This window comes from Hyaena hyaena, unplaced genomic scaffold (genome assembly GCF_003009895.1).
Source record: "Hyaena hyaena isolate Hyena2069 unplaced genomic scaffold, ASM300989v1 scaffold_773, whole genome shotgun sequence".
Lineage (NCBI taxonomy): Eukaryota > Metazoa > Chordata > Mammalia > Carnivora > Hyaenidae > Hyaena > Hyaena hyaena.
In genome coordinates this window covers 701,095-773,183 of record NW_024081409.1, presented here as the reverse complement: position 1 = coordinate 773,183, position 72,089 = coordinate 701,095, and the positions used below count along the sequence as shown (strand labels likewise).

Here is a 72,089-nt window from a genome sequence, read left to right as displayed (position 1 = left end):
ATCCCGGAACGCAGCCGCGAGGTCCGGAGAGCCGGCGAGTAAGTGGTCGCCGCGTGCCCGCGAGGGTCGGGGCTCACCAGAGGGGCAGTCCGTCTGCACGCGCTCCAGGGCTGGGCTCTCCCCCCTTCTCCTCCCTGGGGAGACCTCCACGCGCTCCCAGCTGCTCAGCCCCCGGGGGCCGGGGCGCGGTTCCCACGCTGGGGAGGAGCGAGGGAGCGGAGGAGACGGCGCCCGGGGGCCCGGGGGAGCTGCGGGGCCAGAGGGAAGAAGACTGAGGGGGTGGGCGCCGCCGGGCCGCGCAGCGCCAGCGGCGGGGCTCGCAGGGCCGGGGCGTGAGAACGCGCGGGGCGCGCTGGGGCCGCCGCTCTCCCACGGCCGGGGCGCCCGGGCCTCCGGCGCACGCGAGGGCCAGCTGCGGCGGAGCGGAGGGCCGCCGGCACCGTACAGCCGGCCGGGGCTCGAGGCCGCGCCCGGGCTGAACGGCACCGTAGCCCCGCCGGCCGCTGCGTGGGCGAGCCAGTCGCCCTTCTGGAGAGCAAACAGCAACGATCGCTGAATTGCTTAGAGAAAGCATCCAGCAAACTTCCAGCAGGGCTGCTCGGTGCTCGACCGGAGTAAGTGTGTGTGTGTGTGTGTGTGTGTGTGTGTGTGTGTGTGTGTGTGTGTCCGCGCGCGCGCGCTCGCGGTCTAATTTGGCAGTCTAATTTCTGTTTTCATTGCGACTGCCGCACTTGGGGGTAATGGTGAGCAGGGATCACAGCCGTCTCCGCGCGTAGGGTCTGTGGCTGCAGCCTGTCGTGGTGAGCTGAGCAGCTTCACTGTGTCGGCCGGCCGTGCGAGGGGCTGCGGGCATCGTGGTCATGTGATGCAGGCTATGGATTTCGTGCGTCTTTCTTTTGCTCACTTATTCCATATGGTTCTGCCTTCATTTTGCACTTGATAAACAATGTGTGTCTTCTGAAATAAACCAGGGTGAACCTCTCACTTGATGGTAACTGGTCAAAGGCACCTTGGTTTCCAATATATTGAAAACCGGTCTGAGTTTTAAATAGAACAGGCTATAGGTATAGACACAGATATTAATTTGAACATTTATTGTGTGTAAGTAGTGATTTTTTTCAGGCTCAGCCCTCCAATGGTGATACCATGAAATGTCTAGCTATTTACTTGAACTAGTCTTGGTGGGAACGTCATTAACCCTCTGGTTACACATACATAAACGTTGGTTGAAGCACTTAAAGGTAGAGATTTTTATATCTTGGTTCATAATGCAGAAATAATCTGTTGCTTTTCCGAAAATGGCTATATTTTCTTTTCAAGAGTGGTCATTTCAGGTGCTATATTATGAAGAGTGGTAAAAATCAATAGCAACAAAAATGTAATGGCATGAAAATTTCAAATTCCAAAGCAAACTTTATTTTGTCAAAAAGCCATATGAACTCTATTACTCTTTTTGTGAGATTGTCTGTGTAGTCTGTGTTCTGTTTAGTTATTAAACAACTCAGTCTGTGTATCTGTTTCAGAGGGTCATGCAGCCCCTGATACTGTATTTAAAAATTTGAGTAGCTGTATTTTTAGGTGTAGTCCAGAGCCATATTGACCCAATAGGAAAATAAGCACTACAAAGTTAAAATATATATGCTTTACTTCTTGTCAAAACTATAGGCTTTCTGCATAAAGATTGCAAACATAAAATAGGAGGGAAAATTCCAGAAGAATTAGTGTTGTAATATTTAAACATTTCATATAACACTTGCATATTTTTAAATGTATCAGGCAACTTTGGTAGGTGAGGTTTATTTAGTAGAAATTTGTGATGAATAGATAGGTACATTCCCTTCTTGTACTGGGAGAAAACAGTCTTGTCTTTTGTGGCATAGAAAATAAAAATTATATTATTCTCTATTTGAAGCCCAACAAAAAGATAAAGTACTTATACTTGGTGTGGTGTTTCAAAGTATATGAATATAACTAATCTCTTAAAGGCCCTTTCAGGTAAAATATATCTAAGATAGTTTTCTGTCATTTAGAGAATGTGGAAGAAACTGTAGAGGTATTTGACTTCTATCTGGCAACAACAAAGGAAAAAGAAATGTGGTAAACTTCAAAGCCTTAGTCCTCATATCTTTTATAACTATGGTTTATAAAGTAATCTTGTTTTAAGGTGTTATTTTGAAAAACTGTTTTAATTAATATTGCACTAAAAGCTACAGAAGTGATAACATTAAAGTATTATCTTATGATTATGAATATGTCAATAAGATATTTTTGTGCCTAAATGTCAACTGTTTTGTCACAGCCATTTTTCAAACAGTCTAAAATCTTTAGTTAATACCATTTTTTTAAATAAATTAAGATTGGATAACCTTAAATTTTATCAGAAACATATCGGGGAAATTAAATCTTGTATTTACACTTGTATATTACATTTGCTAACAATTCATAATGACTGTAGGGGAGAGATTATTGATTTTTTTACAAGTTAGTTTGAAACAATATAGATACCCAAAAAAATCTTTAGTTAATATTTTTTCAAAAATAGATAAAAATCACATTAGCCTTAATGAATTTTTCCAGGTAAAGAGAAGTGGAAAACTAAAACAGTATTTGAATAAACCAAAAAACATGTTATTCATGGGAAAATACTGTGGAGGAAATTAGTTATTCAGAATATTTTCTATATGTCAGATTAGCCAGGAAGTTGCTTAGCTTTTCTCTTTCATTTGGTAGGATGTATAACTTTTATGACACTGATTTTTATACCATTTGATTCTAAATATTCATCCAAGTGACTTTTCTCAAACATTACTACTACTTATTATTTTTCTACATAGCTGTGGAAAGACATATTTTTCTTTGTAAAATATTAATAATTTAATAGTTTTTACTTTCCAGAACATCCAGATTTATTCAGTATTTATTAGGTGCTTTATCCAATAGGTTTGTTTTGAGTATCTCTATCTTGATCTGATACAATAAGAACTTTGGGCAATTTCTAGGGCTTTCTATGAGAAATTTAGCTGTTCATAGACTAATTGACTTACTTGGGGTTGGGATAAGTTTTGGGCTATCCTGAATCATATTTGCTTATTTTATTTCTTTCAAACAGTTTGGAAGTATCTGACTTATTTCTTTTTTTTTTTTTTCTCTCTCCTGGGTTCAGGCCAACAGATTTTATCTTCCTATAGCCATGAGGGTTATTGAGTATGAATAGAATTATTTGCAAGGAGTAAGAGCTTTAGGCCAGCTCCCTCCTCAGCTTACAGTAGAAGAGAATGATTACCTTATAAAATCTGAGGGTCTCTGGTCATGATTCCCCCCTGCTACAAAAATGTGATTTTCACCGCTTGTGGTTACTTCTATCAATGACCTGAAATGCTTTCTGGCAATTAATACATTTAATAAAATGTACCTTCCCTTTCAGAAAATCAAAGGCAGCTCAATTAATTAACTCACATACCACCTCCTCCTACTCACTGTAGTAGGAATTAGCAAGAAGTCAACCAAAGACCATGGCTTTGGGAGTGGAGCACCCTGGGTAAAGGAAGCTGGGCAAAGAAAAACTTCTTAATCCTGAAATTTTTTCCAGGTCTGACCTATCTACATATCTCCTTTCTCTGCACCACGTTGCATTAAAAATACCTGTTAAGATGTCTGTATTGCCTACCAAACTCCAGTCTCTTTCAGGATATTCAGTCTTTGGATCCACAGTGCCTGCTACCTAGTAGGCGTCTAATGAGATTATGTTGTCTTACAATTTTGAATTAAGGTTTTTTATGTTTCGATGCTATAAGTTATTTTGTTCAGGAATATAATTTTTTAAAAAGTTGTTTTGCGCTGACCTTCTATGGAATATTATGGTCTTGATCATCTTGAGACACTGCTGTGTTTTCTCTCATGTGTCTTGCAGCCTGTTCAGAACTGCTTGTAAACGATTATTTCTTTTATCATCATCCAGTTACCCTTTATCTTTTTTTTTTTAAGTTTATTTATTTTTGAGAGACAGAAACCGAGAGCAGGAGAGGGGAAGAAAGACAGGCAGACAGAGAATCAATCCCAAGCAGGCTCTGTGCTGTCAGCGCAGAACCCGACAAGGGGCTCAAACTCAAACTGTGACATCATGACCTGAGCTAAAATGGAGAGTCACACACTTAATGGTATGAGCCACCCAGGTGCCCCTACTCTTTACCTTTTTAAATTTACATTCCCTCACTCATGTTACCCTCTCCCCATTACCAGTGTTTTTTGATATCCTGAACATTCTACTTTGCTCGGGAATCTAAAATAATGAAGGTTTTTCATCAGCTGTCATTGTTCAGAGATTCATTCACCATCTACAGATTTGGCTTTCACAGTAGAAGCCTGCTCTACTTCTGCTGGTCTTCTGGAGCCTGCTGGCATCTACCCACCTGGGTCTACTCATCACTCAGGATTACCCCAGCTGAACAGAAAGCTAAGAATTTCATGTTCCCTTTTACACAGTCTCATCCTTCCGATCATTCCACTCACGCGCGACTACCCAACACCCTTCTCTCCTGTTACTGTTCATTGGCCACCCAATTGTCTCATGTTTTCCTCTCTTTACTTACCACACTCCTCTTGGACAGTAGTGTTAGCTCTGCTGCAGACTTCAGGTCTCTAGCTGCCATACCTACCAGAATCTGGTCCCTTCTGACTTCAGCTTAAGGGATATTAACAATGCAAGGAAGTTCTTTTATCCTCTCTTGGATAATTCCCTATCAAATTCTCCATCATACTTGTTCTAGATGTGTCCAGGTTTTCCAGCCCGTCCATATTATCCTGACTTTTTTTTCATTTTTAGGAGATGACCGTACGTACACATTCACAGAGAATATTAAGATCAGTCTAGGCAAACTATTTGTCAGGATTTATCTGGAACTTAGGAAGCATTTCTTTATTTCACCCATCTGAAGCATAAGAACTATTTTATTTTTAATTTTTTAAATATTTTTGTTTATTTTTGAGAGAGAAAGACAAAGCACGAGCAGGGGAGAGGCAGACAGAGAGGGAGACACAGAATCTGAAGCAGGCTCCAGCCTTTGAGCTGTCAGCACAGAGGCCGATTCTGGAGTTGGGACTCGAACTCATAAGACACGAGATCATGACCGGAGCCAAAGTCAGGTGCTTAAGTGACTGAGCCATCCAGGTGCCCTGAGAACTCTTTTTTTTATATTGAATAACACTGTTTAACACTGTAATATTCATATCCTGATTTTACCTCTTAGAGCACTTATACAAAATTCTTTTATATATGACAACTCTCATGTTGCTATGGTAATATCCAGTTCCTTCAACTCATCCTTAATTGACACTGCTTGAAAATCTCATTATCATCATGGGATTTCTTTTGGATGCACTACTGTTTTTCTCAAAATGTGGTCCCCCTAGCTGAACATGGATGAGTGGACTGATATCATTGGATATATCTGATTATCTCCTCTGGATACCATATAGTAAATTATCCTAAAAATGGAATCTGTCTTTCTCCCACTTTTTTTTTGGATCCACACTGTACTGTTTTTATCCATACTCTTCTGAAGATATACTTCTACCCACTCATACATTTGGCCACTTGAGTTGGGACTCATAAAAATGCTACAATTAGGGGCGTCTGGGTGGCTCAGTTGGTTAAGCATCCGACTTCGGCTCAGGTCATGATCTCACGGTTCCTGGGTTTGAGCCCCGAGTTGGGCTCTGTGCTGACAACTAGCTCGGAGCCTCCAGCCTGTTTCAGATTCTGTATCTCCTTCTCTCTCTGACCCTCCCCTGCTCATGCTGTCTCTCTCTCTCTCTCTCTTAGAAATAAAGAAAACATTCTTTAAAAATGCTGCAATTAAATTTAATCTTTATCCTTAGTTAGCCTGTTGTTCCAGAAGGTCAAGGTATTTTTGGATTCTGATTCCCTGATAAAGATTAGCCATTCTTCCCAATTTGGAGGCCATAACAGATTTGATTATGATATGGTTAATATCTTCATCCAAGTAACTGTTAAAAATGCTAACCGGAAGGACATCTGTCACCACCCTAGATACCTTCCTTTTCCTCACAGGAGTCCATGAGTTAGTAATCCTCTGTACTCAGATGTCCAACCAGTTATATCATCAAGTAACCCTCTTTCTTTGGCATTTACATTCCTTCATGTGGCCCAGGAGATAGACTTGGTCAAAGTTCTTTCTAAGATGCAATTCCACTTTCGGCAGAATAGATACCAACTAACCCTATTAAAAAACAAAAGGAAATAACACTAGATCAGTTTAGAATGATATACTCTTTGTGACACTTCACTAGCTTGTAGGTAGCAACACCTCATATTTTGAGTTGCCATAGCATACCATAGATTTAAGAATCTCTTAGGAATCATGCCTGGAATGAATGTCAAGCTCTCTAGGCTGCAGTTGGTGGAATCCACCTTTTCTATTTTGAAAATTGAGACAATGGCTGGATTCTTTGTTCTCTATCAACTCTTCTCCTCATAGTAATATTGTTATAGATGATTTTTAACTCTCCCCTTATTTCATCTGCAAATGCTTTCATTACTTTGTAATGCAGTTCTTCAAATGAATAGATTTAAACTCATTTAGAATAGTTAATATCATTCCATACCTTGGGACTTAAATGTGTTATTTTGATTTTGTCCTTACTTTTGCCAGTATGAAAAGTGTTTTCTTGAGGAATGGAGATGAAATGAAAGTAGAGCAATTCTGCTGGGCCAGTCATATGCCATCATTTGGATTTTCTTACATCCACCCCAGTCTTTGAACTCTTCCTACACCTAAACCAAATGCCATTATCTCCACTTTATCTGGTAATAATAAAGAATTAAGAAACCTTTTTTTTTGAATTTGTGATTTTTGGAAGCTTCGGCTTATTTTATATATTACAACAATCTTCTCAGAGGCTCAGTCACTTTTTTGTACTTCTCGCAATAAAGTTTATTATGGATTATGCTTGTCACTGCGGGACATACAAGCAAAGTTTATGACACAGCCCCCGACTTGGGGGAATTTAAAGTCTGCAAGTAAAGATAACACAATCCAGAAATAGTCTCAGAATTACACACGTCAGCACTTAACAACGAGCTTAATATTTGTGGTGCCTTTTTAATAAGTTCCGAAGAACTTGGAAGAGAAAGCACTTTGCAGGATGGAAACATTGAAGACTTTCTAGAGAGGATCTGGCTCTTAGCTGAGATTTTAAGAGGACCCATGTGGGACTTCGCAGGACCTGTAGGATTTAAATATAGAGGAGTGGGAAGAGTGGGGCAGAGGAAAGGAAAGGCACGGTGCAGGAAGCAGGTGAGTAGCATGAGTGCGGGGTGCGCATGCGCTTGGAACCGAGGTATGAAGGGAGAAAGGACACAGGAGTCTTCCCAAGTACAACTTGGAAGTATTCCTTTGTGAAAATACTTCTCCCTCCGTTTCTAGATCTCTTTTCCCTTTTGCTCCCTTATCGAGAAGCCCATACCTACTCATCCTTTAAACCTCAAACTAGGCTCTACTTTCTCAGAAACCTTCCCTCACCCTCCAAGTCTCCTTGGAGTGCTTTGCTGTTTTCCTTCAATGCCCTGCACTTCCCCGTCATGTGATTGTACTGTCCTGTGATTGCCTGACGAATTGTCCCTTTTCACCATTACACACCTAGTCAGTGGCAGGAGGTACCATTTCTGTTTCGTTCTCATTCTGTTCACAGACACCTAATAGAAGTGTCCCATGGATCATAAGCACTCAGTAAAAATGTGCGATATGATACGGGCCTGCTTGGAGTGATGAGGCTATGTTGGGACTTATTTATAAAAAAGATTTAAGGTAAAGAGAGGTTAGATCACAAAGGACTAGGATGTCAGGCTGAGTTTTTGCTTTATTAGGTAATGTAGAACCATTTTGTTTTTTTGAGTCTGGGGACAGGATACAGCTCATTCATTTTACTTAGACCTTCATAAATCAATTCAGACTATTCAAAGCTTGACAAACATTTGTAGATTTAAGGAGGAAATCATTTGCCTCCTTACCTTGCATCAGGTGTTTCCATCTGTGAGGTTGGGAGGTCCCATAACTTTAATGCCATGTGTTTTATTAGAAAAGTTTTGTTATTTTACTAGTCTAACTTTCTTTTTTTTTATTTTAAAAAAAATTTTTTTTAATGTTTTATTTATTTCTAGGAGAGAGAGAGAGACAGCGTGAGCAGGGGAGGGTCCGAGAGAGAGGGAATCACAGACTCCCAAACAGGCTCCAGGCTCTGAGCTGGCAGTCAGCACAGAGCCCGACGCGGGGCTCGAACCCACGAACCGCGAGATCATGACCCAAGCGAAAGTCGGACGCTAAACCGACTAAGCCACCCAAGCGCCCCTTTTACTAGTCTAATTTTCTTTGTAGGAACTGAAATTATTAGCTGCTAATTGTGCTCAATTTTCAATCATTTTGCAGTTTCGGGGTACTTTCTATTATAAGTAGTTAAATGTTAAGGGTTTATATCGTTAGGTTAATAAATAATACACAGGGCAAGGTATTCCAATGTTCCACTGGTATGATATATACATTATACATTGTGAACATAAAGTTTAATCGAAATAGTACAATGGGAGAATACAACTGCAACATGAAAGAGATTTGGATAAACACATTAATATTGTCAATACTTGATATGTCAGTATTCAAAACAAGCCGTTTTTACACTGGATTAACATTCATTTGTAAATGTGATTAGCAAAAGGAACTTTTCTCAGTGAAGACTCTGCATAAAATTCCATTTTTTAAATGTTTTAACATATTCACAGTCACAAGTTGTAAGTAACATTGCTCTTTCTCCACCTCTACCCCAAATAACAATTTAATATTCCATGCATCTATTTCTGTTTTTGCTGCTGCTGTTGTTGTTGTTGTTGTTGTTGTGACTGACTTATAACTCATTCTTAAGCCCTTGCTGTGTTGTCTTATGCTTAAAAAAATAGCAGCAGTGGTATATAGGGAAGCTGTGGTATTTCTTGATAGAGTCTGTTCCTTGGGTTAGATAGCAAATTATCCTAACTGGATTTGCTATCTTTCCCCCTGTCTTTCTTCTTCATCCTTGGAAGCTGTAAGATTTTATCTTGACTTAGACTGGGTTACCACGTGCAACTCACCTTATGGCTTGGCCAAGGGCAAGAAGGTTATGTATGAAGTATTTTTATGAGGGGTATCCTAAGGGCATCTACCACAGTTTTTCTTCCACTTGTCCATTCCTAAGGACAGCTTCTTTAGGCTGACATAGTCCTTTGGATTTTATTTCTAGGAGGCCCTAGAATAACTGTGTTACTCAGAAGAGTAGTATAACCTTGTTTGCCCAATACCAAAAGTCACATTTATTATGTTGTCTTCTACCTTCAATCAAGAGCATGGTTTCTTGAATGTAGACTTTTAAATATAAGAAAAATATAAAACCGAAAGACATAGTATGTAGGGCATAATTAGGAAAGGCAGATACAAGTAGGGTGCATTGGATGGCAATATGGTGCTCAAACAGGAAGAGTAAGGTTAAAAAAAGTAAAGAAGGTCCTGAAAAGAGTTGTTTCTTTACACTTTTGTTCGCTGTCCGAACTGGGGGTGGTTAGAACATTTTCCTCATCAACATGTGTGACCTTGATTATCTACATAAATCAAACCAGAGTAACATTGATCGAGTTATTTCTATCTTAACATTGGATCTGTTTCAGTACATAGTGGAAATTGGTGCCTGAATGTTGTTGTAGTCTGTTTTGCACGTAGCGAAATTGTGCTTTTCTTTACGTTAACTGTCCTTAATAAATAATCATTGGTCATTGTATGAGTATCAAGCATTTGCTGCATGCCATGTGTTAAAAGCCACTGTAAGTGGCGTAGAAACATGCAGTGTTTGTAATTTCAAGCAGCCTTACTTGACAGTCTAACTCCAATGTCTTGATTATTCTCTTACTTGAATTCTGTGTTATAACCATATTGTCTTTGCTGTAACTGGCTACCAAACTCTTTTTTTGTTTGTTTGTTTGTTTTTGTCTTTGTCTTTTGCACATATTTTTCTACTCCCTGGAATACCTTTCTTGTTTTCTGTGCCTTATTATCTCTTTTTCTACAAAACTCGAGTCATATGGTTTGTTTTTGTTTGCTTGCTTTTTGAGGAGGCATTTACCAATGTACTATGTCTGGTTTAGATGCAGACTTTTTGTGTCCTCATCACCTGTCACCTGAGATCACACTTTAATTGAATTTGTGTGTTTTTATTCTGTGTGTTTTATTGTGTGTCCACACCCCAATCCGTACATGAGACATTCCTTAAGGATCTAGTGCTGGTTTGTTTTTGTTTCTTTTTGTTGTAATTCTTGAAACGTCATGTCTTAGAATGTAGTAATAGGAATGCTTAATAAATATTTCTAGGATATATGAACACATATAAGAGTGGTTGGATGGGTGGATAAATTGAGGAATTGTAGTAGAAGAAAGAGTAAAGATTTTAAGGAAGATGAGGTAATTATAAATAAATGCCCTGGAGAAAGCATGTTGCGATAGAGTCTAGAACAGTGGATACATTTTGAAGAGGAAATACATTGTCTAATCCAGTATCACAGAGAGGATGCACTGGATACAGAATTAGTGGTGTGACATTATGGTAAAGACCGTGGAAGAGTGAAATGATGTTATCCAAATGACTTGTGAGATATAAACCTAAAATATATTATTTGTAAGCACTGACTATCCATTTGGTAAAAAAAAAAAAAATCCACAACCATTATATAATTGTTTGAAATAAAAAGTAATCTTTTTTGTAACACTTAATATAATCAGGTTTTTGGTTGAAGCATATGAAAAAATTCCAGCCTTACTTTGATACACAGTTGAAAAGGAAGGAGTGATTTAATAGTGTTTTCAGATAATTGTGGGGGCGTTTGAGTGGCTCAGTTGGTTAAGTGTCTGACTTTGTCTTAGGTCATGATCTCATGGTTCATGAATTCATGCTCTGAGTTGGGCTCTGTGCTGACAGGTCGGAGCCTGGATCCTGCTTCCGATTCTGTGTCTCCCTCTCTCTCTGCCCCTTCCATGTTTGTGTTCTGTCTCTCTCTCTCTCTCAAAAAATAAATATTTTTTAAAAATTAAAAAAAAGATAATTGTGGATTTTTCTGGTATAAAAAAATTTCAAAATTTGAAACATGAACATAACTTAAAGATTACTTTCAGTATGGGACATGAAACCACTAAAATCTATGTTCTGTGAATGGATCCTTTTTTAATTGATGATTTTGTAACATCATGGTCATTGGAAAATACTGGTCACTGAGCTTTTCAGATCCTCCAAATGTTGACATACATTTTATCATATAGTATCAAATACATATAGTATTCATTAATACCTCCATGGATATCATCTGGAAGAGTTTTAAGTACTGGGAAGCTGTCAAGTTCACCATGGCAGGTGTAGACAGAACAGTTGTAGGCTGAGAAAGTCAGTCTCATTTTTTCAAGCCAAGAGTGCATCCATAAATATATGAAAAATACAAATAATTTTCCTTTACATTGGAGTAAATATTATTAAATTCTAAAATAATAGGTGAAAATTTAAAGTTTAAAAAAACTTCACATAATTTAGTAATACTGCAAAACAAAATAGCAAAGGATAGTTACTTTTTGTGTTTACATGTTGGTATAAGAAAAACTTAGAAATTTTAAAATAATAACATTGCACAATGATGAGGTTACGGAGATAATAGTAAGTATAGCCAGTGATTGCTGAGAAGAGCACAGTACAAGTTCTGAGAACAAACTGAGTTAATCCCTGAACATACATACATTTATACACTAAATCTACCCCTTAGAGAGTTCTTCTCAAGCACACATTCCATTAGCTGGTAGAATGAAGACACTATTAGATGTTGTATAGCTTATGGAAAGCTGCACTGTGCGCCTTTGAGAGAATGAGAATGAAAAAGGTACATAGTATCTCAGTACTGTTATGAAGATCACTCTGATCTTACACATCCTTTAAAGGGCCTCGTTGCATCCCCAAGAATTTACAGATGGCACTTTCAGAACTACTGCTTTAGTTCAACCAAACCTTGAACAATATAATATAGAGGTGCTTTAATAATATTCTATCTAATTTCAGAAAATAGGAGTCAACGTTTATTAAGCACATACTATATTCCAAGAATTGTTAAAAATGAATTAAAATTAAAACTTTACTGAACCCCTTGAGAAATATCTTACCTTATCACTTAATGATAAGCGATAGAAATGGAGTCAAAAGCAGAAAAGTAATTTGCCTTAATGTTAAGCCTTCAATTAGTGGTGAAACCAGTATTTGTAGCTAAGCAGTGTCCATCCTATTAAATATCATCTTTCCAGGCTATACGTAAGTTTTTCTGGTGGTTTGTAAATGATTTAGCATATGATCAATAGCATAGTTGCTTATACAGGGTTAAATTAGACTCTAGAGTTAGGTTTCAAAGACCTATGAAATTCCAAATCAAATGCATGAAGTAAGAGAAAATCAATGCATTTGAAAGAATTTTGTTAGAAATTCAGTCAGATGAAAATAAAATATTTTTAGGATATATTTTGCACTGCTGGCGGGAATTGCAAACTGGTGTATCCACTCTGGAAAACAGTATGACGAATCCTGAAAAAATTAAAAATAGAACTACCATAGATCCAGCAATTGCACTACTAGATATTTATCCAAATGATACAGGTATGCTGTTTCGAAGAGGCACATGCACCCCAGTGTTTATAGCAGCACTATCAACAGTAGTCAAAGTATGGAAAGAGCCTAAATGGCCACCGATGGATGAATGGATAAAGAAGATATTCCACACAATGGAATATTACTCGGCAATCATAAAGAATGAAATCTTGCCATTTGTTATGTGGATGGAACTAGAGGGTATTATGCTAAGCGAAATTAGTCAGAGAAAGACAAATATCATATTATCCTATTCACTCATATGAGGACTTTAAGATACAAAACAGATGAACATAGGAGAAGGGAAGCAAAAATAATAAAAAAAAAAAAACAGGGAGAGGGACAAAACATAAGAGACTCTTAAATATGGAAAACAAAGGGTTGCTGGAGGGGTTGTGGGAGGGGGGATGGGCTAAATGAGTAAAGGGCATTAAGGACTCTACTCCTGAAATCATTGTCGCACTATATGCTAATTGACTTGGGAGTAAATTAAAAATAAATAAATTTTTAAAAATAAAAAACTGGAAAAAATGAAACAAAATAAAATATCTTTAAATTGTCCATCGGTCTAAAGTTGTTCTGATTGCAATAATCAGGCAACTCTTTTCTTCATATATATTAACTCTTAAAGAATATTTCGTTGGATATATAATTTAAGGGAAGCAGGTTTGTTTTTTGTTTGTTTCCTTTCCTCTGTCCTTAATTTTTTCTTTCATTATTTGTTAGTTTCTATGATTATTTTGCTGTTTTTTACTTCCCTTTTCCTTTGAATTACAGAAATTTGGTAACAACATGCTTAGGTGTGATTTTCTTTGTATTTATCATGCATGGGGATTTGCTGAACTTCTTGGATCTGTGAGTTAATGCTTTATCAAACATGGACTGTTTCTAGCCATTTCAAATATTTCTTCTTGCATCCCCACCCTCTTCTCTTCTCCCTCCACCCCCGGGATTCTGAATCCAGGTATGTTATTGATATTTTTGATAATTTGAAATTTTTCTATACATTTCAGGTGCTTTTTAAATTTTTTTCTGTTTATTTTAGTCTTTTGTGATTCTCTTGGAGTTGTTTCTTTTAACCCGACTTCAGTCCACTGACCCTCTCTTCTGATGTTAAGCCAATTAAATGGAATTCTTTATTGCAGATTGTGTATTTTTCATTTTTAGCATTTCCAGTTGTTTCATTTTCTTTGCTTTCCATTTCTCAATGGATACTGTATTTACATATCTACAAGTGTATATTAAGCTGCAGGTGCAGAAAACTGAGTCATTATAAATTGGGGGGCTTCTTTGGTTTCTAATCTGTCATGTAGCAGTTAAAAGTTTGATAAACACTTAACTGACTTTTCTTGACCCCTGCCTGGGGGTAGATTCTGTAACCTTCCACCACTTCATCTGGGATGAAAATAGCCATGGGTGTCTCATCTCTCCTAAACCTTGTTATTTATTTATTTATTTATTTATTTATTTATTTATTTATGTATTTATGAATCTAGTTCATTTAGGCTTCTCTGGATCCTTGACCTTTACAAAAACAACTTAGCCAATGTATAACTTACATACAATAAACCTCACATATATAAAATACACAGTTGGACACTACTTGACAGATGTATACATCTGTGAAATTATCGCCATAATCAACATAAAAAAGATTTCCGTCCCCTTAAAAGTTTTCTTGTATCTTTTTCCAAACAATTTCTCCCTCCTCCTCTGTCCCCAGGGAATCACTGATCTGCTTTCTATACTTACAGGTTTGTTTGTAGTATCTACATTTTATGTAAAAATAATGTATTCCTGTATGTGTGGTCCCATTCACACAACATACCCATTTGGAGATTTACCTACATTGTTGCATATATCTGTTGAGTAATTAATGGTTCTTTACATGTATGACTATACACAACATCTTTTTTTACTCATTTACATGATCAAGGACATGTAAATTATTTCCAGGTGTTGGCTGTTGCAAATAAAACTGCTTTAAATGTTTGCATACAAGTCTTTGTTTGAATATGTGTTTACCTTTCCTTTGGGTAAATACTTAGAAATGGAATAGCTGAGTGGTATGAGAAGGCATGTTTAACGTTTTAAGAAACCACCAAACCAAAGTATTCCAAAGTGGTTGTTTTTTTTTTTTTTTTACATTCCCACCAGCAGTATATAAAAAAATTCCAGTTATCTCACATCATCACTAAGTCTTGGCATTGGCAAACTTTCAAATTTGAGACATCCCACTGAGGTTTTGCCTCATTAATTAATATTATTGAACATAGAGATATTTATGGCCTATTCATACATCATTTTTAGTGAAATATCTGTTCAGATCTCTTGCCCATTTTTAATAGAATTGTTTGCTTTCTTATTTAGTGGTAAAACTTTATATATTCTGGATTTAATTACTTTGCTCATATATATGTGGCAAAATGTTTTCTCCCAGTGTGTGACCTGTCATTCTGTTTATTTAATGGTATCTTTTGAAGAGTAAAATATTTTAAATTCTGAGGAAGTCTAATTTATCATTTTCTTTGATGTTTCATGATTTGCTTTTCCCATTTAAACATCTTTGCCTTGGGATACTGGGTGGCTCAGTCGGTTAAGAGTTCAACTCTCAGGTCATGAACTTGTTCATGAATATTTGAGCCCTGTGTCGGGCTCTGTACTGACAGCTCAGATCCTGGAGCCTGCTTCAGACTCTGTGTCTCTCTTTCTCTCTGCCCCTCCCCCACTTTCACTATTTCTCTCTCTCTCTCTGAAAAATAAACAAACTTTAAAAAATAAATAAAAAATAAACATCTTTGATTCATACCAGGTCACAAAGATTTTCTCCTATTTTATTCTACAAGTATTACCATTTTAAAGTCTACATTTATGGGTGTGATCTGCAAAGAACTCGCTTTTATATATGGCATGAAATATGGATTAGTGTTCATATTTTTCCATATGTATATTGAGCATCATGTGTTGTCCCAACATCATCATATTGAAAAACTTTTCCCTCATTGAATTGCCTTGATATGTTCACTCTATAATTGAACATGCAAATCTGGATCTGTTTTTGGACTCTCTATAGTCTATTGATCTCTGTGTTACTTTTTCAAACCAATATCCAACTTTCTTGATTACATTAGCTTTAGAATAATTTTAAAAATAAAGTATATAAACCTTTCAGTGTTGTTTTTCTTCTCAGTATTGATGTAGCTATTCTGTGTCTTTCATTCTCTCTTAGTATCGTTTTGTCAATATCTACCAAAATGATAGCTGGGATTTTAGTTGGGATTGCAATGAATCTATAAACTATTTAGTTAAAATTGATACATTAACAGTAATAAGCATGATACACCTCTACACTTCTTTGCCTCTTTACTTTATTTACCCATGTTTGTAGTTTTCAGTATAGAGGTCTTGCAAAACTTTGGTTAGATTTATTCCTAAGGACTTCATATTTATTGATATTATTATATGTAGGTTTTTTTTAATGTTATTTCCCAGTTGTTTACTATTAGCACAGAAATTGCAATGGAGTTTTGTAGATTAGCATACATTAAGTACATAGTTGTATCTGCAACCTTGCTAAATTCACTTCTTATAGTTATTACAAACATACCTCATGTTATTGTGTTTCACTTCATTGAGCTTCACAGATAGTGTGTTTTCACAAATTGAAAGTTTGTAGCAACCGTGAATACAGCAAGTCTACTAATGCCATGTTTCCAAGGGACTTTGCTCACTTTGTATCTCTGTGTCACATTTTGGTATTTATCAGGATATTTCAAACTTTTTCATTATTATATTTGTTATGGTGATCTGTGACCAGTGATTACAACTCACTGAAAGCTCAGATGATGGTTAGCATTTCTTAGCAATAAAGTACTTTTCAGTTAAGGTATGTACACTCTTTAGACATAGTACACGCTTAATGTGTACTTAACAGACTATACTATAGTGTAAACATAACTTTTACTTTTATTTGTACTGGGAAACCAGAAAAATAATTTCACTCACTTTATTGAAATTTTACTTTATTGCCATTGTCTGGTAATAAACTTGCGGTATCTCTGAGATATGCCTATATTTGGTAGATTCCTTGGGAATTACTACATGAACAGTTCCATATACATACAGCAAATGGGGACAGTTTCACTCCTCTCTCTTTTTCCTTTTATTATTAATTTCTTTGAGAGAGAGAAAGACAAAATGTGAAGGAGGGAGGGGCAGAGAGAGAGGAAGACACAGAATCTGAGCTAGCTGTCAGCACAGAGCCCTACACAGGGCTCGAACTCAAGAACTACAAGATCATGACCTGAGGGGAAGTTGGATACTCAGCCAACAGGCACCCCTTCACTTCTCCCTTTCTAATTTTTGTATCTTTTATTTCTTTTTCTTAACTTATTACAATAGCATGGATCTAACTTCAGTGCAATTGATGAGGTATGGTGAGAGGAGGTATCCCTGCCTTATTTCTGATCGTAGTAGAAAGTGTTAAATCTTTAACTTGGGGTATGACTTTAACTGTAGTTTTTATAGATAATCTCTGATAGATTTTTAAAACTATGATTACGTAGTATATCTAGATAGTTCTCATTATTGGGGCTGGAGTGGGAGTCTCTTGTGGTTTTCTACAACCTGATCAGAAATGAAGACTCTGTACTTTGAGCTAACTTGATACAATATGTAGTTAAGTATTTCTGTTTACAGAAAACTACCAATATACATAAACAAAGAACAAAAGATTTCACATTCTAAAAATCTTCTCAAACTTGCTGTTTTTCAATGTAATCTGCAATCATTCACGCTGTAGTGTTTTCTCATAATAACCCCCTGTTTACTTTCACTTTTCTCTTCTATTCTTGTTGAAATTTGTCTCATAAAACTTATAAATGTCTTTTTAATTTAAAAGACAGCTGATATTTTCTCAGTCCTCCTAGTGTGAACTGAATTGTGTCCCCACCAACATTCTTATGTTGAAGCTCTTAAAAATCCCCAACGTTTTTGGAAGCGAGGCCTTTGGGAGATAATGAGGAGTAGATGAAGTTATGAAGGTGAGACCCTCATGATGGGATTTGTGCCCTTATAAGATGAGACAGCTTGCTCTTTCTCTCCCTCTGCACAATGTTACGATACAGAGAGAAAGTAGCCATCTACAAGTCAGGAAGAGAGTTTTTACCAAAACTCAACCATGCTGGCACCTGACCTTGGACTTCCAGCTTCTAGAACTATGAGAAATAAAGGCTTAAGCCACCCAGTCTGTGGTATTTTGTTGTGTATGTCAGACTGAGCTGACTAATTGACCCTCCTCACCTCTTCAGACATGCAAAATACACTCTTCTTTGAACATGTGTACTCTTTTGTTTCCATTCTCGTCATAGTTTCCTTTTTTAAGAAAATTTTTAATATTTATTTTTGAGAGAGAGAGAGAGAGATAGAGACAGATATGGGTGGGGGAGGGGCAGAAAGAGATGGAGATACAAAATCTGAAGCAGGCTCTGGGTTCTGAACCATCAGCACAGAGCCCAACATTAGGCTCGAACCCACGAACTGCAAGATCATGACCTGAGCCAAAGTCAGAGGCTTAACTCACTGAGCCACCCAGGCTCAGGCTTCCTCTCATCATAGTTTTCTGATTTCTGCTTCTCCATCTTAGTCATAACGCCTTTCTCCAACTCTTAAATAATGAATGTTCCCCTGGAGTAATGAGTTTGGCTATTTTCCCTCTCTACTTGCATCCATTTGACATTGAACAGTTTGAATTAAAGTCGACTTTAATAGCTTCCTCAGTGTGGCGGACCACACACTCGTATCTAATATTAATTAAATATTCCAGTTTTCAAATGCATCTCTACCTAGATGCCCTGCCAACAGTTCAAGATGTGTACAAAACAAAATTCAGCATCCCTTCTCTCAAGCCTGCTTTTGTGCCATCTTTCTATTAATGGCACCATTATCTTTCCAGACAAAACGTCAGTCATCTCATTCTTCAGACCTAGTCATTTGCCATGTGATGCCAGCTTAATTTTGTGATATCTCTAGCACCCATCCTTTCCTGCCCTTTCCCACAACTTCCTTTGCTCGTCACATACATTTACACTGTTCTCCCTCTCTGGCATGAGGGAGTCATTTTTACTGATGACTTTATGCCCAAACCCTAGTCATTTTCTTTCTTTTTGTTTTTTTTTTTATGTTTTATTTATTTCTAGGAGAGAGACAGAGAGAGAGACAGCGTGAGCAGGGGAGAGTCAGAGAGAGAGGGAGTCACAGACTCTGAAACAGGCTCCAGGCTCTGAGCTGGCAGTCAGCACAGAGCCCGATGCGGGGCTCGAACCCACGAACCTTGAGATCGTGACCTAAGCGAAAGTCGGACGCTTAACCAACTAAGCCTCCCAGGCGCCCCTAGTCATTTTCAAAACTAGGCTCAAATTGCATGCATTCCAAGAAGCTTTCCCTGATCACCTTTTTGCTGCCACTGCCGAAAAGCAATGTTTTTTATAAACATCACTGATATTCTATCTCTACGTATTCTCCACTTTTTACTATAGTCATTTTAGAAAATGTATATCACCCATATTAAACTTTGAAAAAAATAGTTTTATCTCTTTTAGAAACTCAGTAAATATTGATTGAATTGTAAGTTGATCTATTAATAGCTCATAAAACTCGTTTTCAAGAAGCAGCACATTTTATGTGTTCCAATTTATCTTTATTTTACTTCTATTTTATACTTTCTTGTCTGTGTTTTATCTTTTATATTGCTTATAATTAATAGCCTAATATTAGTCTATTTTATTGATATGAGTTCATAGTTATTGAATACCAAATAATGCATGATACTGTGCTCGGTGCTTCTGATAAAGCTGTGAGGTATTGGACACATGTATGTTTTTTTTAATTACCTAATTTAACAAAGAAGTGTAAAAAGAGCATAGACAATTATCTAAGCATCATAGGGTCCTTTGGCACCCTTTAGTAAACTTCATATATTTCCATTTAATAACAAGATTTTCCCCTTCCAAAAAAGGTAAACAATATAAGAAAAAAGGAAAGAAAAGAAATAAAATAATAAAAATAAATAAGATAGTGAACACAGAATAATAAAATAGAAAAGGGAAATCTATAGGACTTTTTTGAAACATTTTTCTTCTCAGGTTGTATGCCATTTACATATATGTATTTGTATTTGCACACACAAAAGATCCATTAAAAATCAAAAGAAAAGATTGAATTTGATAATAAGGATTTAAGCTATTTAGCCCATTCCATGCCTGTAACAGATGACTTTAAGCCAGTCATTCTGCCCTTCAATTACAGCATAAAAATAATTCATTGGAAGTTCAAAGTTGAATACATTGCGATGTGCATTAGTTAGTTAGATTAAGTCTAGAAACACACCTACTTTCAATTAAATGGCAAAAAATGGATCATGAGTAAGGTTCTTTAGAAAATATTTTCATGGGGCACCTGGGTGGTGCAGTCCGTTAAGCAACTGACTTTGGCTCAGGTCAAGATCTCACAGTTCATGAGCTCCAGCCTCATGTCGGGCCCTGTGCTGACAGCTCAGAGCCTGGAGCCTGCTTCCCATTCTGTGTCTCCCTCTCTCTCTGCCCCTCACACTCTGTCTCTCTCTCAAAAATAAACATTAAAAATTAAAAAAAATATATTTTCAGAGAATTGAGAAAAGACTAAAGGTAGCATCTTGAGAAAGTGCAAAAAGTGATGACAAAATCATGAAAAAAAGTCTGGGGAAATATTGTAGAAATGACAGCGAAAGCAATCTTATGGTATATGTCAGTACTAATTAGTTAGTCTTATTATTAATGGTGTGCTGTGTAGGTGAAATGTAAACCTGCAGTCCCTGCAGTTGTTGAGGTCCACAAAAGGAGGAGAGGTTCTCTGCATTTCAGTTGAAGCGATGATCAAAGTATAGTTGATCCTTGAACAGTGTAGGGGTAAGGGCACTGACCCTTGCACAGTTGAAAATCCACATGACCTTTGACCTCCAAAACTTAGCTAATAGCATACTGTTGACATGAAGCCTTACCAATAGCATTTAAAGTATATTAATACATATTTTGCCTCATATGTATTATATACTGTTATTTTACAATAAAGTAAGTTAGAGAAAAGAACACGTTATTAAGAAAATCATAAGAGAAAATAAATGGACAGTACTGTAGTGTGTTTATTGAGAAAAAGAAACCTGTGTTTAAATGGACCAGTGCAGGTCAAAGTCATACTGTTCAAAGGTCAACTGTATATTGGGGTGAACTCTGGACTTGTAGTCCGTCTGCTTGCGTTCCTGTGTAACCTCCATACCTCAACAATTTTGGGGTATGAGCCAAGTCACTGATACCTGACTTCTGTCATCTTCAAGTAGGAAGTATTATAATACATAGTCTCCAGCATCGTTTCTAGTTCTAAACTTCTGTTATGTAAATGCCTGTGTTTTTATGTTTACTTTTATGTGAGAGGTACTGAAATAGAGAAGAAAAGTTGCTTGCATTCTCCTATGAACAGGAAAGTTTCTTTTAACATTTCCAGTTTTGACTCAATTAGATGTAAAAAGGCAGGAAAATAATATGGTTGTGGTTTTTCGTTTAATGGGAAAGAACCCAGCCTCCCTCAATATACAACTTTGTGAGTATCCAAATATAGACCTGCAAAAGACATGTTCAGATGCCCGAATTTGCTCTGGTAATGATTTCTTTTAATTTAATAGTCATTATGTAAAAGTTCAGAAGGACTGAGTTTGCGCTTTGCTGCATTTCTTTTGCTGGCCTGGTTCCAGCATGAGCATCCAGGATCTGTATCCCACTGTTGGTGACAGAAGGTCATTTTCTCTCTCCAGAATGAGAAGAGCTCTGCTGTTGAATTGAGCACTCAAGAAGGCCCTTGACCTACCCTCTTTCACCCCCCACCCCCCATCGTGTCCCCAGGAGCTTCCAGAGAAACCTCTTTCTTGGGGTCTCCAGGGTGGGAGTTCTGAGTGAATTGTAGAAGAGGGAGGTCTTTTTCAAAATACAACCACTTCATCCCCTCCCCAGGCGTGTGCCCCACCTAGCATCTCCATGCATTCACCATCTTAGATGCTCACCAAAACCCCGTTGGTTAGGACTTTTTATGGAGACTTCATTAGGTAAGCATGATTGACAAAATCATTGACTGTTAGTGATTAATTAAATCTTCGGACAGCATCCTCTCTCCAGATACCAGGGTGGGATGGAGGGTTCCAACCCTTTAATCACATGGTTGGTTCCCCTGGCAACCAGGCCCCATCCTGAAGCTATCCAAGGAGCCTTATCACTTTGGAGATTCCTTGGGTTTTAGTAGTTGTGGCCAGGAAACAACAGGCAGAAACCAAATATATATTTCTTATTCTGTCATAGCACGGCTGTATTCCAGTGAAACTTTATTTATGGACACTGAAATTTGATTCTCATATAATGTTCGTGTATCATGAAATATTCTTTTGATTTCTTCAAACGTTTAGTAACATAAAGACCATTCATAGCTCTACGGCTGGACAAGAACAGGCAGCAGGTTGGATTTGGATCACAGGCCAGCCTCTGCTTTAAAGGGTCCGAAGGGTCCAGGATGTTCCTGAGTGGTGGTTTGGTTTATCTGCCCTTGCCAGCCCTGGTCCAGTACAAGCATCTCCTTCACTGCCTAAGCCTTCACTATTGGTATATCTGTTACTGTTCTCCTTATGTTTCCTCTCCTTGTTGAGGGAAAAGTGCTATGTTTTCATGGCTTTATTAATGTGTGGCCCTTTTTCTCAAGGATATTGAGAAAAGTTTTAAGGGCTGGATTAGAAGAATCATGAGGGTTACTATTGTGTCTTCTTCCATAATCTTCTTTTCAAATATGACAGGTTAAAGCCCAGATAATTGCACTTTCGTCTACCATAGGTGAATTCTGTGCTGGTCGGGTTACTCCCTTCTTCCTTTCAAGGATGAGGCCACTTTTGATATCTCCTCATTGTTAAAATGTTAATTCAAATGCTGCACAAGTATGACAGTCAAAACCAGAATCCACTTTATTTACTCTGGCTAGAAATCCTGGCATCTCCTATTTTAATCAGACTTTGGGTGACCACATAGATCTCCCAAATACCCTAAAATTAACATTGCTGGTTAGTGTTTTATCTCTTCTTGCCCATCTCTTCAACCTTTCTACAAGATAAGTAAATATTGAGAAGATAAGCACATAAAAGAGTTAACACTGAATTGATATTGAGAATAGTTGGCTTATAAAACCCATGATCGGTAGGCAAGAGTGTGTAACAATACTAATCATTTGTCAGTCTAACATTCTAGGAAAAGAAAATCAGATACCACAGAATTTCTGTTTCAGCTTGGTTGTTATGGGTTTATTTTGCTTAAAAATGTTTCCAAGTTGGAAATAATGTCAATTTATGGAAAATAGCATGTACTCCAATGATCTAAGACTTGCTTGATTTATATAACAGGTTTGGTTTCATGAGTGGAAAAAGAGATTTAAAATCTAACATAGTCCCTCAATTTTTATTCTAATATTATATTAAAGAAATTTGACATGCAACTTATTAGCTAATGGAATTATATAAGATAAAACCAAATTAGAATCTTACTAGTCTGGGCTGTGCTGTAAAATCTATTATTTTGTAATTCAATAAAAGAAACCCTAAGCATTAACATAGATGTTATTTTCCCGGTATACATTAATGTATTTCAAGTGGAGAATGTTTTCCAAATTTGTAGAGCCCCAAGTACCTGCTATTATATTAGTTTCCTGAAACTGGTTTTGAAAAGTTATAGGAAAGGTGTCATAGGTATAAAACATTACTGGATCTTTCTGAGAAAATAGAACACATTTGTCAATCTTTTATTTAGTGACTTCCTTTAACATGATTCTCTTTTTTTTTTTTATTTATTTTTTTTCTGAGAGAGAGAGAGACAGAGAGAACAGGGGAAGGCCAGAGAGAGAGGGAGACACAGAATCTGAAACAGGCCCCAAGCTCTGAGCTAGCTGTCAGCACGGAGCCCAACATGGGGCTCCAACCCACAAACTGTGAGATCATGACCTGAGCCAAAGTTGGACACTTAACCGACTGAGCCACCCCAGCACCCCAACATGATTCTCTTGTACAATGCCTTTGCATAGATTTTGTTCTAATCCTTCCTATATCCCTGTTTAATCACTTTTTTTTTTTTACCATTTACAGTTGTGGTAACAGAAGCTTGGTGAAGTTAAGAAACCTGTCCACTGTTGCACTGCTGCTAAATAGCAGTTGTGATCATCAACATTAATCAGCACACGTTGGGTTCAGGTACTTACTCCAAGCCTGTTACTCTTATCCATTTGTTTACTTGCACAACACATTTATGAGATAGTGGCTGTTAGCATCCCTGTTTTCCAGATGGAAAAAGTTGAAATGAAGTTAAGAATTTTAACTAAAGTCCCAGAGCTAGTAGATGATAGAGGCAAGGAGCAGACACAGACCGTCTGGTCCTTGGTCCTAGAGCCTGAGCTCATCACTGCTGCACTAACCCCACCTATGCATGGCACCAACATTTGTGTGAACTGATCTTTCCAATCACAAAGTCTGTCTCATACTAATCATCTTCAGAGATAAAGATAATGATGTAAATATATATAGCCTCAGATGGTAAAAAAAACAAAAAACAAAAAAAACACCATTGTGTCTACCACTATACCACCCTGAATGTGTCCAATCTGGCCTGATCTCAGAAGCTAAGTAGGTTCGGGCCTGGTTAGTACTTGGATAGAAAAAAACAACCATTGCATGAGAGGGAAAGTAAGTGTCCTTGTGTATGTATGCAGGTGTATGAAGTCGAATATGTGCTTCCAGGTCTTCCTGTCTGATCCAAATTAAAAAGAAAAGAAAATAGAGAAGTAATGATGTTAGAGTCAGGAGTTTCATTATGCTACTGAAATAAAATGTATCAATCAGCCCAATTGTTTTAATCACCCTGGTCTTGTTTTCATTTTAAAAGTTTCATCAGTGGGGCGCCTGGGTGGCTCAGTTGGTTAAGCGTCCGACTTTGGCTCGGGTCATGATCTCACCGTTCGTGGGTATGAGTCCCGCATCAGGCTCTGTGCTGACAGCTAGCTCAGAGCCTGGAGCCTGTTTCCGGTTCTGTGTCTCCCTCTCTCTCTGACCCTCCCCTGTTCATGCTGTCTTTCTCAGAAATAAATAAAACATTTTAAAAAAAGTTTAAAAGTTTCATCAAGTTGTAGTACCTAAATCATAGTGGAATCTGTAGAGTCTTTAAGAATGTGGCCTTATTGGGTTTCTTCCAAGCAGTTATGTCCACTTTCCACCTTACTTGCAAACTTAACTCAGACACTGTTGAGAGCACAGGCATTTCTGAAACAACACGTTATATATGTTCCTGAAAAACCTCATGTGCTGCAGAACTACACTAAAAATAAACGGACTTGTGGGAAGAAAATGTGTTAGGGTAAAAACCAGATGCTGCTCTGAGCACCAACAAAAGCGATCACAGTCATAAAACCTATATAAGCTTGTTAAGGAGACCAGTTGAATTCTGAGGAATCCTGCACGACAGCAGCTATAAGCCTGACATTAGGGGAAAAGGTGAAAGTAGTTTGATGGGAAGGGGCTATAAGAAAGTGCTGAGCCCGCTGAGCATCAGAAACAGGAGGGAAAATAGAGGACAGCTGTAATAAGTACTTTGGAGGCAGCACACTTGGTCAGATGGAGCTAGGACGAAGAGCATGGGGTGATGGAGACCCAGCGTGACTGCTCCTCTATCCCCACGTTGTTCATCTCTTTATGACTACATCTGAACCGGTTCACATCACAGAAATACACAGTGTTTATCTGAAAACAGATAACAAACAAATTGGCTTCTTATGGGGTAAGAAGGGATTCCATTTTTCATTTCACTCCTTTAATAATAATTATTATATTTTCAGTAAATATATTTTTAAATGTCCAAGTCTCTAAGGAACTATTTTAGTTTAAAAAAAAAAAAAAGCTATGATGGCAATTACAGAAATAGCTGCAGGAAATTGTTTTATATATCTCAGGAACAAAATATTGAAATGTTTATCTGATTTCTTCATGGCCTACATGACTTTCATCATCAGCAGTAATGATATTGAAGATATACTAACTATGTATATTCAGATTTTGGTGATAATCACACTGGAGTATTTTAAAAATAGAGATTTGGGATTTACAGTCCCAGAGGTTTGCTCTATAGTTATAAAATATTCTGTAAACATTTTGATATAAAAACTGAGAGCCCCATACTGCAAATTCTCAGAGTTAAAATCTCCCTACTAGAGTATACTAAATTCTGCTATCACTTCAAAGATGTCGGAGAATTGCCCCCGATTCCAATGAAAAAAGATTGTGAGTCGCACCCCCATTATTCTTAATAAAGAATTAATACTGCTTGGTAAACTGTAATTATCAGTATTCATTATTATAATTGTTATTCATCATAATTTGAATCGGTCCTGTGGCTTTGATGAGGTAGTTGCCATCAGGTGAGGGGGAATTTCTGACATTTTGGCCCCTAGAACTGCTGTTGCCATTACCTTTAGAGTTGCTTTCTTTGTGTTTGTGCTACTGAAGTGAGCACTAGAGTTGACTTCTTTGTTGTGGGAAGGTTAGTAGTATGAGCTTTCTAGTTACAAAAATTCAAGGTAAGTACCTCCCACTCTTCGTTAAGATAGAAGATGCACCCTACGCTTGCACGCAAATGCAGTCGTGGAAGGTGAACACTCTCTTCTGTAACATAAACTAGAGTCGGCTTTCCCACGTCTGGGCTTTTGAAGCAGGAGAAATTACTTTCCAAAAAGAGATTTTAGCAAGAGTGTTGGAGCATTCTGACTCCCACAGGGTGTTATATAATAGTGAGAACCCAAAATCTGGGCTCAGTTATGATTGAATAACCAATGTTGTGAGAAATGGATTATGGACTCTTGATTGCTCTCCATGGGACCTAGAGTCTTTTCTTGGCTGTGGTAATGAGAAGTAAGGTCAGAGGAGTTTGTCCTCCCTGTCCTTCAGCCCCCATATCCAGTCAGTAGCCAAGGGCTATAGATTTTCTGTCTGAAATACTTCTGGAATTGATCAAATTTTTCATCTTCAGGGTCACTATTTTAGTCCAACCCAGATCAGCCACCTGTCCAACTCTACCATATTTCTCATTCTCCATTCCAGATAATCTTTTAAAAATATAGTATAATATAGTCACATCCTTACTTCTTAGACTTTCAGTTGGTTGCCCTCAGAATAGAGTTTTCCTTTGTTCAACAAGATTTAGAGAGCCCTCCAAAATCGTGACCTCTCCCTGTCTCAGCCCCCTCCACCATCACCCTGCTCTCCCTGATCCCATGCTCTAGCCATTCTGGAATTCTTTTAGGAACTGGTCTATCTCCGCCTCCAAGAATGCTGTTCTTTCTGGAACTCTCTTCACCTGCTTCAGGGTCATAGCTCAGATGTCTCTTCCTCCTGGGACTGGGTTTGGATCCCTGATATGCATTCTTAGAGCGCTATGTGCTTCCCCTTTCTATAGCACACATCACAAGTCTAACTGATGTTGTCAGAAATGGTTCTCCTGCCGGATTGTAGACTCCACAGGGGCAGGCAATGTCCTTTATTCACTGCTCTGTCCCTGCGTCTGGAAGAATTCATGACACACAGTAAGCTATCCGTAAATACTTGTTGAATAGAATGAAAAGTGAATGAAGTAGAAGGAAATCCAGTGTATCAAAGAATCCGCGGGAGTGGAGATTATAAAAAAAGAAAATGCAAATAGCATTGGAGAACTCATCAAGTATGTTAAAGGCCAAAAACCTCATGAGCTTTAACTTCTCAGAGGTCATCATTGAACTGAGCGAGGTGCGTGTCAGTAATACAGTGGAAGCAAAGGCCAGGGAGGTGTAGACTTAGGAATAACTATTGTTGAAGGAAGTGAGCACAGCATATAAGGCCCGATCTTTCAAGTGCGACCATAACGAGGAGCAGAGATAATGGTGAAGCTAAGGAGGCATTGTGAGATAAGGGGGTCTGAAATTGCTTGCTTTTTTTTTTGTTGTTTTTAAACTTAATACTGGAGTGACTTGGACGTTCTCAACCAGTTTTTCTAGTACTTTGTCCTGCTTTCCTGATATATCACACAGGAATGTCCTATAAATATTTCTTACTGCAAAATGAAAAGAAACATCTTAAAAGTCCGATTTATGGAGTTTTATTTAAGTTTTTTTCAATTTTTGAAGAACAAAAGCTTTGTAGATTTTTCAGTCTATCTGCAAATTAAGCTGTATCCTTGACATCAGTTTATGAACATCGTGATTCGTTTGTGCTGTTGTATGCAGACTTTATCTTTACCAACGCACTTTGTGTTTCGAACCTCTCTTCTCCTTTCAGCTGCACTTAAAAATTTGGACTTTGGAGTTTGATCTTAAAACACTTCTATCTCTTTAACCCCAGATTTGGGCATGCTAGGCCTGATATTGGACACTGGATGTAACTGTCAGCTTTTGCTGAGGAGACTTCATCTTAGGCTCTCCCTTCCAAAGTTTCTAATTTGAAATGTGCTCTTTACGACCTGCTATTCTGTTTATGCTGCTGCAAAAGAGGCTTTCTGTGTCAGAGCCCTTACTCTGAGTGTTTTCCCTTGGGTCCTTCATATGGAGAAAACAGATTCTTCCGCATAACTCTGGAGTTTAAATGATGGACAGGCCCCTTACCTGAACAATAATGCATCCTGGTTTTGAATACGAGGCCAAGAGCTGGGTCCCTTTTCTCCCCATAGAAGAGTTAATCACTTACTAGGTAGAGGGAGAGAACATTCAATATATTTGGAGGCTGTTTAATCATTAACGTTGGGGATACCAAATAACGTCTCTGAGTTTCTGAGAACATATATCCCACTGCTTGCCAAGGCCTTGTCACTAAGCTTATTACTTTAATTAATTTGTTTTTCCCTTATTGTGTTACTCTCATTTTTGCAACCAGCTATGGACTGAGTTCAGCCATTGACCAAACCATTTCCAAAGTCCCTGCTAATGTTACACATAAAAATCACCACTTGCTTAGTTGAAGAACATATTCTGTATTCCTAGCAAGCAAACACAAGACAAACATAGGTTTCCAAGGTATCAGCACTGAGAGCATCTGTTTCATAATGTAATTTCATCGGTTGAACAGATGAAGAATGCTAATTAGTTTGTTTATACATATGTGCTTTAATGAGACTAAACACTTAACGGAACTTAAAGGAAGCACAACTTGTTTCCTGTTGCTGTTTTTACTTAATAAAAAACAGCGTTAGACATATTCTCTGGAAATTATAGTGGTGTGCAATATAGGAGAAGAAAGAACTTCAAGGTTGACTGGTCAGTTTTATCCTTCTGCAACAAGATTTAATAGCAAACTGAGTGTCAAAATATTGGGTTTAGGGACAAGTGTTGAAATTCAACATTGATGAGAAGGTTAAACTTAATGGGAGACTTCAGGGCGCCTGAGTGGCTTAGTTGGTTAAGCATACGACATCAGCTCAGGTCATGATCTCTCGTTTCCTGAGTTCGAGCCCCACATCAGGCTCCCTGCTGTCAGCACAGAACCCACTTTGGATCCTCTGTCCCCCTCCCTCTTCCCCCTCCTCAAAAATAAAAGAAAAACATTTAAAAAAAACTTAATGGGAGACTTTATCATAAATTGTATTGTGTCAAACTCCTAAATCCCAAACAAAAATTCTAATATGTACCAAAATAACTTATTTTAGAGGGCAGTTCTATACCTTCATCATATCCAATCTAAAATCTTCAATCTTTTTTGCTTTCTTTTTTTTAAATTACTCTCTTCTAGTTATTGTAGTTATCTTTTTTATATGACTAAAATCATGGCATTCAGTTAATACAGCTCTTCTTCCTTAAAATTAACATAAAGTAATGGTATTATAATTTTTATTGTTATTTAATAGTATCTACTACACTGTCTTTTTTACATACCGATTATACAAAACTAGATTCACATGGGATGCTATATTTTGGGCGTGGAGTAGGTAGAGGAGATGCAGAAGTGACTCTGGTCCTATAGTCAAAATTTTATTTGGATTACAGTACTTCAGTTACTGTGCTCAGTTTTTGCAACCAGGGGTCAGCAAGCTATGGCCTGATCCAAATCAATAGGGCCATTCTGAGGCCCAAATCCACAGCCTGTTTTTGCAAATAAAGTTTTATTGGAACACATCCATACCATTCCTTGTATATCAGCTATGGTTGCATTCATGATGTAATGGCAGGAGTTAAGTCACTGACAGAAACTTGCAAAGTTGACGTTATCTACTCTCTGGCCCTTCACAGAAAAGTTTGCTGTCCACTGATGGGAAGCATGTATGAGGACAAGAGTTAGTGAATAGTAAGAGTTATGTTCAGATGCATTAAAGACTGAAAAACATGTATTTGTGGCACTGAATCCACATAAGTGTGGTTGAGAGCCTTGGTCTTTCAAAACCAAAATAACCATTCTCTCTATCACCAAATTACCTTTGGGTCACTCCGTAGCCTTCTGAGACAGCTCCTTATTTTATTCTGGCAGGAAATGGTTTCTGCGTGTGAATATATAGGATCTTCCTGTGTCTTCTTGAAAATTCATAAATTACATGTGGTCACAGATTTGTGGGAGGACTTTAAGTAGCAGAGAGTAGCACCCACTTCTTCTGGCCTGTCAGCATCAGTAATCTTCACCCATACCTAATAACTCATGACACACCCGAGGGCTGTCACGTGGGGAATTTAGCTTCCTTGTTTGTCCCAGTTCAGAAAATGAATTGTCCATTGTTCTAAACTTATTAGAGAACATATCTGTGACAAATTACAAGTTGTTGCTTGTGTACATGAAGAACATATTAAGAGCATTAAGGCACACAGAAAAGAAAAAAATAATTGAACTCCAGTTCTAAAGACTGAAATATGAGGTTTTATCCTGAATGATTAAACTACTACCAGCCAACGAGCAGGAGAATTATATTTTTGTTTGCTTTTAAATATAAACTTGTAAACCACATCTTTACTCCTACCTTATGAACTAAGCCTGATGATTTAGAAACTGGTCTCGGAGTTGTGCTTAAATAGAAAACACATTGGCTCTGGCATCAGATGGACCTACATGTGAACCCCGGCTCTGTCACTCTCTAGTACATCAAATGAAAGAAAATAACCTAAACTTTTGAGCCTCTGGAACATCGAGGATTGTCATATGGTTGCTGTGAGGACCGATTGATCAGGTCCTGTGAGGCTTACCTGCAAATACAGAGTCTGCAGCACTGTGCCAGGCACATGGTAGGAAGTAAGGAAGCTTGGGCTCTTTTGCACTCTTTTCGTGTTTTTGATATTCAAAGAATGAATAGAGTTGGTGGGCCCAGTTAATAAAGATGGTTAGCACTGCTGACAAACTGAATTCACAACCAGACAGTTTCAGCGACAACTTGTGAACTGTGGGTGGGGGGATTTGCAGGTACGACATCAGCAAAAACAAAAATGCAAAGGAAATATGCCAGAATAGCCATATATATATATATGATTTCAGTGGGCCTCTGAGAGGAGAGGCCTTCTTGGTTTACTCCAGTGTCCTCTAGATTTGGATCCAGAGACCCCTGCAAATCCAGTGGCATGTGCTTAGGGATCAGGAGTTCTTTGAAAAAATATTATTTTTTTTTTATATTTTGATAATATTTTTAAGTTATTTTGCTACTTATAGAAACAGGCATCTTCTTTTGCAGTAATCATTTCAATTAATTTTGTTTTCTTTTTTTTTATGTTTATTTATTTTTGAGTGTCAGAGAGAGAGAGACAGAGCAGAAGAGGGGAGGGCCAGAAACAGAGGGAGACACAGAATCTGAAGGAGGCTCCAGGCTCTGAGCTGTCAGCACAGAGCCTGATGCAGGGCTCGAACTCCTGAACCATGGGCTGAAGTTGGACGCTTAATCCAGTGAGCCACCCAGGCGCCCCTCAATTAATTTTGTTTTCATCTAAAACTCAGTATTACAGCTGAAAAACATATATTTGAGCATCATTACATTTTTTTCTTCTTTAAGTATTGGAGACACTGGTTTCTGCCATTCTGATATTTCAGGAAGGAAAGCATAATGAGAATGTAGTAGGACTTAGCGCTAAGACACAGATTTATACTTGGCTTCTGTCACAAAACCATAAAGTTCCACTCTTGTGAAATCAAACTTAACGAAAGAAGCTATCTATAAAAATGGAAATCAGTAGTTTGCAGTAGGGACATTTTGGAGAAAATTATATTCCATTTGAAAAATACAAAAACCAAGAATGTAGTACACTAAAATGCATACATATTAAGATCTTTACCAAATGTCTCATCTATATTGTAACTGACATGTCCACCAGAATTTTCTTTTTACTTGAAAATGGCCTGTGGATGTATGGTCTTTTCTTTCCTCACACCTGTCTTTTTCTGTTCTCACAAGTATACAAAATCACTTTTCTTTCTGTTCTGACTTTCCACTGCCCCTAGACACCCCAGTTGCCAGTACCCTTGATCTGACAGTGGCTTCTGTTCGCCAGTCCCACGTGAGAAGAACGGCTCACCGGGAGGCCATCCGCAGCAGGGCGAGAGGCTTCCAGCGCCATGTTCTGCACGAAGCTGAAGGATCTCAAGATCACAGGGGAGTGCCCTTTGTCCTTACTGGCGCCGGGGCAGGCTCCCAAAGAGCCTGCAGAAGAGGTAGCAGGAAGCTCAGAGTGTGGCAAAGCAACTCTGCCCATCTGTCAGGATGTTCCTGAGAAGAATGTACAGAGAAGTCTTCCTCAAAGAAAGACCAGTAGGAGCCGAGTCTACCTTCACACTTTAGCAGAGAGTATTTGCAAACTGATTTTTCCAGAGGTGAGTGTTTGCCCTTTTGAGACTTTCCTGATATTTTGAAAATTGTAAAAGAACATTTTTTAAAGGAAATATAAACATTTGCTTTCTCACTTTCAAAGCTACAAATAATAGATGTAGAGTATTTCCTAGAAGCATCCAAAAAACACTTCTTAAAAGTAAACATGTTCTTTTTTAAAAAAATATTTTTCCTCAAAGTTTATTTATTTTTGAGAAAGTGAGAGTGAACGGGGGAGGGGCAGAGAGAGAGAGGAGTTTAGAGGATCCAAAGCAGGCTCTGTCCTGACAGCAAAGAGCTCAATGTGGGACTCGAACTTGCAAACTGGAAAATCATGACCTGACCTAAAGTAGGACGCTTAACCGACCTAGCCACCCAGGCGCCCCAGAGCATTCATATTCTTCAGTTGTGTTTACTCTTAAAATGTTTAAGATTTTTAATTCTTCTCTAAAGGATCCTGCACTCTGATGGGCTTTATGACTTTGAGCAACTGCTTATGCCCTCTTACCCTCAGTTTCCTTATCTATAAAATGGTTGTAATAATTGTACCTACTCCCTAGAGTTTTAATGAGCATGAAGTGAAATAAGCCATAGCTCTTGCCATACCTTAAGTGCCTGATAGCTGTTAGCTATTATTTTTAAATTAATTTCCTAGAAGAATAACTTACTCTCCTAATTCCAAAGAGCATCATAGGTTCCCTGCCAACTTGTTGAGGTCTGAAAATCTCCCCTTTCCTCCTCTGGCTCTGAGTGTGAAGAAGTCTCTTTTCAAGGCAGAGTCCTTGAGTCAGAGTCATGGCCGCGTGCTTGCAATTACCCTTGACACTTCTTGATACAGCGCTGGTGAGCTGTGTAGCCTAATGCCGCTTCAAGATCCGAAGCACCTTCTGTTAATCCACCTATAAGAGAACCTTGAGGACAAGGCAAATATCTAATGAGGTCACCTATCTTAGGAATCGAGGAGTGTAAGGAGCGCTCCTTTTCCCCTGCAGGTCTAAAGAGAAGAGCAGCTGAAAAATCCTCATGATGTCTTTCTCCCTCTGGCAGTTCTACATAAACTCACTTCATATGGGAGATTGGATGTTGATATAATCCGACTCCAGCTATACTAATCGTTGAAAATTTTTAATTAACCCAGCACCAACCCTCTGCTTTGTGTAGAGCACTGAAGAAACAGATTGCTGACTTTTAGAACTTACTGGAACTTCAGAAGTGATCTTGTCTCACTTCCAGAAAGGATTAGGGAGGTTAAGCAACTTGAATAAAGCCACCCAACTTTTGAAGGGGTAGAGCAATTACTGCTGTCCACAGTATGCCTAGAGTGACTGTGAAAGAAGAGACTGGCATTGTAGCCTGAAGACGGAGAAAGCAGAATCAGCAGAAAGTTGAGGGAACTTACTTCAAAAATAACATTAGCACAATGGCACCTCGGTTAATGGCCTTTGAAATGGAAATATTTCATTATTCTCACCCCGCCCAAGTCACTAGACAGCCAGTTTTGGCTGGGATGAGCAATGTCGCCTTTCTCAGAGAGCTGGTTGGCATCGTAGTCCAGGAAGTGATTGGGACTCTTATTTCCAAGAACTGAGTGAGATGCACAGAGATGAACAGATGGTGATGATAGAAATGCTGGAGGGCTTCCATGCTTTCCTTGGGTCCCGTCGTTACCGTCTTGGCTTCGTTATTTTGTTTGATATATTTTGAATTCCTGCCATAAAATTCAGACACATTGTGGAATCTCTTTTAAAAACATTCTGAATACCAAATATAAATGATATTTTACTGTTTTTCTTTTTCTTTTTCGAGAATAATCTGTGTTTGTGAACTCCTAGGACTGAACATCAAAATTTGACTGTAATGTCATGTAGCAAGGAAGGCAAAGCTGTAGGAACTCTAGAGGGTGAAAGAGGTACCTTTGGCATTCACGACTAGAACTCTGACAACTGAGGCCCATTACCTTATAACAATGGATGTCCCTGTGGTGAATGCGTTTGGACTGTGTGGTGATCAGTGAATCCATCAGCCGGCCCACTGTCAGCATGTCTTGCATCAAATAGAGCAGTTTTTTTATTTTACTGATTCTTTTTTAAGTGAACAGATTTAATGCTTAGCCTACTATTTCGTTTCAGTTATATCAGGAACCCAAAGGAGAGACTCAAAACAGCATTTGACCACATTATAGTTCTTGCTTTAGATAATCCGATTTAACTCCACAATCATGACATTTTTTTGATGGGGGGTGGGGCAAGTATCCATAACACATTTAGAGTGGGGGGGTGTCATTCCAGAAAAGTGGAATCGAAGGACCTGGAAAGGTGCTATTGCTTATCCAATGCAAAATTATCATTTCTGGTATTTTTTTTCAATAAATTCCAGATTTGTTTCTAAGCTCTGTATGCACTTCAAAACTGAAAGTCCTTTTCATAACTCATTTTATTGAAGCATAAGCTTGCTCTATTTTGCTTAACTGTGCTGCCTCACTTGACCAGTGGAAACTCTAAGAGAGCTATAAATAGTTCTTAGGGAAAAAGGAATTTCCCAACTTGGAACATAACCAGAAAATTTTTCACTTTCCTCTGGGCAAACTACAGAAAGAATCAACAATTATATATACACATATAGATATGTATGGCTTTTATATGGAATGCAAAAAAAAAATAAAAAAATTGGCAGCGCTGCTCTCCAATGTGCTACTTGCCACTTACCACCTAGTTAGAGAAAACAAGCTGTTAAGAGAGATTAATTGATAGTCAAGTATTTACAAAGTATGGAGGCTTACATAAAAATAACTTGCAATATAGGGAAAATCATGAAATACTCAGAAATCAAAGAGAGTAAAAGTATTTGATGAAAATTATTAGTTCAAAGAAGGGAATTTAGTACAGGTTAAGGTAAATCCGAGATTTGTTTCAAATCAATGATCAACTGACCTTGGTGAAAGCTTAGATTTTAAGGGATTAGAGGAGGGGGAAAAACAGAGAGAGCTGCAGCGTTTTCTAGGCCAGGACATGGAAATGAAATATGAAACACATTTGCATTTGTAGTTGAGGGCGGGAAGACAGTGGGGCGGCTGTGTGTAGGGTTTATGAAGAGAACAGGAATTTGCTTGGCTGGAGCCACATTGAGATTCAAGGATTGGCAGCACATCCAAGAAAATTTCCTGACCCAGAGGAAGTGATGCCCACAATTTCTACAGGGAAGACGTGGCATCACCAAACCAGAGTCTGCTGTTTGGATTTCAGTTCAACTTGGCCTTGTGTTGTGGCTGTCAGCGAGACCACCCACAGTGGGCAAAGCCTGTGAGCCACAGGCCACAGCCAAACTCAGATTCTTCTGAACTCATTGTTTCTTCCAGATCTGAGAGACTTCTAGACAATTAGTGTCCGTTTCCAAAACATAAATTCACCATGCTTATCAGTAAAGTAGTCATGTTTCTTCTTGAGAAGCAGCTTATAGGACATATTTTTAAAATCTGTCTCTTCAAGTAAATTATTATTTAACAAGGGGATGTTTAAAACCTTTCTTTTCAATTTTTAGTTGGAGCGGCTGAACCTTGCACTTCAGAGAACATTGGCAAAACACAAAATAAAAGAAAGCAGGTAAATAGAACCACTGTAGTTGTATGAACAATCCCTGTTACCATTGCAAATGGCCACCGCTTAGCGACTGCATCAGCATGTTTCGAATCACTGTGATATGCCAGCAACTGGACTGTGTTTTAGCTGCTACTAATCTGAAATTAAGTGCCTTTATTTTCAACATGTGATACATCTAAGCTCAGATTTACGTAAAATGTTTAGGATTTTAACAGCTGTTTAGGACAGAGCAGAACTGAGTTGCAAGCCTGGGTTTTTCAGAGCCTGTGACTTTAACCATGTTGCCATATCATTAATCCTTTTGACAAATCATTAATCCTATTCTTTCCTCATAAGGGGTAATCTCCACAATACTTAACATGGAAGGCCGGGGTCCCAGATGTTCAGTTCCGACTCCGTGCCTGAAGTGTACTGCCAAAAGGTTGAGCAAGATCCCAGTGCCCCTTGCCTCCCATGGATTCAACTTTCTGCTCCTGCATCAGGAGGAGATTGAAGAAGAATCAAAGTTGGGAGGCTGGTTCAAGGGAGGGCTTGACTCAGAGGGTTAGCAGCAGCAACAATTTATCAATCTTAGGAAGACGTTTCCCAATTTTCAGCATTAGTTGGGTTATATTTGTGTGTACTGGCTGAGTATCCTTTCCTTTTATACTTTTTTCTTCTAGTCTGAATATTTTTTAAAGAAAGCTTTCTGTAAAGGCTTACTATATAAGGTGATTTTTTTTTTTTTTTTTTTTTTAGAAACCTCCTTTATATAGTTGATTTTTCAAATCTATCTTGGCACATTCACTACCAGTGGGTAATTTGATTGGCCTTTTTTTTTTATTCCATGAAATCTCAAGGACTATTTCATTTGTAAATAGTAGAATCCATACTTGTATTCAAATCGGAGGAATTGAACATTGCAGCTTTACAAACCAGCACCATTGTCGGGAATGTTTCATAAATTCATTCATCCGTCTATTTCTCATGAGTATGGATTATCTGTCTATAATTTTCCTTGTTGACTAACTGGTCCCAGACTGCAGGCAACAGGCAAGCCAAGAAGGGGTCATGAGGGGTCCAGAACGAGAGAGTGTGAATCTGTGTGTCTGACAGAAGCTTTGTTTACTCGAGTGATAGGAAAAGCATTCCAGAACGCCTCTGACCTTAATTCTCAGTCAAGCTGATAAGATAGGTGCAAGGCATGGTAGCTATGCTACTGTGTCTGTCTCCTTCAGATCTTGGCAGCCAGTTTGCTCAAAATTTATTCTCAGGGCTTTGTGTTCTGAAATGTTCCTAAGCTACATGCAGGGGTTCATTTAGGATGTATTCCCAGGGTTATATCTCTTTAAAAATACCTCAGAACTTAAAACAAAATCATTTTCTTTGGAAGTCCTGAAAATTTTTTTACTCATCCTTTATTTCTTCAAGAGCTGGTCATGCTTTTAAACTGCCCTAATGATAATTATTCAGTTGTTGACATAAAATAGCAAACCTTTTTTCTCACGACTGCCTGCTGATATGCTAAATGGCTTTTCTCTGCTTTGCCTTTTTAGTTCTTGGATATATTTTTTTGTTCCTGTTTCTCCCCTATCTTCATTTTGGAAAGTCATCTGCCATTTCTACTGCTCTCAGCTTGCCAACCACTGACCATAAGTTTTTTGTGGACTGTTCATTATCTTATATGATTTGAAAAGCAAAGAATCAATATATTAAACAATAAACTGTCTCTAAATAAAAAATTGGACCTCCTTGTCCCCCACCTTTTAAGTAAATGACTTTTAGTACAGTCATTGTAATATCTCCCTCGGTTGGTTTCAGAGAGCTTTTGCTTAGTTTCTTTCCCTGGGATCTTTTGATGACATCATCATATCTGTGTATGGCTGGGGTGTGTGTGTGTGTGTGTGTGTGTGTGTGTGTGTGTGTGTGAGAGAGAGAGAGTGTGTGTGTGTGTTTATACATATGCATTTGCTGGTATATATGCAAGCTTACTCCTTTTTTTTTAAGTTAAAGATCGCGAACTTATTTTTAATTGCATTATGTGCTGTTTGACTTAAGTTTTGCTCACATCGCATATCATGGATGCTGGGAATTGGCAGAATTAGAGTCCCTTGAGCAGAAATGCTCTCATTCTTTAGGAAAAAGAAAAAAACACAAACAGAAATTGTTTGAATGAGAAAAATAAGCAAATCTGAAGAGTGATTAATATAAAAGAATACATAACAAATAATTATAAAATTATATAAACTAAATAGAAAATTATATAGTGATCCTCAACCAATTTAGAGAAGAAAGTATTTGTACATAGCATTTTAAACAATTAAAAGCAACATACCTTTGTGTGGTAAAGTAGTGGACTGAGCAGTTTTCCTTCTTGAAAATATTTCCTTTTGAAACTTCTCTGCATATTTTGTGTTTTATTGAAATCTGTCTAATATTTAGATTTTTGCCTGTCTGTAAACTTGGCTTATCTAATGGCAAATTTAACTACAAATAGAACTTTGGGTATCTTTTAAAATTTGTTAGTAGTTTGGCCAACTTGGTCAGAAATCAGTCACTATCAGAAATCATAAAAAGCAATTAGGTAAACATAAATCAATGTTATTCGGTTGAAGTTACCAAAACTTTTTATCAGTCAAAATGTATGCTATGATATTATCAACCTCTATGCCGTAAAACTGAGTGAAGCAACTGAATAAAGAATAGATTTCTTTTTACTAATTTTTATATGTGGATAGTTAAATGTAAAAATGCCTGAGAGTTAAATATATAGAACCTTAAACTCAGAAGCAAGACATGGCTTTAGAAAAAAGATAGCGGTACTTAAAAAGATAATGATTCATCAGTATGTAAATTTTTCTTTTTAGTTGTGTTATCAGAAGACCCCCTAGGCTGACTTATTACCATCCCCTACTTGGCCATTTCATACTTCAGGTTGGTTCACTCACAGTGTAATCACCCACTGTATTAGCCTAGGTAAAGTTAACTTAAAAGGTAAATATGCTTCCGAAAATGGTGAAACACTCCAAATCAGGTATAGTTTGGGGTTTTCCAACATTGTTTTGGGTTGGCTCCTTTCCTGTAAACTCAGTAGTCATGATTTAACTCTACAGAAAAGGTCGTCATGTCTGTATGTTATGATCTGAAGTTGGAGCATCCATTTGTCAGTTTATAATTTAAGATGTTGATATATTTTCAGGAAATCTTTGGAAAGAGAAGACTTTGAAAAAATAATTACAGACCAAGCAGTTGCAGCAGGTAATAGAACTGTTTCAGTATATGTAATGAAGGAGTAATTATACTTACAGAAATAATATTTTACCTATAAACTAATATCTTCTCCTAGTAGAAAATACTTACCTGTAGAACTAATGTTTTCTCCTTAAAGGTGATTTCCAGTATGAAGTGTTCAGTATTATGGATTGTGATAACATAAAGAATAATTATGTATTTTTGTTTGACCTAAAATGTTTCCCCTCCTTTATACGTTTTTGCTGAGGAGATAAGGCTGCATGGGAAGCTGACTCATAGACATTTACATGCTTTGTCCTTGAACTTAAACTAAGTATTCTTCACTTATGCATGAAAAATTTTACTCAACAAACTAAAATTAAGAGGTTGTTTTTTTTAAAGGTTGGAAGCAAACATGAGAAAAAGGATTTACAGAGTTCTCATATTAATGAGTTTGAGGGAAACAAGTAGATGAGTGACTTTGTCCTACTGTCCTTTTCAAAACTGAAGTACATGGAGTAACAGTTAAATCTTTCCAAAAGTATAAGATATTAAGAATTTAATGACAACAATGATGATGATGATGGCAAACATACTAAGCCCTTCCTGAGAGCCAAGCACTATTCTAAACAGAGTCCCCACACATCACAACAGTGCTGTGAAAGGGCATTATTGTCTTTCCAAATTACAAATGAGAAAAAAAAAAGATGATACACAGGAATTTAAAAAACAAGAGATTAGGAAAGGAGAAGTTACAGGAAGTAAATATATTCCAAACAAATATTCTTTCAGATAACATTAAACAAGAATGCTGTTTTACTAAAAAAAGAAAAAAAAAAAATATATATATATATATACCGTCTCTAGAATGAAATGACAAATTGAGTTTCACGAGCAGTGATTTTAAGCTCTTGTCTGACGTTCATACTGCTGGGGGCCCTGCAAGTGGTACAGTATCCCCTTCATCAAGATATACTGTTATTGCCATTAACAGAAAGGTGGGGGAACTTGTTCTGAAATGAACTTGAATACATTCTGATTGTTCTTTTGTAAGAACCAGCTCTTAAGTGAGATTAAAATTATGTATTAGACTTTACTGATCATTCTTTTATAATTAACTGATTGGGAAGATTTTATTTGGAGCTAGCAGGATTTTGGAAATTAATCCATGCAGGTAATTTGAACACAGGTGGTTAATTTCGGTTGGAAATCTTATTACCAGATTTAAAGGGAACTAAATCATCAAATCAAACAATGTTAAAAATAGTAGTAAAGGTACAGCTCTTCCAAGAGGTATGTTTGATATGGCCAAAAAATGTATTCTTTACTTCCAGGAGTTCCAGCAGAAATCATCAAAGAATCTCTCGGTGAAGAGCTTTTTAAAATATGTTATGAGGAAGATGAACACATCTTAGGTGTGGTTGGAGGAACCCTCAAAGATTTTTTAAATAGCTTCAGCACTCTTCTGAAACAGAGCAGCTACTGCCAAGAAGCAGAAAAGAGAGGCAGGTTCGAGGATGCTTCCATTCTATGCCTGGATAAAGATCACAATTTCTTAAATGTTTACTATTTTTTCCCTAAGTGAATCACGTCCTTGATTCTTCCTGGCATCATTAAGGCAGCTGCTCACATATTGTACGAAACCGAAGTGGATGTGTCACTGATGCCTCCCTGCTTCCGTACTGATGGCAGTGAGTTCGTTAATCAGCCCTATTTGTTATACTCGCTTCATGTCAAAAGCACCAAGCCATCCCTGTCCCCCGGCAAACCCCAGTCCTCGCTGGTGATTCCTGCTTCCCTCTTCTGCAAGACTTTTCCTTTTCATTTCATGTTTGACAAAGACATGACAATTTTGCAATTCGGCAATGGCATTAGAAGGCTGATGAACAGGAGAGACTTTCAAGGAAAGCCTAATTTTGAAGAGTACTTTGAAATTCTGACTCCAAAAATCAAGCAAACCTTTAGTGCAATCCTAACCATGTTGAACATGCAGTTTGTGGTCCGAGTGAGGAGGTGGGACAACTCTGTGAAGAAATCTTCAAGGGTAAGGAGAACGGAGTCGTGTTTTGAATACGAAATAAGTCATTTCTTGTTTAAGGACAGAAGCAAAAAGGTAAAAAGATATACATCACTTCACCTGTATCGATAAAACATTTATGTTTAAGATGAGTGTGACATAATTTTAAGACTGAGATAAATTTAAATCAAAGTCCTTTTTTGCACTCGCTTGCTTACTTGATTCATTAGTTCACAGATATTTGTTGAATGCAGTGTACCTTTTAAAATCCTTTTGGAGTATTTTATAAACCGGATTAGATAAATATTTATGTAGAAATATGTTTTCAGTCATCATCAAGTAGCTGACAATTTTGACTAATAAGAGGCATTATTTGTGGTGCCTGGGTGGCTCAGTCGGTTAAGAGTCCAACTTCAGCTCAGGTCATGATCTCGCGGTTCGTGAGTTGGAGCCCCGGGTAGGGCTCTGTGCTGACAGCTCAGAGCCTGGAGCCTGCTTCAGATTCTGTGTCTCCCTCTCTCTCTGTCCCTCCCCTGCTTGTGCTGTCTGTCTTTCCCTAAAAAAGAAATAAAACATTAAACAATTTTTAAAAAGAGGCATTATTCTACAACAAATAAAAACTACTTGTTTATATTGGGAGATGACTAAATGGATTTTTTAATCAATATTTAATGGACGCGGAGAATCAATAACTTTTAATTGTTAAAGAATGTTGGGGGGATTGTTCTCGTGGTAAGAGAACTTTGGTAATCGGTTAGTCTAAGGAAAGAGTTTGCAAAATCGTAGCTGAGGGTACATAAGTAAAGCCAACAGTCAGCCTTATGATGCATATCACTTTGAAACATGCATAATTTGCTTCACAGGTTATGGACCTCAAAGGCCAGATGATCTACATTGTCGAATCCAGTGCAATCTTGTTCTTGGGCTCCCCCTGCGTGGACCGATTAGAAGATTTTACGGGGCGAGGGCTCTACCTCTCAGACATCCCGATTCACAATGCACTGAGGGATGTAGTGTTGATAGGGGAGCAGGCCCGAGCGCAGGACGGCCTGAAGAAGAGGCTGGGCAAGCTGAAGGCCACCCTGGAGCAAGCCCACCAAGCCCTGGAGGAGGAGAAGAAGAAGACAGTGGATCTCCTGTGCTCCATATTTCCATGCGAGGTTGCACAGCAGCTGTGGCAAGGGCAAGTAGTGCAAGCCAAGAAGTTCAGTAACGTCACCATGCTTTTCTCAGACATCGTTGGGTTCACTGCCATCTGCTCCCGGTGCTCGCCGCTGCAGGTCATCACCATGCTCAATGCACTCTACACTCGTTTTGACCGCCAGTGCGGGGAGCTGGATGTCTACAAGGTAGGGACGTCCGGAGGAGGGCGAGGCCCATTGTTTAGGCCAAAGTCACTGGAAGAAAGCTCCGCCGCCACCGGGACTTGAATTACAAGGCAGAGGAAAGGTTTTCTCTGCAGGGCCACCCAAGCCACATCCTGGGAGCAGGCATTGTGCATCAATCATGTGGGTGTTCTCTAGCCAGAAATAGCTCTTGAGTCCGCTCAGAAACAGAGAGAATTATTCCACAAAAGGACTGACACATTGTCTTCTCAAAGAATACGCATAGAATGTACGGGTGATTGAGTGGAGGAGGGGGTGTAGGACCCATGAACAGGTTCAGTTTAAGAATCAGTGAACCTGAGACTAGACTGTGGCAACTGAGTTATTAGAGACAATTCTTAAGGATGACTTGTATGGGGAAGATTTCTCCTTTGTGAAAGTAAAAGTATAAAAGAAACATGAGCATTTTATGATCTTTAAATAGATTAACTCACCCCACATCAGACTCTGCACTGACAGCCTGGAGCCTGCTTGGGATTCTCTCTCTACCTCTCTCTCTTGCTTCCCCCCCGCCGTCTCATTTTCTTTCTCAAAATAAATCAATAAACTTTAAAAAATAAATAGATTAACTCAGTATCGATTTTTTTTAATGCTTTATTTATTTCTAGGAGAGAGAGAGAGAGAGACAGCTTGAGCAGGCGAGGGTCAGAGAGAGAGGGAGTGACAGACTCTGAAACAGGCTCCAGGCTCTGAGCTGGCAGTCAGCACAGAGCCCGACGCGGGGCTCGAACCCATGAACCGCGAGATCATGACTTAAGCGAAAGTCGGACGCTTAACCTACTAAGCCACCCAGTCACCCCACTCAGTATTGAATTAACATGATAGTTTGCATGGCTGATTAAGAGGGGGAAACAAAACCCTATTTAAGACATTATTGACGGGACCAAGGTTAGAGATGTCTCTGAAGAAGAAAGGCTGTCTTCAAATCACATTCTCTACTTACTTTGTAAGCTGAGAAAGTTAAGTAGCCTTTCTCATTTCTAAAGCAGAGAAAGTGATATCCACCTACAGTTTATATGCCTGAATAACATACATTGTGTCCCACAATCTTCATAAACAAGATTGTTACAAAGATTATGGAAAATAACATCCATTATTCGTGATGCATCAGCATTTCTTGAGTGCTACCACGCATCATTCTAGGCACGGGGAAGCACATTAATTATCCCCGGTGTGTAATAAACTTTTTAAAATGTAACTTTATTAGCAATACAAGAACTAATAAAGTGATTTTTTTGTTCCGTGGTTTTAGAATTAAAACACGTTTTTACTCATTTAAAGTATTTGGCATTATTTTAGCCGTTGTCATTAAGAATAAAGCCTCCTTCTCCTTTGTGTGGCTTGACTCACCTTTTAGCTTTCCTTGTAACAACCTGGCATTTCAGAGCTTTGCCCAAAATGAAATAAATACATTATTGAAGACAAAACAAATACTATTTGTGGAATATATAAGCTTCTGCTTTGTTCCAATCTAGATGCAAGAAGTCAAGCCTTCCTTTCTAAAATATCTAGCAGGAAATTCCAGACTGAGCCATGATTCCCTTGGGAAAAAAAGAGGTCCATGTATAATTACAGATAAAATAATTGGCTTCAGTTAGGTTAAGCTTGACAGCCTCTTGTGGAATTGACTATATCTGTTTGTAGATAGTTTCTATCTTGACATTGTCTCCTCTAGGAACTGTGAGAAGAAATTCTTGGTCTCCTTTGCAACTGCTGTGATTACTTGCAGAAGCAGCAGCCCTTTTCTACAAATTTCGAATCCTTGAAACTGAAACAATGTGGTTATTCCAACCAAGTTTTCACAGTCTGTGTTCCTTGCTACTTGGATAGTAGCCACAGATTTCCCTGGTTAATCCAGCCACAACCCCAGCTAGATAGTGAATCATCTTCTCTGCCCTTATTTCCACCTTCTCTTCGCTTCTGATTTTGCATGAAAATATCTCAAGACAGCTGTGAATACATCAGGAAGGGTCTTAACCATGAGATAAATGTAAGATATACAGAATGTCTCCTCATATACTCACCTGTGAGTGTGATGGCTTCCAAGGAATAGTTAAACTTTTCTTTTCCGGGACCTGTTTGTTTCAGGACTTTATTTCATTTCGTTGTGTTACTGTCTTTGTCTTTTGTCCATTTTTCCATTGATTCGGCGTTCGTGTATTGGTTGTTTTAGCAAATAATTACTGTCATTCAGCATTGGCCAGCACGAGTGAGAACATCTCACATGTGGAAGCAGGAAAGGAGGGTGGAGCTGACTAATGCCAGATCTCTATGACCTGGTGAATGCCCGACTCTGAACACATGGGGACGAGGTGCTATAATAGCATAGAGAAGTAGGCACTGAACACCATGGAGTGAGGACACCACTTCTTCTGATTAGTGACACTTATTGGGCACCGGAGATATGTTAGACATTATTTTCAGCACTTCTTATGTATTCATGGAAGAAATTCTTTTAAGAGTCACCACCACCTGGTTCATTCCTTAAACTGGGTACTGGTAATTCAGGAGTTAATAAAACAGACGAACTCAGAGAGCTAATATTCTATAGGGGGAATGACAGAAAATAAACAAATGAGTATATTTCATAGTATTCCAATTGGTGTAATATTCTGGATAAAGTTAAGGGGGGAGAAGTGCAGAAGACAAGGGGTGATTGTTATTTTATAGAAGGCGATTTGGACAGGCATTTCTCATATGGTGATGGCTTAGTGGGCCCTGAAGGAAATGAGGGACATGCCAAGCAAGTATCTGCAGGAGATTGTTCCAGGCAAAGGGGTAGCAAGTGGGAACATGTTTGATATGTTTGAGGGATACGCTGAGGCATTATAAGAGCTTCAAAATTTATTCTGAGTGAGATGGAGAACCACCTAAAGTTTGTTTCTCTTTCTACTTTCCTTTCTCATCTCCACCCCTCCACACTGGAGGGTTTGGAGAAGAAGAATGATATGATCTGCTAAGTTACCATAAATATTTAGAGGAGAAAATGCAATGATTACAATTGGGTGGATTATTTGTAGATTTAAATTAACTGGTAGCTTTGTCATCAGCATCACAGACAGATAAAAATCACTTCTTACAACAACAGCAATGACAATGATAATACTTGGAATTTATATAACAGATTGATTTTCAGTAGCCTTCCGAGCTCCATTATTTGACGTCTTTCTTGGTGTCTATACTTTGTGATTAATATTCATGTAGACACTTAGAGTTGCTATGAGAACCCCCAAATCCTTTTGAAAAACTAGAATATCTTAGTTTTATGTCTCACGTTCTTACTAAATTCATATGACATTGATTGAGTAGTGACTGTTCAAAATACTGTAGCCTAAAAGGGTATAAAATCAGCAATTGATTCCAATTCTCTTCAAACAATTTGTTATAAACCCAAAATATCATTTACATAACATCATTTGCCTCTAAAGAGCCATTTTACGTGGTAGAGGGAGAAAAAGGTGGAATGATGTGCTGAGTCAGCAGCAAGTCTGGAAGTAGAAACCACCTCCCAACGTTGTGCTCACCGGACCCCACTGCCTTTCAAAGCAGCGCCTGATAAGGCGTCTAAACTTTATGAATTTCCTGAAAAGGAAAGCCATATCTGAGCATATCTGATTTTCTCTCATTTTCTATAGGGCCTGAACACTGAGACTTTCCACTCTCTGATGTGCACTAGAATTCTTTCTGAACTTGTATTTGTAATATGGAATATCTGTTCTGTGTAGGTGGAGACCATTGGCGATGCATATTGTGTGGCTGGGGGATTACACAAAGAAAGTGATACCCATGCAGTTCAGATTGCACTGATGGCCCTGAAGATGATGGAGCTCTCTGATGAAGTTATGTCTCCCCATGGAGAACCTATCAAGGTAAGACAGATGCATATTGTCCAGGAAATGTCACGGAGAGTAAATGCTTATTAGTTATCAAAAGAATAGTGCATCCCTCAGGGTTTAATTGCAGAGAGCAAGATCTCTAACTTGTGGAAGCGGGAAGGAATGTACTATGGGGTATCGAGTGGCTTATCGAGTGGCTTATCGAGAGGACTAAACATTCCATCGATAAACTAAATCTTCACAAAACGGCTCCCAAAGCAGCACTTCAGAAACCATTGTTTTTTCCAAGGTCGAGAAGCTGACTCCCAACACCATACCACCACAGCCACAGTCAGGAAACTGCTGTGTTCAGAAAGCTGCTGCCTCTATCACTGGCCGTAGAACAAAACTGCACTTATTATAATTGGAGTCGGTAACATGGAAATCTTGCATCATGACCCTCACAGAATGAGTAACTGGATATGGGGCTCTCTGCTACGCATGACATAGAAAACCTGAAGACGTCCACGGTTGTGCTGACACTTGGAAGCAGTCACGCCAGAAATTCTGGCTTCCAAACCCTTTGCAAGTATATGTGATCCACCAAACCTCAGTGCACCTTGAAAATGCAAGGGAGTTTGGAAAATGTAATTTTTAGTTTTCCAGTCCCTGCAGGGGAGGCCATTACACTACAATGAAAATCGACTGCTAATCCACCCATATTTTCCAAAGCACATAATACTCTAAAATTTCTAGATTATCTCAGAATAATGTCTTAATGCCACTGAGACCATAAAATTACCATGCTAGGCATTGGTTTAATAGAACACAAGAGGATTACCTTTATTTGTCCTACTTATAGTGAATCGGCCACTTAATTTTTATAGGATGGTCCTTAATTGATGACCTTCAGAAATGGGCCCTTGAAGTAATATAGAATCCTATCTGGCATGCTATAAAAATACAGAGAAAAGAAAGAAAAAATGCAAACTACAAATCTGTAATAGAAGCAAAGTCTTGGTGCTCTTCGTAATAGAAGCCACATGTCTGAGCCCAGCCCTTTACTCCTGCTTATCCTGCCACCCCATGGAATGGAATCAGAGTGAAAGAATAGGAAATATTTCCTTTTTTTCCCCCGCAAGCTCTGTGTGTTTCTCCAACATGCCATGTGTATAAGTCATCTATCACTACTGATTTCCTTACTCACATCCACCTACTCTGGCTTTGAAAACTGCAGGTGGAGTGTTGATAGAAACCAGAGAGCTCAATGTGGCAGGGAAAGTCAGTAAGTGCAAAGTGAACATGGAAACAGACGCCTGTTCCCAGACGTCCATGATGGGACATGGGCTGCATCAAAAGTGGTTCCCAAATGGAAGACGTTCCCAACAGGTTTCCGTTCAGGACTTGATATGCATCGTAAATTTTGGATCATTCTCTTGTGAATTTGAAATGAATTTGTAAATCTGCTTGTGAATTTGGAAAGTTCCCTGGTAAGAAAGCTGTGGAGTTAAGAGTGAAATTCAGAACTGGAGAAGGAGAGTGGGAGAGGGAGCACAGCATAGGAGGAGCTAGGTGTTTATGCAAAGGATACAGAAGTGCTGTTTCGAAGGGGCACATGCACCCCAATGTTTACAGCAGCGCTATCAACAATAGCCAAAGTATGGAAAGAGCCCAAGTGTCCATTGACTGATGAATGGATAAAGAAGATGTGTTATACATATACAATGGAATATTACTCAGCCACAAGAAAAGAATGAAATCTTGCCATTTGTAACAACATGGATAGAACTAAAATGAATTATGCTAAGTGAAATTAGTCAGTCAGAGAAAGATAAATACATGATTTCATTCATATGTGGAATTTAAGAAACAAAGCAAATGAACATAGGGGAAAAGAAGGAAAAATAAGATAAAAACAGAGAGGGAGGCCAACCATAAGAGATTCTTAAATACAGAGAACAAATTGAGGGTTGCTAGAGGGGTGTTGTTTGGGGGTATGCGCTAAATGGGTGATGGGCATTAAGAAGGACACTTACTGGAATGAGCAGTGGATGTTATCATAAGTGTTGAATCACTACATTCTACTCCTAAAATCATTACTACATTATATGTTAATTGGCTTGGATTTAAATAAAATCTTCAACAAAATTTTTTAAAGAAAAAGGTAGAATAACTAAGTATATAGAGAGAAACTGATTTAACCAGAAAAGTGCCCCAAAGGAGCAGAAACTTCTTATCTGTGATCAAGTCACTGTGATACGAGCCTAATCAGCTCCCACTCTGTTTCCTCTGTCATTTTCTATGGAAACATTCAAATGCCTTTCTTCTTTCATGTTAGTCGTTGGAACAGTGGGATAGTGTTTGTCATAAAGATCTTTTTATTCTTTCTATTGTAAGAGCTGGCTTCTCTCGCCCTTCTCTGACAGCGCGTTGTGAAACAACACCTGGAGTCCAGAAATTCTGTCTGTCTCACTTGATGGACAGAGCAGGTTCACGTAAACTACCCGTAGACATTTGTCTTGTCACTCTGAGGACTGTGACAGGTATGCATGGAAATGTGTGTCAGACATCGAAGGCAGGTGAAAGATGCTTTATTTAGACATAAGTGCTTAATGGAGGTGATTTAAGAAGTGTGATTGATTTTGCACTAGTAATTTATTTTTTTACTTTTTTTAACGTTTATTTATTTTTAAGAAAGAGAAAGAGAGAGGGGGAGATTGGGGAGGGGCAGAGAGAGGATCTGAAGCAGGCCCCACACTGTGAGTGCAGAGCCAGATGTGGGGCTCAAACTCAAGAACCTTGAGATCCTGACCTGAACGGAAATCAAGAGTTGGCTGCTTAACTGACTGAGCCACCCAGGGACCCCTGAACTAGTAATTGGATACCAATAGAAGGAAGTTGGCAGGAGGTTTTGCAGAGGGGAGGAATGGTGTAGTGACAGCAAATGGCAACATAATTTAAACAGCATTTGGGGCCCCTGGGTGGCTCAGTCAGTGGAGTTGAGTGTCTGACTCTTGATTTTCACTCAGGTTATAATCTCATGAGTTTATGAGATCGAGCCCCACATCGGGCTCTGTGCTGACAGCAAGAAGCCTGCTTTGGATTCTCTCTCTCTCCCTCTCTCTCTGCCCCTGCCCTGAGTGCTCATGTGTTCTCTCTCTCTCGAGATAAATAAATATTTAAAACAATAAATAAATAAGCAGCATTTGTACAATACTGACTGGCAGGAAATGTTTTACCGATGATGAGGACCCTGTGTTACTTTTTGGTTTCAGATGCGGATTGGACTGCATTCTGGATCAGTTTTTGCTGGAGTCGTTGGCGTTAAAATGCCCCGTTACTGTCTTTTTGGAAACAACGTCACCTTGGCGAACAAATTTGAGTCCTGCAGTGTACCTCGGAAGATCAATGTCAGCCCCACAACGTACAGGTACTCTTTGCATTGAATGCCTATTATTTTTATTGATATACAGTTGCCATATTTTTCCCATTGGTTTCTTTCATCCTCCATAATATTTTCCTGCTTAGGTAATCTTGCAAAGAAAAGGAAAGCCATACCTTAATCATCCTCACTTTTTCTAAAATTACTCATTAGCATCATGAGAACAACTCTCCCGAGATATTTGTAGCCCAGCTGTAATCCTTGATACACATCCTACTCTTCCCCACGATTCTTTTCAAAGCACGTGTTGATGCTCTCCATGCTTTGATGGCTAATCTGGCCAGTACAATCCTGGCACTAGCTACCCAGAGTTAGCATGGTCTCCACATATTATAGGTCATGGTCCTCAACATATCCTTAATTCAGGTGCCAGACATGGATGGATACGTTTCATCTCATTTTAAGAACTCAGTCATAATGAAAGTGATTGAATAGCAAAACGCTTTTGAGATATGTGCGGCAGGTGACTTCTCAAACTGACTACACCAAGCAAGTTATCTTTTCTATTCTCAGAGACAAATACTTTATATCATCTTCTTTCTCCTTAAAACTCCACAACCTTTCCTTGACAGCCTTAATTCTAAGTTGACAACTTCACTTCATATTTCACAGGAAAAGAAAAAAAATGCAGTCAGGTAGGCACTACACCACCTTCCCGGGCAGATACCATCAGCCTAGCTACCCCGGTGCCCTGGTCTAAGCCTTTCATTCCGGTGACCATGTCCCAGCTGCCTGGCTCCTTTTCCAGATGATTCCCTCCAGGTTTGCTCTGAGTGCTGCTGCCCCTCACCTTCTCCAGAACTTACCTCCTAAAAATACCTGCTTTCTTTCTGTGATTAAGTTCTCTAGTGAAACGATTATTCCCGTCAGAATACAGACATCTCTTACTATTAAAACTCTTAAAACAGTTTCTTCCTTGTTTCCTGGTGTATCTCAGCTATTCCCCTGTATTTATTTCTGCCCCTTTTCCCAGCAAAACTCCTTGCAGGAGTTGTCTGTGTTCACTGTCTCTACTTTCTTTTACCTCCTGTTCGCCCTCTGACTCACTCTCATCAGTGTTTGTCCCTTGCACCCACTGAAATGGGTCTTATCAGGGCCGTCAGTGTTCCTTGCTAAAATCATGCTTAGTCTGTCCCCTTATCTTCCTCAACATCTCTGGCAACTGAAGGGCTTGAGAACTCCCTCCTTTAAACATTTTCTTTCTTCTGCTTTCATGACACCACACTTAACCCGTTTCCTTAGTACCTACCGCATGGCTATGCCTTCTCAGTGTCTGGTGCGGGTACTCATTCCCTTTCGAATGTTGCGGTGCCCAGACCTCTGTCCCTATCCTCTTCTTTGTCTGAACTTTACTGACTCGCCTTTTCTCTCATCTCTAGCCCATCCCACAATTGTCCAGTGAGCTACACGCTTGTGTATCATATTCTGTATTTCTACTTGGATGACTAGTTGACATACTAATATTAACATGATAGTCTTAGAACGAGTGATTTCCCACACACTACAATATGATATAACCCGCTTCCCACCCAGCCTAGCTTTATCAGTCTCCTTAAAATGGCATCACCTTCTATTGCGTTGCCTAGCCTATAAATCTCAGAGTGAGCGTTGCTTTCTCCCTCTTACAGCTTACCACTCCCTCCTACAATTAAATATCCTGAATACATCTTTATTTTTACTTCCTTCAGTACTACACCCCAAGGCAAGCCTCCTTCATCTGTTCCACCTCAGCCAACAGGATCTTCCTCATTCTCTGCTTGCTTTCTTGCTCACCTCCTGCCCACAGTTCATCCTCCACACAGTGGCCAGATTGTCTTTCTGAAGTACAAGTCAGATATCATCATTCCCGTGATAAAAACAGGAATGGCCTCCCATTGCAGCCAGTATAAAATTTAAATTTGTTACCAGAGACTAAAATGTCCTCTTTGATCAATATCCTGCCAGCCTGTGTCACTTTATTTTCTTCCATTTTCTCCATCGCTCTCTGATACTCTGCCACCCTGGCCTTACTTGTGTTCATCAGACTTTCTAAACCCTTTCCTGAATCGAAGATACTGGCTATTCCTCTGCTTTCCACTTCTTTCCTGCATCACGTTGGGCTTTGTGGTGAGTGTGGAGCCAGTTTATGATTCTCTTTCTCTCTGCTCCTCCACTGCTGATGTACACGCTCTCTCTCAAAAACAAAAGACACTCCTTAACTGTCATACCTAGAGGAACAACTTTCGCCTCACACACCTCACATTACTTTATTTTTTTCACCTTCTCAGTTCGTATCTGTGTCTGAAATGGTGTTTTCTTTATGTGTTTACTGCCTTCCTCCCCTTGGAGAGTGTGAGCTTCCAGTGGTAGCAATTTCCATCTCTAGTTCCCAGATCAATGCCTAGAACACAGTAGGAAAGCTGAAAGTATTTACTGATTGAAGGTCCACTCTTTGATTTGAAAATGATCACTATCCATGAGATTGGAAAACTCCCTGGGGATTATTGTGATGGTAATAGACCTGTAGACTTCTGGATATGCCAGGAAGGGAGGAGAACTCCTGTCTTCAGGATTTGACTCTGCTCTCTTTGCAGGATTTGAGAGCAGGAATCCGGTGATAACCTAAGAGTAGTTGCTAGTCCAGTCACTACTGTTGAGTGTTCAGTAATGTCATATATGTGCGTGTTTACCTCGAGAAGTCCGTGTGTGTATATATCTATCCTTAAAACCAAACCTCTGCATAGAAAAAGTATACTTTCTCTTTTTTTTATTTTAATTGTTTTAAAGCAGTATAAAAGAAAATCTTCCTTTGTTTCATATCTGAAAGTCTGGTTGTCTTGAATCTTGATGGGAAACATTGCTATCAGCTCCTCATTTCACTTCCAAAGTGTAATATCGGTTCTCTTCTCTTCCAACAGAGGATCATGACACTTTGATACACATTTCCGGCACCAGGACAAGGCCTTAGAGTTGCCATGTTGCCTATGTTACTAGACTTACTAGATGTGCAAAAACAGGATTTTACACCACAGTATTACTTTTTTTTTCAATAAAGTGTTTTTATGATAATAGTAATATATGCTTATTTTAGAAAATTCATATTTGCTATCAGAAAGTTATAAGTAAATAAAAATAACTCATAATTTCACTATCCAGAGACAATAACTATTCACATTTTATGTTTTTTTATTACTTCTTAGTATGTATTTATATGCACATATATAAACTATAATGAAAATTTAGTCAATACTGAGCATAAATGCCTTTGCTGTATTTATTTCTATCTTTTATAAGCAAACATGGTATAGTTTTTATCCTTTTTTTGTTTCAAGTTTTTATTTAAATTCTAGTTCGTGTATAGTGTAATATCAGTTTCAGGAGTAGAATTTAATGATTTATCACTTACTATAACACCCAGTGTTGATCACAAGTGCTCCCCTCCCTTTTTTTTTTAGGTTTATTTATTTATTTTTTGAGAGAGACAGAGACCCCGTGAGTAGGGGAGGGGCAGAGAGAGAGGGAAAGAGAGAGAAAGAATCCCAAGCAGGCTCTACATTGCAAGTGCACAGCCCAATGCAGGGCTCAAATTTACAAACCTGGGAGATCATGACCTGAGCTGAAACCTAGAGCCAGATGCTTAACTGAGTCACTCAGGTGCTCCAGAAGTGCACCCCCTTAATACCCATCACCCATTTAGCCCATCCCCTGCCCACCTCCCTTCCAGCAACCCTCAGTTTGTTCTCTATAGTTAAAGAGTCTCTTATGGTTTGCTTCCCTCTCTGTTTTATCTTATTTTATTTTCCTTTCCCTTCCCCTATATGTATCTGTTTTTTTTTTCTTTTTTTTCTTAAATTCCACATATGAGTGAAATGATGTACTATTTGTCTTCCTCTAACTGACTTATTTCAGTTAGCATAATACACTCTAGTTCCATCCCTATTGTTGCAAATGGCAAGATTTCCTTCTTTTTGATGGCTGAGTAATATTCCATTGTATGTATATACCACATCTTCTTGATCCATTCATCAGTCAATGGACATTTGGGCTCTTTCTATAATTTGGCTATTGTTGAAAGTGCTGCTATAAACATTAGGGTGCACGTGCCCCTATTTTTCCTTTTTCAATTTACCTGTCACTCTCACATAGGGAATATTTATGTCTTACGTAAAGGGCAAGCAGTAGTTAAAGTGCTTTGTGTTGGCAAGAAATAAATATTTAATGTGAAATAGCTTTGATGACATTTTAAAATGCTTTCTTTTAAAAATAGTTTATTTTCTTCCCAAATGATAGAAAAACTTAAAAAGAAAGTAGCTAATTTAAATTTCAATCAAAAGTCCATGCTTTGGGAAATTTAACAATTGGATTGTAAAACAGAGATATAATTTCAGTTCCACCAAAGTTAGGGACAAACAGTAGATGCTATTAGAAGTTGTACAGGGGCTCCTGGGTAGCTCAGTCAGTTAAACCTCCACCTTCAGCTCAGGTCATGATCTCACTGTTTGTGAGGTTGAACCCCGCTGTGGGCTCTGTACTGACAACTTTGAGCCTGGATCCTGCTTCTGATTCTGTGTCTCCCTTTCTCTCTGCCCCTCTTCCACTCGTGCACTCTCTCTCTCTCTCTAAAAAATTAAAAAGAAAATAAGTTGTACAAATATAAAATCTAATTAGTTCTTAAGGAGAACTTCACTGGTAATGCATTGAATTTTGGGGTGACATTTGTCAAAAAATAAAATAATATCAGATGTAGCTTCCTTGATATATTTACGAAGGACTTACAAATTTGAGACACAGAATACACACCCACATGAACAAAAACCCTTAACCTCAAATCCTTACCTTTCACTTCCAGTTCTAACCAGTAATTTAGAATGTTGTTGTGTGATGACCATTACACATTTCTTTATTCTGAATGTCATGAGTAGTTTATTTTCGGGGACAGTTTTCCACATTCCTTTTAGCTCTTACCGAAGTGCATAAATGTGAGCTATTGTCCAAGTTTCAGGTCAGTGGACTAAAGAGATAGGTTCATGTGGTGATGAGGGATCATTAAAGACAAAATGGCAGGTGGGAGGTATAAATGGATAGTACCCAGTGTAGGTGGATAGTAGACTTTGGAACTCTTATCTGCAAGAGAGATCTGAGAACTAATAACAGGGAAACAGGACTTAAATTCTATAAGGGGAAAGAACAAAGAGAAGAAAGACAGTATGAGAGAGATGACAAAAAACAGGATAGTTCTTGTAACATTTCAGGGTAACTGTTACCTGGTCAAGAAAGAATAAAGGAAAACTTCCACCACTTGCTTGAGGCTCTTGCTGCTTTTCTTAGGCCTTAATTCCATCAAGCTTTCATATATATTTTTTAATTTTTTTAAATTTGCCTTTATTTATTTTTGAGAGACAGAGACAGAGCACAAGTTGGGGAGAGAGTGAGGGAGACACAGAATCCGAAGCAGGCTCCAGGCTCCAGACTCTGAGCTGTCAGCACAGAGCCTGATGCGGGGCTCGAACTCACAAACCGTGAGATCATGATTTGAGTCCAAGTTGGACACTCAACCGACTGAGCCACCCAGGCACCGCCATCAAGCTTTCATTTAAATGGTTTTATTTTTCCAACCTGCTTTCCTTAAAAATTCTGATCTTTTCTTAAAGATGATTTAATGAACATTTCTAACTCCATGACCTTCTAATTGTGTTCATCTGTAAGTTTCTTTAAAAAGCATAAAACTTGTATTTAGAAGACATGCCATACAGTCACAAACACGGAGCTTTCTAGATACATCATCTTGAGCAAGGCACTTAATAATTTCTAATGATATACTTTAAAGCCACTTCTAAATGCTGAATACTTTATATTAATATAAAGTTATGATTATAATTACCGTATTTAACAGGAAATGTTGGGATGATGTGAACAGAAAAAAAAAGAAAGCTGTTAATCACTTATAATTTTATAATTTTTTACTTATCAAACCTTTAGTTTCCTGCACTTTTATAATTATTTTTTTAAAATATTTTGAGCATACAGAAAAAAAATCAAAGAAAATATGATACCCTTGTGGCCAATAATAATAGTTAATAAATGTCAACAGTTTGCCATATTTGTTTCAGATCCCTGTTTAATAAAAAATATATATATATTCTAGGCCCCAACCCCCACTGTCTGACTTGCTGGACTCTGTGTCCCTTCAGGTCGGCAGGAGGAGCCTAGAACATAGATTTCCTGCACACAGCCAGGCTCCCAGAGAGGCAGGAAGGCCCTGAGAAGAGCATGTTCAGCTTATTCCAAACTCACCAATAAGACATGTCGCTTCTGATTACCAGGAAAGAAAGTGGACAGAGAGAGGCCAGGAGGCTAAACTCTCATTTAGGTTCCTGCAGGTAGAAAAGCAAAACCAGAGAAAAACGGTTTCCCATTCAACCTGTTTACATCCTTTCATGACTTGCCTTGAATCTGTTTAATACTATGTTTTTGAGATTTTTTTTTTGATGAAATGTAAATCTAGTTCCTTTAATTAAACTATTCCTAATGCAGTGGTTTGCTGGTAAACCAGCACGGGGAGTTGAGGGGGGGGTGGGGGAGGCATAAAGTGAAAAAAATCTCAACTTTTTAGCATTTACCAATTTCTATTGTGTACCTATTCCTACCATCGCAGGTTTCAGGTTACAGATGGTTTAACTGACTCATAAAAGTCCTGAATGTTTAACGCTTGGTTCTCATAAGCCAGTATGAGCCAGATGTAGCATGGCACTATATGTGCGTGTGATATAATATGTAGTCTAGAGTATGAATAAGCCATGCACATCTATAATATACCTACAGACGGTATTCCCAGATCATAGGCTATCTCCAGTTCAGCTTTGCTGAGCATCAGTTAGCTGTCCAAATCAGTCTTACAGATTTCTATTCGACCAACAGTATATGAAGGTTCATAGTCCCCAAATGTTACCAGTATGAATGTTGTGTGATAGCTAATTGATGCTTAACTAATCTGGTTTAATCTATTAATTTAATCTTCACAACTGTCCTAAGAGACCTGTACTATTAACTTCTTTTTACAGGCTAAAAAACACACACCTTTGCTGCTATTCAAACCTAGGTCTACCAGACTTTGAAGCCTATACTTTTAATACTATGGAATTCTGTAACTTTTCATTATATGTTACCTAATATCATGTCTTATAAATAATAGGCACTCAAATATGTCTGGATCATGACTAAAACATCGTTTTATTAATTATTTTGCAGATTGCATATTTATTGATGAGTTTTCAAAAATGACCTAACTGAATACTCACATGTTCTTTTCTGCTTGGAAGTCTGTCATTTGTGAGACGTGGATTTCTATTCAGTTGGTTTCTTCATTGCATAGAACGGTGTCACAGTACCAAATCTAATGCAGCACCATCATTCAATTGCATTCAGACATGACATCACAAACAGATGAGTAGGAGGCCATGCTCTGGTTGGGCAGAGATAGAAAGTGGTTTTCTGTAAAAGTTGGTTTATGGCCCAGAACTGTCAACATTTTTCATCCATTGCCTGAATAATAGATTAGAAAGACACTTATTAAGTTTCCATTTGACAGAAAGCTAGGGAAGCAAGTAGAATGATAGGCCAGTAACTTCATCAGTAGGACTGGAATTTAAAATGAATTTAACTCATATGTGGAAGAAACAAAACAAATGAGCACAGAGAAAAGAGAGAGGAGGACTGAAAGCCAAGAAACAGACACTTGGGGCACCTGGGTGGCTCAGTTGGTTAAGCATCCAACTCTTGATTTCAGCTCAGGTCATGATCTTATAGTTTATGAGATCAAGCCTCTCATTGGGCTCCATGTTGTCAGCAAATTCATATTCTCTCTCTCTTCAAAATAAAGAAACTTTAGAAAAAAAAAAAAAGACACAGACTCTTAACCATAGAGAAAACTGATGGTTACCGGAGGAGAGGTGGGCAGGGGGATGGGAAAAATAGGTGATGGGGATTAGGAGGGCGCTTGTGATGAGCACTGGGCATTGTATGAAAGTGTTAAGTCACTCTACTGTACACCTGAAACTAATATAACATGTTTGTAATATATATTGTATGCTATCTAACTGGAATATAAATGAAAACCTTAGAACAAATTAAAAATAAATGAAATAAAATGAGTTAACCATATTGGACACATAGTTGGTAGTAAATAATAAAATTTGGTAAACAGATAAACTTAAGAAGAAATATTTCAAATACTAGATAGTTAAGAAGAGTGTCAATTTGTACAATTAAATCTCCTTTTAGTCGTACTAACCTAGAAGTCATATAAATTCTATTGAGATTCAAATGCTATTCTCACATTAGTTATATATGTATATATATAAAACTTACATAGAATTTTTCTTTCATAATTTATTGCCCTTGATTACTTCTCAGTAGCATTTGTAAATGAATTGATAAATAGACAATGTTGTTTCTTTCAACTTAGGAAGCTTTATTCTATAATCTTATGTTTATACATGGGCTTGGAGTTTTCTTGCTATTATTAGACTTTTGGATTATTTTGCATTTTCTCCCAGTACTGTGAATTAATGGTTATATGAGTTATTGATTATATCTTTACAAAAATATTTTATAAGTATTTTTCCTAATAGGAGTGAATACATTATTTGGTAGAATTATTTTCGTTATTGTGAATTGATTCTTCATTGTTCTTCTGTGAAGATGTTTGCTAACATCATTAAGATCTCTCTGTCATTCATACTGAAAATGGCTGCTCTATTAATACAGACAGTCCTCAGCTTGCAATGATACAACTTAACGAATTCTCAACTTTACAATGTACAAAAACTACATGCATTTAGTACAAACCATAGTTTGAATTTTAAATTTTGATCTTTTCTCAGGTTACTAATATGCCACGTGATACTCTCTCATTTGCAGAAAGGGGGATAAACAACCCATACACTTAAAACCATTCCGCACCCTCATGGTCATTCTGTTTGTCGCGTTCAGTAAAATATTTAATATGTTACATGAAATATTAAATGTTTATTTATAAAACAGGCTGTGTGTTAGAAGATTTTGCCAAACTGCAGGCTAATATAAGTGTTCTGAGCACATTAAGGCAGGCGAGGCTAAGCTATGATGTTCCGTAAATTATGTGTACCAAATGCGTTTTCAACTTATGATATTTTCAGTTTATGATATTTTTAATTTATTGAGGGATAACTCATCATAAGTCAAAGGAGATATGTATTTCCAGGAATATTCATTTAGGGAGGGTGTCTTTTCTTGCGTAGACAGTTTTATCAGTAGTAGATTTTAATATTAACACTTTTATTTTAATCTTTTCAGATTACTCAAAGACTGCCCTGGTTTTGTGTTCACCCCTCGATCAAGGGAGGAACTTCCACCAAACTTCCCCAGTGAAATTCCTGGAATCTGTCATTTTCTGGAATCTTATCAACAAGGAACAAATTCAAAACCATGGTTCCAGAAGAAAGATGTTGAAGATGGCAATGCCAATTTTTTAGGCAAAGCCTCAGGAATAGATTAGCAAAACATACACCCGATTAGTAGTCTTGGGTTTTGACTCCTACAAGCATGTGTGGAATCTCTGAAAGCACTTTACGGTTGCAGATGACTAAAAACAGTATTCAAATTTCAGGAACTAAGTCACCACCTACTTTTTCTTCCATTTGACGTGACAAAAATGTATTCACTTCAATACTTCAAGTCTTCAGAGGAAAAAAAAAAAAGGAAAGAAGACTCACAAATGGCATTTAGGGGGTATATCTGTTACTATAAAAATCACTTGTTACCTGTACTCAAATTCGCACCTTGTACATATATCCGGTAATTGTAGTGACCTGACTTGCACAAACTGATGGGGTCACCTGCAGTCTGTGCCCTGGTGGAATGCCCTGGTTGTTAAAGTGTATTTGTGATAGTGTTGCCTTAAAAAAGATGAATAGAAATGATAGTCTTTGATACCACTAGCTCTTTGGACCTTTCAACTCTGCATTTTATTACATTTCTTCGTTTAACTGTTGGCATACATAACAAAATAGGTTGAGCATTTTTTTTTCTGTTGCACTGTTTCATCTTCTTTTTTTAAGAAAATAAGCAATCATGGGTTAGATGCAATATGAGTATAAAATAGTTCATCTATAAATATCAAAGATTGTTTTATAAAAATATCTGCCATAACATAATGTGTCATATCAATAAATGTTAACTTTTGTTTGACATTGTTCTACACTTTGGGAAAGGCTATTTTCATTCATATTAGCAATTTAATTCCTGTTAGTTCGTTTTTATGTCGTATTATCCAAGATGAAAGAGGCTAACAGCCAACATAAAAATGCAATCATATGATTTTGATTTAATTTAACTGGGAGTTACTAAGAATCCAGGGAATATACCATGAAGTACAGAAGTAAAACATTTACACACACACACACACACACACACACACACATATATAGAATAATTTGGATCTATTTCATCAGCCATCTTGCATTGCCATGTTGAGTCATATAAAGTTCCAATGAGAAAATTCAAGTTCAGAAGTGGGAAAGGAGACTTGTTCTTTTTGCTAATAGCTTATTTTTAAATATTTGTGCTGGACACTGGTACATATGCCCTAAGACTCATCAAGTTTCTCTGTCTAATTAAGTACATATCTGTGAATTTTCCTATCCTATTTGAATTATCACAATGATACATTTTTAAAATTTTTAACGTTTATTTATTTTTGAGAGACAGAGGGAGACAAAGCACAAGTGGGGAAGGTTCAGAGAGAGAGAGAGAGACACAGAATCTGAAGCAGGCTCCAGGCTCTGAGTTGTCAGCACAGAGCCCAACGCAGGGCTCAAACCCATGGAAGGTGAGATCATGATCTGAGCCTAAATCCGACATTTAACTGACTGAGCCACCCAGTCACTCCTCGGAATGCTATTTTTACCAAAGGAATGTCAGTATTGATGAAGAAAATGATGCTGTGATTCCATAATGGAAATTCCTAAACATTTTTTCTGGAGCTGGAATTTTATTTTTAATGGCATTAACCTAAGCTCTCTGAAGAACTAAGTAATCTACAGAGTTTGGTTTTTTATAAAGATTAGATTTTTAAAAGAGCTCAATTTCAAAGCAGGAGAAATATGAACCTTGCAATCTTTAAATCTATTAGCTGAGTCATGGATACACTAGACTGGTGACCTCAGGAATAAAAAGTCACTTTGATTGATTCCTAGCATCCCCAGTTTTCTACTACAGATATGAAAATGATTATCATTCACTAAATGGTATCTCAACATCTTGAAACATTGATTATAAATCACTAAATACCAATCCTATTATTGGAAAGGACCACAGGTCTTAGAAAAATAGAATTTTGGAATGAACCCTTATTATAGCAAAATAATAAGACTTAAGGGAATTAAAGGAAATTAAAAAGCATAGAATAAAACGTCTTCTTTATCAAATTTTTAAACAGACCCCAATCTAGTAATAATTCATGTTCTAAGTTTGTAAGTTAATTAAAATTTAAAAAGTATTTTCTCGGTATACACACACACACAGAACCAGTGGAAAAAAATGTAAATATTGTGAGTAAAAGCTATAGGGGAATTCCTTGGACTATTCCTGTAACTTTTCCATAAGTTTGACATTTTACCCAAATAAAAAGTTACCAAAAATCCATTTTCATGGAGAAATTAAATCCTCTGTGATAGATACCCCACGGCCAGCCTACAAAGAAGCTCATTAATTATGGACTACCTTGGGGCCCCTGGGTGGCTCAGTCAGTTAAGCGCCTGACTTTGGCTCAGGTCATTATCTCACAGTTCGTGGATTCGAGCCCCACATCGGGCTCTGTGCTGACAGCCATCTCAGAGCCTGGAGCCTGTTTCAGATTCTGTGTCTCCCTCTCTCTCTGACCTTCCCCTGCTCACATTCTCTCTCTCTCTCTCTCTCTCTCTCTCTCTCTGTCTCTCAGAACAAAAAAAATTTATAAAATTTTTTTTAAAAAAATTATGGACTACCTTGTGGATTGTAAGTAAGGTGAACATACATTTCCATTATAGAGTGTATTAAAAATTCACAGCATGGATGCCAAGAAAATAAAAGAACCCCTTTTTTGTCTTTCTTATCCACTTTGGAGGGTATTGGTTATGGAGACATTTACAGATCCAGACCACTGATGGCAGCCAGAGACCCAAGAGGGTAAGTTTTCAAAGAAAGTAAGGGATCAAACTAGCAGCTCTGAGGTTAGGAGTGGAACTGAGGATGAAGGAAAAAATGGACAGAGAGGGCCTGTGACAGGGTTGGGAGCTAAGTTTTCTGAATATTGTTGCCTGTTCAACAAGAGTGTTTCCAGATCGGCCTGTTTCTCATAACTCCAGGGATTCTAGGAACTGTTCCTTCAGTTCTGATCTTACTGTTTCCATCTGGGGCTTCTTATTTCTTCTGTATCTCAAAAGATACCCTGTTTCCTGGGTATGTACACATAGGTATGAACTGGTGTCTAGCATTGGAATTTCATATTACTCTAAAGGTCATTAGTCCTCAGATCCTTTGGTGGGAAGGAAGGAAAAGTTACTTCAACATTTTTTAACCTTTTCTCCAGATTACTTCTCCCTCATATTGTCTGTCATGCCAAAGCAGGCCCCTCCAGGCTTGTCCTGTGGTTGGATCAGGATATTCTCTGGTGGACTTAGCAAGCAGAAGAGGTGAACGAAGGGGAGTGTTTACTCCACATAGTGTCTGGGGCATACACATGGTTCCCTGAGACTCCCCAGCTGGGAAAGTGCAGAACTGGAGTTTCATATGCAAAGCCCCAAGGACGCCTAGGGCTATATAACGCTTTAAAGCAATTTTCAAATCCCTGTCAAAACCAGAGTTAATAGTCCCAAAAAGAATAAGTTAATGAATTATTGTAATTTTAAACACATGGATTTTACCTGGACAAATCATTATTAAAAAGTGAAAAGAAGAGGTGCCTGGGTGACTCAGTCTATTAAACATACAACTCTTGGGGGCGCCTGGGTGGCTTAGTCAGTTGAGCGACCGACTTTCGCTTGGGTCATGATCTCGCGGTTCGTGGGTTTGAGCCCTGCGTCGGGCTCTGTGTTGACTGCCAGCTCAGAGCCTGGAGCCTGTTTCAGAGTCTGTGACTCCCTCTTTCTCTGACCCTCCCCTGCTCACTCTGTCTCTCTCTCTCTCTCCTAGAAATAAATAAAAAACATTAAAACAAAAAACAAAACAAAAAAAATTCGACTCTTGATTTCAGCTCAATTCATGAGATCCAGCCCCATGCTGGGCTTCATACTGAGCAAGAAGCCTGCTTAAGATTCTCTCTCTCCCTCTCCATCTTCCCCTCTCATGCTCAAGCACTTTCTCTCTGTCTCAAAAAAAAAAAAAAAAAAAAAAAAGGATTGGGGGGAGGAATCTCTCATACACATTCATTGGGATGCTTTGAGAGATCATTAATGTTCACTAAACAATACAACACAAAGCGTGTTTTGCCTGATTGTGCACTTTGGTGGTATTCCACTCATTAGATGGCTGTACATGGAAAGTTACATGAAGGCATATTTGAAAGGTGGAAGGATTGGGGGATATGGCCTGTGTGGGAGGGGGAAAGCAGTCACTGGAATGAGTTGGGCCAAAAGTGCTGCAATTCCTATGTTGAAGGCCTTACCATCTTCTGCAAAGCAAGAACTTAGTGCTGAATAGACCATAGAGAAGTGCAATTCCCTTGTCTAAATACAAGGTAGAAGCAGGGATAGCTTGCTTTATTGAGCAGAGACCACCAAATTGTAATTTTTTACTGAAGTTTACAACGTTAAAAATGTACGTTTGTGGTTAGGATTCTCCCCAAAGCCTGAGAAATGTTTGCTTTCTCTAGTGAGAAGGGGAAGCATCACTCCTGTCCTGAAAAGCATAAACTTATGGAAGTAATTAGTCTTTGAGAGTCTTTGTTGCATTCAGCCTTCTGCTTTTAGCCACTGTTTGCTTCCAGGTTTTACCTTAAGTGCAAGCTTCCTTTTAAGTGCTGCTTTTATTGTGTTGATGTGTACTCATTTGGTATTGTTACTTTAAACCACTTCAAACATTTTACATTTTGTTGCCATCTATACATTTCCTGTGAAGTAGCTTTGCTCTGAACCTGTCACACCTGCATCTATTTTGACTAACTCACACAATCTACACAGTTTTTCATTCAAAGCTATTCCCCTACCTATGCCCATTTCTTCTATTCAGTGCCTGTCAAAAAAAAAAAAAAAAAAAAAGGCATAGGTTTATTAAATGCATAGATTCTGATTTTAAAAGAATAGAAACTAAGCAAAGGAGTATAAAGGTGATATTCTTCTTTCTATCATCAGTGCAGATTCTTTTTCATCATAGTGAATTTATGTTCCAAGAAAGTGTTAATATTTTAGATTTAAATATCAGGGTGGAAATCAGGACAAAATTTAAATGGCAGATCTAGGACTTTTCAGATATTCTGGTAGGAAATTTTGGATAAGGTTGTGCTGCTTTTCCTTTGTTTTTTTTTTTTTTTTTTTTTTTTTTTTTTTTTTTTTTTTAGTATTTAATGTCAAAACATCACATTGCAAATAAGCCTTACAGATTGTGAAGAAATTTGCTTGGCAGAAAAATGACTGCATAATGTCCAACCCTTAAAGTATCTGCTAAGATGTTCGTTACATCTGAAATGTTGTCAAATCCATTTATATTAAAGAAAAAACTCTGAGGTAGTCTCAGGGAAAATTGAAACAAAGTAAAACAAACCTGTTGTTACAGGAGTTGGACAATGCCACATAATACATAGTGGAACAAGAGAGGCAAAACTGAACTGGTCTAGAAAGTTCTAGTGATAGCAGTCATGGAATTCTGTGCCTTCAGAGATAGTGATGCCCAGGGAAGCAGGGATATGCAGCACCTAGGCACAGTTCAATTACAAGAAACTGACTTCTTCCCCAAACAAATTGTGTCTTGGAAATTTGAAGTGAATAAAAATATATTAGTATTTGAGAATGTACTGTTCCTTCACCTCCTCCCACATGTTAATTAAAGATGCCCTGCATCTTATGACAACTAAACATTCACTAATCTAGAGCAGTGTTCTTCAATCTTTGGAGTCTTGTAACTATTAGTGAGGAATTTTGGTACATGGACACTATATTATCAATACATAAGCATAAATGTAAATATCACTAAGATTTATGATTTATAAACATAGTATGCTGCTCTCAATTTGATATACTATGGTATAGTGGTAAAGCTTATTTTTTGAATAAGCATGAATATAAATAAAAATTCTAATATTTTCTTCACTTACCCCTCGTGAATCAATCATTTTTATATTTTACTTTGGAAACTGCTGCAGTAGACTCATGGATCTTCATTTTTACTGAGCCATGTATCACTATGAGAACTGGATGAAAGATGAAAGATACAGACCATCACCCTTCTAAAAATGTGCCTATGAACTTACACCCTAAGACCTATATTTTCAGAGGGCTCCCTGAATTCTACTCTTAGGCCACCCTAGTGAGGTAGCATAATCTTCAAACTAAGAACTCATTATGAAGAGAAGGAAAAAAAAGTAAATAATGCTTGAAATGAAAAGTATATAACCAGGAGAAATCAATGACTTTTGGTTTAGATGAAACCACTTTTGACTTTTTTTTACAAACCACTTTTGATTTTTGAGGAATAAAGGGAATTAGTTTATTTGGTACTATTCTGTGGAATAATTCATGGGGCTTCACATACAGGCAACTGAAGTTTCTTTTCAGCCAATATTCAACATATCTCTAGACCTATTTTTCTCTAGTTTTTGGTAAATGTGTATTGCTAGAGGTATCCCAATTTTTTTTTCTAATTTAAGTACTTCTTTTCATTTTTCTTCTCTGTGAATAAAATCACTGTTGGACCTTGGATTGAAAACCTTGATATTAACAACACTTCTTTTATTATTACTCTCACAGTTGCTTTAAATAACACATTTATTTTGAGTTCTGCTTCTGGCAGAGTTGCAAAGTCTATCAAAAAGTTATCTTGTGTCTCAGAAGCTTGTTAGATATTGCTGCCACATAAATATTGTAATAAATGTGTTAAATAAAAGCCTTTTTAAAATTTAAGACGAGTGCTGTCTAAAAAGAAAAATGAACTGTTGAATCAAGTAAAAGCAATGCTGTTTCAAGTTGTACAAACACATTTGTTCTCATGTATGTCTTGCCCCTACAGATAGAGGAAATCTCCAACAAGAGTTGGAAAAACGAGGTCAACAACTATTATCTCTTTTCAAAAAGTTACAGTTAATGATGGTACTAATATAAGCAAAATACATTTCTTTAGGTATGCAAAGCTCTTATTTTCAACAAAATTCATATCCAAGTTTTTCAAGTCACCCATAATATCAAATTACTTTCTAAAGCTAAACCTAAGAATAAAACTGTACTCTGACTACCCAAGTGTAATGGTCAGTAGCACAAGCTCTGGGGACAATCTGCTAAAAAACAAAACAAAACAAAAGCAAGAAAACAAAAAACTTTCCATCGTTGCCTTTATATTTTGTAGAGAAACAGGAGTACAGATTGCCTTTTTTCTACACTATCTTTTCAGGATGTTTGTATAGGAAACCACCTTAGAAAATAGAGATGATGTTTCCCCTGAGCAAAAGGGCAAGCATATTATAAAAAAAAAATTATAAAAAATTTTTGTTCCTAAGCTCAGGCCTTCTTTTCTATAATGCAACCCACAGTGTATACAGGGATGACTTGGTCCTTTTCACTTTATCCTGTGGAAATTGGGGCCCAGGGAACCAATGCAAGATAAAGCTGATGCTCTCTGTCTGATATCATAGTTGTAAGAAATGAAGCCTTTTGTCTCTGACCCAGGATTCTTATGTTATCTGGCCGCATCCACTAAACTGTGGCAGTTTAACTTGTTAATTAGCAAATGGTGTAAAATTTCACTCCTCAAAAAAAAAAAATCACTCCTCATAGTTATCAACAGTTTTGGCAAAGAGGATGGGATGTTGACAGACGTGGCTTCCTGAAGAGAGGGTATGAGGGTCTTGTGGGCTGATTTAACAAGATTTGATGGAAGAGTCTGAGCGAATCAGTGGCAAGGATGGTGACCAAATCGTATATTCAGCAGGGTGATAAATGGTCCTCCATTTTGTTGTCTGCTGGTAAGGAGGATTTAGAGAGGGATTTGCATGTCAAGTATCAGAAGGAAGGTTCAAAGCCAGTTGCCTAAATAGCAGCTTGGTTGTTGCTTACACTCCTCTGGGGAGAAGACTTCCTCTCCAGTCAGGCTGCCAGCCCCAAGTCTACTTCCATATCATAAATGGTAGAAAGAACAATCCCGGGTTAAAAGAAGTTTCCAACCCTTTTCAGATAATAGTTAGTGAGATATATACACTTACACTCAGAGCAAAGGAAGTAAATATGCATAAACCAGGTGAATTATTAAAATTTCAGATAGCTCGCATGGGAGACAAGCATGCTAGATGCACAATGCTTGTGAAGGAAGAATGGCAGTAGCCGGAAGTCTTAAGGCTTAACCCTTCCTGCAATCTTTCATGTTAACCTTAGATCTCTTCAGAGATGACAGTCGAAGTTCTTGACATTCTTTTCAATAGTCCTGGCTGCCACAGGGGAGCTTGGTTCTTTTGGGGAGACTTCCCTGAAACAGACAAACTCCCATGGGAAACCATAGTAAGGCATTGTTATGGGTTGTGTTGTGTTATGTTACCCCAAACTCATATGTTGACGTCCTAGTCCCAGCACATCAGAATGTGACCTTATTTGGGAATGAGGTTGGAACGGATATAATTAGATGAGGTCATACTAGAGCAGATAGGCTCCTAACCTAATATGACTGATAACCTTATAAAGAGGGGAAATTTAGACACAGACACACAGGGAAAGTGCCATATGAAGATGAAGGCAGAGATCAAGGTGATGCTTCTACAAGTCCAGGGAAATGGATTATTGCCAAGAAAAACTAGAAGCTAAATGAGAGACAGGAGACAGATTCTTTCTCACAGCCTCACAAGTAACCAACTCTTCTGACACCTTGATCTTGGACTTCTTGTCTTTTGTATTGCGAGACAATAAATTTCTAATGTTTAAGCCACCCAGATCCTTGTTGCAGCAATCCTAGTAACTAATATAGGCATCGGCCTATATTTGGACCTTTACTGATCTGAACTGGATTTACAATGCTGATCAAAGTGATTCACTAGAGAATGAGAGAGACTGAAATAGATCAATTATTGAAGGCAGACCTGCAGCCTTGGAAAACTCCTCTAGACCTTACTTTTAAATTGGGCAAGAATTTAAAGATATTTTCTTAGTAATGGCGGCAACAATTGCCCCAGATTAAGGTGATCTCCTTAAGAAGATACTGCTGTCTAAGTCAATCACTTGTCAGCTAAAGCGAGCAAACCCATGTCCCCGGTTGGAATACAGTGTTGCTATGGCTGATGAATTAAAGGAAGCCCACCCGCTAGAGTGTTGTGTGGGGTCAAAGACTTTGGAGGTTTATTTTTTCAAGCCATGAACTGCCACCATGTACTCCAAACTAGTAGTAAATGTCCCTTGCTTCGTGGATTAGAGCCACTCTTGACCTCCATTCCTCGTAACCTACCCTTTCTTCTCTACTCTGGCCTCAGTTGCATTGAGAAGAATAATTATGGGTGAAATCAAGGAAAATCAAAGGTCATAAGTTCCTGTCTAAATATATGGGGGTGGGGGTCCTTTGGGGAGGAGTAAGAAAGGATATCAAAGTAGTATACCTCTGTTGTATACACGTCATCATCCTACCTGTCCTTGGTGGGATGGGGCAGTGAATTAAATTAATGGGATTTAGGCAAGAATCATAGTGGAGAAGGGAGGCAAACATGTCTTGTGTTTGGGCCTTTTAGACTAATTCAGTGCACTGTTGTCACATCAATATCTGAATGTATATTAGGATTTGATGTGTTATACGCTTGTACTTCCTTTTCCCTAAATGCCAGGAGGAGTTCTCCTGATCAATAAGAGCAGCATGGTACTAGGCTTTTGTCAAAACTGAGTGCCTTACTAATGAGGCATTCATGATATTCCCATTTCAGGGTGGGTTGACTCAGCCTGAATGATTAACAAGGTGGGAATGGTCTACAAGCTATACTTGGTACACAGAAATGGGATATTCAAGCAGGCAGATAGCCTAACACCAGCAGTATCTCCGCTTTACATGTGAAAGTGGCAGCTGTAACTGTGGGGGAAACTTTCTATCCTACTCTGCTGCTTAGAGCGAAGCTACTGGCTCAGTGGAGGCCTTGGTTGACCGAGGTTTCCCACATTTCTGGGCCTGGTTCACTGATGGTTCAGCTAAGCTAAAACCCAGTGGTGCCCTGCTATATTCTTACTTATTCTTGGGCTGTTGCTATTGTCCTGGCTGTTTGGACTACTACATATTAGCAGACTAAAGACACCCCTCTCTGGGGCCACGAACAGTCAAAACAAATCACAATTGCTGAATCATTCACGTAAACGCCTGTGATGAGATCTGTTCTCTAAAGATATGAGATAGAACGCAGGGACTGAGTGAAACTGCACCATTCAGATTTCCACCATCACTACCCTGGATCCATCACTCTAGCTAACATAGTAACACATTTGCCATCACAGGCCAGGCATAACAGTGTGTTTCACACCTTTGACCCCTTCTTGAAACTCAGTGGTTCATCGCCAATGTTGACACTTTCTTTGGATCAGAGTGTTGAGTTCCAGCTACACTATTGTAGCCCTTGAAAATAAGCTCTGTATTGTTTTAGGTTTCTTGAAACATTTACAGTCTAACAATGGTGTACTTTCTATTGTAAAAGCCACTCAACAATATGCTGATACTCAAATTGTTCAAATCCATGTTTCCGACCATCCTAATACTTGTATCGTTGACCATTAGAATGAGTTCTCAAAAATTGGCTAAAACTCTTTTGAGTCTACTCCCATCACCTTCTTTTAGTTTATACACCTTAATAAGGAAGTTTGATTACTGAATGCAATTTTCTCAAGAAAGCAATCATCTCTTCTAGGCTATGTCTTGGATATTAAACAGAATGAAAGGGATAAAGAGCTGCTATATAGACCTAATTTAAAAATTGGGGATTTTGCTCTGACCTTTCCTATGGGCATGATGATTCTTTCTGCTCCTAACAGAAATCCCAGGCCAGTGTAGCTGTCCAGTCTCTGCACTGGCAGCTGAAATACAATGGGACCTAAAAAATTCAGACTTAATTTGAGCTTAGCCACTTGGATTCCCTTGTTGGGTTAACACGGTCCTAAATCACAAGGGTGACCTCTTGATTGACTGTATTTTTTTAGTGAGTCCCCAGATAGACCAAAGGAGAATTCAATCCATTTTTCTAAATTTTATTAAAAATGCCCTTGTCTTTCACCATCTAACCTTTCTAGGTAAATGGTCTGGGTGCAATTAGAGAAAGAGTTTTAAAAAGATGAAATCATAACTACTAAAATAGGACCAACATTCATGGTAGTAAAGGAGAAATAACCCTGTCACCTGGGGAGCAAACACCTTGAACTCCAGGAATTGTGGCAGAAGGAAGAATATTAATGATCTTTATCATTCAGAGCCACTCCTGCATCCTTTCTTATAAGAGAAAATGCTCTAGTATAGCTCTAAACTGTTTGAAATGCCTTAACTTTTGCTGACTACTGGCCTTCCATTTCCCGTGAAACAACTCTGAACATGAATTAATTGCCATTCCCTTACTTTACTGAATCTGTCAGACACAGCAGGGCGTGGCCCTAGCACATGTGTAACCTACACAAATTACCTGTGTTCCCCACCCCATCCTTGTGACCGTTGCTCAGCCATTTCTAGGACCTAATAAATACGGCTGGTAGTGGCAAGGATCTATAGGACAGCTTGGGCCACCTGCCCCCAGTGCCTCCACAAACAAAGACTAGACTCATGTATTCCAATGGAACTGGGCAGCCCAATGACTACTAGCTTGTTGGGAAGCAGCAGAAGAGGCACTATCAACCTGTGCCCCCTGACTAAAGTAAGTTGCACTTGAGAGACCTCAAGAATGGTAAACAACCCCATTTCCATTCTAGGGATACCACATGCGACCTGGAACCATATTCCTCTTGTGGATGCACAGCATTAATTTTCCTTCATTCTCAAAACACAATGACGTGTACTGTAAGGGTATGGAGGGATAAGGAAAGAATAGGCGACCTTTAAATGTTTAATGCCTCGCCCGGAGTAGACAACTGCAGACAGCTACTGAGTTCTCTCCAGAACGGGGCTGCCCTTGAGTACTCAGGGAAGCTTCCTGGAGGAATAACTGACTGATTACTTATGCATATACTGCAAGCAGTTGTCTCTGTGAGGGGAGTCATACAGTTAGAATGGTGCAATTAAATTTTCCCCGACTTTAGTTGAAGTCATAGACACTACATAGACACTTAGCCTCAACTCGCTGGTCTGGGTGATTACGAATGATGATAAAATTGTCCTAGACTTTCCCCTATGCAATCTCTAGCATGACCAAATGGAGAGGTCACTATGAAAACTTGAAAAGAATGCCACCTGGCCTTCTAAATGTGACCTGGTGGATTATGGGGCCTGTTCAACTGTTTGAGTGTGGGACTCTGGGGCAAGGTTGGGGTCAGTACTTTAGCATGGCCCCATTCTGCCTCCCAGAGTGCTGTTGACACTAGCTATAATTACCTGCTGTATGAGCCAAACTGAACAGATTTGGACTCAGCTCTTTCAATTACATTAATCAGAGTGCTATTCTTATAAAATTCACCAGAAACCAAGATGGCGTGGAAACTAAGGATGAATATTGTGGAGAGATTATTTTCCACGGACTCCTCATATTTGTGCATGTCTTATGACCAGAGGCTCTGACTGCCTTTTTTCACACTATCTTTTTCAAGGATGTTTGTGTAGTAAACTACCTTGGAAGATACAGATAGTATCTCCCTCTGGAGCAAAGGGAGGCACACTTACAGTCCAGGATAAAAGACTCAGGTTC

The 72,089-nt window shown here is 38.3% G+C and overlaps 1 protein-coding gene across 1 annotated transcript; it reads left to right on the top strand.

The window, feature by feature from the left end:
* The first annotated feature begins 23,950 nt into the window (after nt 1-23,950).
* On the top strand, nt 23,951-59,780 carry GUCY1A1 (guanylate cyclase 1 soluble subunit alpha 1). The gene is given in 9 exon segments (XM_039218736.1): nt 23,951-24,007; nt 32,228-32,596; nt 36,129-36,190; nt 39,366-39,424; nt 40,732-41,441; nt 42,278-42,763; nt 46,525-46,668; nt 49,890-50,044; nt 59,369-59,780. Coding segments are annotated over 8 exon segments (2,073 nt in total). The 5' UTR covers nt 23,951-24,007; nt 32,228-32,341; the 3' UTR covers nt 59,571-59,780.
* Nucleotides 59,781-72,089: the final 12,309 nt, after the last annotated feature.